General features: G+C 39.4%; 5 protein-coding genes and 2 long non-coding RNA genes across 7 annotated transcripts; 2 read left to right on the top strand and 5 right to left on the bottom strand.

Moving 5' to 3' along the window:
* Nucleotides 1-21,358: 21,358 nt before the first annotated feature.
* Nucleotides 21,359-24,028, bottom strand: LOC131680206 (uncharacterized). The gene has a single exon (XM_058960926.1). It carries the CDS (start codon nucleotides 24,026-24,028, stop codon nucleotides 21,359-21,361), a length of 2,670 nt encoding a protein of 889 aa, XP_058816909.1.
* A 5-nt stretch (nucleotides 24,029-24,033) lies between these two features.
* Nucleotides 24,034-26,619, bottom strand: LOC131680205 (uncharacterized). The gene is made up of 2 exons (XM_058960925.1): nucleotides 25,282-26,619; nucleotides 24,034-25,008 (listed from the first exon to the last, which is right to left on the bottom strand). Exons 1-2 carry the CDS (start codon nucleotides 26,617-26,619, stop codon nucleotides 24,034-24,036), a joined length of 2,313 nt encoding a protein of 770 aa, XP_058816908.1.
* Nucleotides 26,620-30,410: 3,791 nt separating this feature from the next.
* LOC131680204 (uncharacterized) lies at nucleotides 30,411-33,080 on the bottom strand. The gene has a single exon (XM_058960924.1). It carries the CDS (start codon nucleotides 33,078-33,080, stop codon nucleotides 30,411-30,413), a length of 2,670 nt encoding a protein of 889 aa, XP_058816907.1.
* A 5-nt stretch (nucleotides 33,081-33,085) lies between these two features.
* On the bottom strand, nucleotides 33,086-35,671 carry LOC131680203 (uncharacterized). Its single transcript, XM_058960923.1, has 2 exons — nucleotides 34,334-35,671; nucleotides 33,086-34,060 (listed from the first exon to the last, which is right to left on the bottom strand). Exons 1-2 carry the CDS (start codon nucleotides 35,669-35,671, stop codon nucleotides 33,086-33,088), a joined length of 2,313 nt encoding a protein of 770 aa, XP_058816906.1.
* A 1,144-nt stretch (nucleotides 35,672-36,815) lies between these two features.
* On the top strand, nucleotides 36,816-37,104 carry LOC131683033 (uncharacterized). The gene is made up of 2 exons (XR_009304334.1): nucleotides 36,816-36,868; nucleotides 36,924-37,104. It is a non-coding gene; the product is annotated as an uncharacterized LOC131683033 (long non-coding RNA).
* A 634-nt stretch (nucleotides 37,105-37,738) lies between these two features.
* Nucleotides 37,739-39,233, bottom strand: LOC131683032 (uncharacterized). Its single transcript, XR_009304333.1, has 3 exons — nucleotides 38,019-39,233; nucleotides 37,912-37,957; nucleotides 37,739-37,856 (listed from the first exon to the last, which is right to left on the bottom strand). It is a non-coding gene; the product is annotated as an uncharacterized LOC131683032 (long non-coding RNA).
* A 4,599-nt stretch (nucleotides 39,234-43,832) lies between these two features.
* On the top strand, nucleotides 43,833-44,654 carry LOC131680202 (uncharacterized protein K02A2.6-like). The gene has a single exon (XM_058960922.1). It carries the CDS (start codon nucleotides 43,833-43,835, stop codon nucleotides 44,652-44,654), a length of 822 nt encoding a protein of 273 aa, XP_058816905.1.
* Nucleotides 44,655-55,350: the final 10,696 nt, after the last annotated feature.

The raw sequence follows: 55,350 nt of genomic DNA, 5'->3' as shown, positions 1-55,350 counted from the left end.
AGGGGTAAGTTACCCACCAGTGGAAAGTATACAATTGAATTGTTAGCTGAACAAAAAGTTATCATTATATTTCTGATTGTTTTATTGGTGTGCTTTATTCTCATAGAAATCTTTTGTTTTATTCTATTCAGCTGGTCGGAAGCGACGCTGATTACCGGCCAAGCTTGGCACGTGCAGGCGCTGAAAGGCGTCACGTCAGAGTTTAGAAAGCATAGTATCTACATTTGTTTCAATGATAATCGGACAAAATTTTGTACTGGCATAATTTTAACAAGGAGTTGAGGAAACCATCGTTATTGTCCCAAAGGTATGTTATTTGTATGATATTAAAAACAAGAGAGAAAATTTCGTGCATAGCTAGCCCCATTTTTTGAGCAGGAAATGGCTTTAATTGGCTCCATTGACCCGTATGTGCCGGGAACGTCATTCTCTAATTACGTGGAGAGATTGGAGTATTTTTTTTCCTGTAATAAGGTAGAAGATGGGCGTAAAAAGGATATATTTATGAGTTTTTGTGGCATGACAGTATTTGACGAGTTAAAACTTTTGTATCCCGCAACTGATTTAAGAACGTTAACTTACGCAGAAGTTACAAAAAAATTGAGGGAGAGATACGATAAAATTGAATCTGACATAATTTTGAGGTTAAAATTTAGGCGCCGAGTACAAGGACCGAGTGAGTCAGGAGAAAATTTTATTCTCGGAGTAAAATTGTTGGCAGAACAATGCGATTTCGGTGAATTTAGAGATTCGGCAATAAGAGACCAACTAGTATTTGGAGTGCATGATTCAAATGTACTGGAACGTTTAGTGCAGGAAGACGATTTGACTCTAAAAAAGGCAGAAAAAATAATTAAAAATAAAGAAATAGCATCTTCCACAGTTCAAGTCATCAATCAGGAGTCCAATGTGAATTCGGTTCGGTATCGTTTGGGACATCGTGATGAAAGAAGGGATTATCGGTATACGGAAGACAGAAATAATAGATCGCGTAGTAGGAATATCGGGGAAGGTATAAGATCGCGTTCATTTCATAGATCAACCAGTAGGGGAAGATATGCTAATTTTGTGTGCCACTTCTGCAATACGAAAGGACATATTCAAAAGAATTGTTATCGTTTCAAAAACAGTCAGCGAAATGCAGTGAAATTTGTTGAGGACATTCCGAAGACTGAAAAGGTTCACGACTACTTCAAAAGGTTGAGGCTTGATTACGACACGACTAGCGATAATGATTCAGGTGATTACCCTAACTATATGATTCGATCAGTTAACAAAATAAGCGAACCTTGTCTCCTTAACGTGAAAATTGAAAACAAATTGCATAAGATGGAAATTGACAGCGGTTCAGCCGTTTCAGTAATAAGTAGAAGTGATTTTTTAAGCAGTTAAGTCATATTCCACTTGAAAAAAGTAGGAGAAAGCTGATTGTTATTAACGGTTCAAACTTAGAGGTCTATAGGAAAGTTTCGGTAACGGTTTCACTAGATAAGAGGAAGTTCAAGTTGGACCTTATAATTTTAGATAGCGATCACCAATTCTTCCCCTTGTTGGGAAGAGATTGGTTGGATGTTTTATATGGTAATTGGAGGGAACAGTTCTGTAATGTTTTCTCCATAAACAGCAAACTTATTAGTAGTGCTGAAGATCAGATTGTAAGCGATTTGAAATCCCGGTATAGCAATGTATTTGACGATGATTTTTCTTCCCCTATTATAGGTTACGAGGCTGATCTAGTGTTACGTGAGAATGAACCGATATTTAGGAAAGCGTATGAAGTTCCTTATAGGTAAAGAGAAAAATTAGTTGAACAATTGGATAAATTACAAAATGTTGGAATCATAACACCCATTAAAACTAGCTTGTAGGCTTCCCCAGTGATAGCAGTAGTAAAAAAGGACGATAGTATTCGTCTAGTTATCGATTGTAAAGTCTCCTTAAACAAAGTGTTAATCCCAAACACATACCCTCTACCTACTGCCCAAGACGTATTCGCTTCATTAGCAGGCTGTAGTGTATTTTGTTCTCTTGATTTGACTTCAGCATATACCCAAATCAGTTTGTCTGAGAGGTCAAGACAATTTGTAGTCATTAATACATTAAAAGGTCTTTTTACGTATAATCGACTTCCACAGGGCGCGTCATCAAGTGCTCCAATTTTCCAACAATTTATGGACGGTATTTTAAAAGGGCTGGATTATGTATTTGGATATTTGGACGATGTTAATTGCTGGCAAAAATTTAGAGGATTGTAAAAAAAGACTGTCGGAAGTATTGTATAGGCTTGCCAAAGCTAATGTGAAAGTGAATTTTAAAAAATGTAAGTTTTTTGTGGACAAATTGCCTTACCTTGGTCACATAATTTCAGGCAAAGGACTTTCACCAGACCCACAGAAAGTGGACACAATTAAAAATGCCAAGATTCCAAGTAATGCTATAGAGTTAAAATCATTCTTAGGGTTAATTAATTACTACAGCAAGTTTCTTCCTAATCTTTCGACAATTTTAAATCCTTTGTGCAATCTATTAAGAAAGGATTCGAAGTTTGTGTGTAATTCAATATGTGATAAAGCTTTTAATGACTGTAAAGAACGATTACTTAAAACTAATATTTTAACTTTTTATGATCCCCATAAACATAGTTTCGGCAGATGCTTCTTCATACGGTTTAGGAGGAGTTTTAGCTCACTTAGTTAATGGACAAGAGAGACCAATATCTTTCACCTCTTTTTCTTTAAATACTGCTCAACGTTCATATCCTATTTTACATTTGGAAGCTTTGGCAATAGTGTCAACAGTAAAGAAATTTCATAGATTTTTATTTGGAAAAAAGTTTACAATTCTCACTGATCATAAACCACTTTTAGGGATCTTTGGAAAATTTGGCAAGAATTCCATATATGTTACAAGGTTACAACGGTACATTATGGATTTATCAATATATGACTACGACATTTTATATAGACCCTCGAAGGAAAATGCAAATGCTGATTTTTGTTCAAGGTTCCCGTTACAAAATGAAGTTCCTGTAAATTGTGATGATCAAATGGTGAAAAGCATTAATTTTTCAACAGATTTTCCTCTAAATTTTTCAATGGTAGCAGAAGAAACAAGGAAAGATAAATTTCTACAACAAATTATGACTTATTTGAAATATGGATGGCCTGGACGTATAGATAAATGTTACAGAAACGTATACTCACAATTTTATAACTTAGAGACGACGGATGGGTGTTTACTTTTTCAAAATCGTGTATTTATTCCAGAATCATTAAAAGATAAAATATTAAAACTCTTACACTCAAACCATATTGGAATTATAAAAATGAAACAACAAGCACGACGAAGTGTATATTGGGTTGGTATTAATAAGGACATTGAATGTTATGTAAAACATTGCGATATTTGTGCTAAAATGGAAATTGTGCCGGGTCAAAACAAAACTAATGCATGGATTCCCACTACAAGGCCATTCAGTAGAATCCACGCAAAATTTTTCTTTTTTGAAAAACAAACTTTCTTATTAATAGTAGACAGCTATTCTAAATGGCTAGAAGTTGACTTGATGCGTTATGGTACTGATTCAGGGAAGGTGCTAAAAAAGTTTATTAGCTTCTTTGCCAGATTTGGACTACCTGATGTTGTAGTAACAGACAATGGTCCACCTTTTAATTCACATCATTTCACAACCTTTTAAGAGAGACAAGGAATTCATGTATTGAAAAGCCCACCGTACCACCCACAAAGCAATGGTCAAGCTGAACGCTTAGTAAGAGTGGTAAAGGAAGTAATGAAAAAGTTTCTTTTGGATCCAGAAATACGAAAACTAGATTTAGATGACAGATTAAATTATTTTCTGTTTAATTACCGTAACAATACTTTAGGTACAGATGCAACATTGCCATCTGAAAAAGTGTTTGGGTACAAACCTAAGACTATATTAGATTTGATTAATCCAACTAAAAGATATAAAAATCAGCTGACAAATGACAAATTATTACCTTTGGAAGAAAAATATGAAAAAAAAAAGCTATTCCAAATATTGTTGAAATGAGGACAGATGCGTACGCTAATTTAAAAAAAGGGGACAAGGGTTACTATACAAATCCCAACAAGAAAGAAGTTATTCGATGGTTGGAAAGCAATTTTTATTAAAAGACTTTCAATCAATATATTTCAGATAGCACTCGGCGCTCACGTAGTCTCGGCCCACAGGGGGCAGATGAAACTGTCACACAATGATGAGCAAAGACGAAACGTGGCAATTCGAATGGCGGACCCGGTATCACGACAAGGAACCAAAAGAGTTAGATGCATATCTGATGATGAGGAAGGATTTAAAGGATTTGATGTCTCTCAGGAAGCACCTCCCGCAGCCAAACGCGAGCGGCATCCTTCTTGGTTTTGGAGACGTCATCATCATTACACGAAAAATGCATCGGACAGCAGATATGCAACTCCCCTTGGACCCAGAAGATCAAACCGCGTGAAAAAGAATGTAGTGGATAAAGATTTTATATATTCTAATAAGTGATATATTCTAATAGTATGTTGTTCATCCTTTCGAGATGAATTCAAAAGTGCAACTAATTAATTATCAGAATCGAATTTAAATTTATCAATGTATTTTGTTTTCTTAAGTGAGGAGGAATTGTTATGAATTAGTTACCTGAATATGTGGTAGTTTACCTTAGAGTGTAAAGAGAATGAAATGCTATAATACTATAATCGATTAAATAACATCGATATGAAATTATATCGATAATGGAACTGTCAGAAATGTCGACATAGAAGGTTTGCTTATCGAACAAATAAAAGTGAAGGTTCTCTCATAGCTGGACCATCAAAGTGAACAGTTGAGTTTTTAATTTATTAAAAAATGCTCTTCCAAATTATTATTAGAACCATGACGTGCCTTTGGAAGAATGTTGAACCATTTGCATATTTGTCATGAAAAAAAAGATTTAAATAGCTTCGTTCTCTTAATCAAATAAGGCAATTTAGATTATCTTATTATCTTAGAAATATTGAAATTTCTTCACGAAAAGTGAAATTTGTGGTTGGTTTATTATTTTAGTCTAGATGATAGTACACATCGACAGTATTAATTTGTAATTGTTTCTTATAATTTAACAATTTTCAATGCACCAGTAATGCTCAAAAAGTGTTTAGCAATTCTGCATTGTTGGTGTAGGTCGCACGTCGGCCAAAATTTAAGCTAGTTATAGCAATATATCTTTTTACATATATTTGAGTGACTAGCCTTGAAAAGAAGTATTCCGCTATACAAACGTTGGAAAGCACCTTGAATCGGTATTAATTGATTTGATCAATCATAGACAAAAAAACCAATGCGAAAAATCTTTCTTTAATATTTAAAAAGCTTGAAATAAATCTGAACGCTAATTTTTAATTAAACATTATAAAGTTAAAATTCTCAAATTTCGGTCTACGTGGTTTATGAACGGTCCATTAATTGCTTGTAAAATCTCTTTGGATGGAGTTTCACTCAGTATACGCTGATTGTCCTCATTCTCGTTCGGGATGCATTGTGTTGGATTGAAATTGTCGTTTATTGTGGTGTGCGTGGAGGAGTACATGTTCGCGAAATATTCCTGCACGCTACGGCGTATCTCATTTGGCTCCCTTATCAGAATCATTCTGCAGCGTTTTAATCGAGGTTTCCGTTCGTCGAGTTTTTTTGTTGGCTATGTGGAATATTGATGTGCTTTCACCTCCGATGTATGCTTCGTTCCAACTTCTTGTTTGCTGTGCATAGCTCGATTGCAGCAACAGCATTTTCCCAATCCGGTCTATCCTGGAGGCAGAGTCGGATCTAATAAATGAAAACTCGACATGTTGACGATGTATAAGCTCCCAGCTGTCGTCAACTCCTGAGGCAGGCATAAATCTTTGAAGCATTGGACTGTGTGCATTTAAACCAGTGGCGTCTTTTTGATTCACTACAGAGTTGAAATCACCCCCGATGATTGCAGTGTTCGTCGTATTGTAGAAGTAGTGTGGTAGAAGTTCTCCCGAGCGTTTCGATTTTGCGTTCCCGACGGTGCATAAACGTTGATGAACGTAACGTCATTTATTCGTGCGCTGATTATTCTTGAGTCCATGTTTCTATCAATGTAAGTGAGGGGAAAAAACTTCGTGCTGCAATCGCTGTTCCTCTTTTATGCTCGTCTAAATTGTACTCAATGCTGAAACCTGGTATGCTGAGGCTTGTCGTTGCCACCTCTTGCAGGAAGATAATATCTAGTTCGGCAGACCGGATGAAGGAATTCAGGACATCGAGCTTTTTCCCGTTTGTCACTGCGTTCATGTTGATTGTAGCAATCTTGTAGCTCACCATATCAGCCATTTACATCGTAGAGAAGGCAGTTCGTTGACATGTTTGCGCGAACAGCTAAATGTTGTCACGATAGTGGCAGGAACACGAAGACTAGTAAGGCAGCTTATGGAGATGGCAATAGCAGCGGAATCTGAGAGAGGTGAAATCTTGCTGAGGGTGGCAGTATCGTATGTTGCTTCGTCGGGACATATACTATCTAAAATGCATACCGAGGAGGCTGAAAACCTAGTGTAATGATAAGTTTATGTGAGTAGATAATGAATACGAAAATAAATAATATTTGTAATTTTCATATTAGGCAATTAAGGCCGATTAAATGGCGCGTTCCCTGGGCGATTTGGGGGCGATTTAAGGGCGGGTAGAGCGGCTAAAAAATGACGGCGGCAAATCGCCCAAATGTTGCATTTGAAATAGCCCCTAATTGCCAGCAATTTGCTGGCAAATTGAAGGGCAATTAGCGCATCCGAGTTGGCAAATAGCCCTCCGTTAGCCAGCAACATGCCTTTTTTGACTGGAACGGCTTGTGCAAATGTAAACCCAGTCAAAAAGGGCAAGTTGCTAGCTAGCGGGGGGCTATTTGCCAACTCGGATGCGCTAATTGCCCTACAATTTGGCAGCAATTTGCTGGCAATTAGGTGGCTATTTTAAATGCAACATTTGGGCGATTTGCCGCCGTCATTTTTTGCCGCTCTACACACCCTTAAATCGCCCTTAAATCGCCCAGGGAACGCGCTATTTAATCGCCCTTAATTGCCTGATATGAAAATTAAAAATAATAATTATTTTCGGATTCATTATCTACTCACATAAATTTATCAGTACACTAGGTAATCACCACCAAACTATAGGAAGAATTGATGGTGAAATTCGTATTGCACACAAAACTTACCACAATCAGACTTTTATTTAGACTTTAGGTCAAAGATCTTGTTCCACTATACTTACACACGATTCCACAATTTCCAACATTTGTTGGCTAAATTAAGTGCACTAGACAAACAAAATACAAGCGAGAACACGCCAATTGCTTAAAAAAAAATTTTAAACTTAAGTCAAACATGAACCGCCATGTTTGAAAAACTCAAAAAACAACCAAGTCCATTTCATCGATTGTAGTGATAAAATACTACAGTACCCTCCTTAAGGGGCCAAAATTTGCCAAGCGATCTAATATTAAAATATATTACTCGTTTAGGAAGAAGTAGTTAGGTATCAAGAATTGCGACGTTTTTTGACGTATGGCACCCATAGCTAAGCTGAAACGTGACACACATGTTTCTATTGAAGCAAACCGTTTATTCGTTACGCATTGTCCAGGTGGATTAAGAATTTGTTACCAAAACTTCATCATAACTCATTTCACGGTGCTATAGTGATTTTTTAACTTTTCAAGTGAACTAGCATAGATTATAGTGCAGCACAAAGTTTTGAAAAATGTTGCATACCCCCAAATTAATTTATAGCAGAATTAAATGCTCTTCCAAATTATTATTAGAACCATGACGTGCCTTTGGAAGAATGTTGAACCATTTGCATATTTGTCATGAAAAAAAAAATGCAAAGCATGACAATTTTCTTATTATTGTAGCAATTTAGCAAAATATTTCTTTCATAACAGAATAATACAGCATACCTTTGGAAAGGTGTATTTTTTCTCTTTCTAGAACTTTCTAGAAATCGGCTAAGACTGGACAACGTAACTAATGTTTTGGTGCCAAAGGTCCCAGAAAATGTTTTTGCTATAAGTGAAGATCATAAGGAGTAATGAGAGCAGCCTTCATTTTTTCGAATTTTTCATAGCACTTTGAAGCCAATACATTCGTTAAAAAATCGGTTAACATGTTATTTTAAAAATAATAATGATGTTATAAAGCACTCCCGTAGGTACCTGGGCAATGATGTGAGAAAGAACTCTGCGAAATTTCCAAACGATTAGTATAGGAGGTTTTAAGTTAGTGTGTACACCGCATTTTTTCGAGTTTCCTCCTAAAAATTCAATGTCACTCACCCAATTTTTAATATTTTGCAATGAAAATTTAAGAAAATATTGTACAAATGTTGGATTCTTGTAATGAAATTGATTGAATAGGCGAAGGCTAACGTATATCCTACATATTACATAAACTCATCATTTCATTATATTTGCTAAACAATCTGTTTAAAACATTATTTTACTTGTAGGGCGATTATTTAGTGAAATCAGTATCAAAATAAGAAGCTTCGTCTTCTCCTCTGAATATATGGTAAAGAGGTAAACCTCTTACATAAAATAAACCCTATTATGGTGGGTGTATCACTAATTTCTAGGCCTACAATTGATGCAATGCGTATAAATTGGCATCAGTAGCTTTACTTTGCTCTTAAGAGCCAATAATATAACACAATTGGCATTATGATATACAGTGACACAATCTCATATTCGTACACCTCTAGTGTATGTGCTTAAAATTGTTTCATAAATGTTTGCGCAGCCCCGTGAAAACTGTTTGTTGCCTGAAGCTGCCACCAAGTGCCAGTAGCGCTAGCTACGCTTCAAATGTTCAAGGTCTGTTCACATGAACTGTACGACACTGTTTAAAAGTTGGATTCAAAACAAGTAATTAATAACAATATATGAGAAATCACGCTTTCTCTTTCATCGTTGTTCCTCCACAAAATCCGAATGCTTTTATCACCTCAGTACCAGTTAAGCACATTAAAATGACGTTTGTTTGTATTCGATAAGTGTCATTTCGAGTTAACAACATTGGCTCCTAGTGATGTGAACGTTGCTTAAAGCGCGTTCGCTGTCATTCTTGGCAACTATCCGAGCCAGGAAGCCAGCTTATGTTGGCTTCACTCATTTTTCAAAGAAACGTCAAAACATTCACCCTCTTGTGTTTGCGCTACCTAATATAGGTATTGTTTTGTAAATGTGGTAGTAGAATCATCATCTGTCATCTTCATATCATTTGTAATCTAAAGTGTGCAAGTTTCCGTACACTACACATAAAAAATCATTACTTGGTGTGAAAATGGCACAATTTCATATTCGTACACTTTTTAAGTCATTGAATTTGTAATATAAGACCTGTTATTTCTTTTTTTTTTGTTTTACTTTGAAAAATAGATTTTATGACTACAGAAAAGTGTTTATTGGCACAGTTTCCTCAACACTAGTTTAAGAAATTCCCTCAAATTAGCGTAATGGTTAAAAAAGTAAACTAACTGCCATTATGGGACGGAAACTAATTATTACTCACCAAAATGAAGCTTGCGAAAAACTTGAACTGTAAAAAATTTACGATGATGGATAAACGATTTTTAATTAGAAATATTTGGGAAAATCGAGTAATTAATGTTAAATACATGGTAAATAAATTGAATTATAGCATTTAAGTATAAGTCTGCTCTGGTACGGCTCTTAATGTACGGAGAACGGACAAATACAATGCCTGTGTTCTGAGCAAGAAGCTGTTCATCAATGAGAAGAACAAAGAATTGATTTTTATACACTAAACAACTTTATTGGAATATTGGAAAGATATTAAACTTTGTCTGCGAGTCCAAATTCAACATCTTTGACTCAAATGGCTGTTGTTTTGAGTGGAGAAATTCGAACTCAGACCTGGACGTAATAGTTTTATAACAGCAGCTAAGCGCAGGGACAGTGGTGTTATTGTATGGGGTATTATATGTCCACTAGAAGTGCTAGAAATTTGGTCTTCATTGATGGAATTATGGATCAGAATGTGTATTTTAATATGAATATCCTAAAATAAATTTTAAAGCAAAGCTTCCGTAAAATGGTACTTTTACTAAAAAATGGTGGATATTGGAAATTCGATCAGGAGAAGAACCTAAAGCATAAGGCGTGCAAAAACCGTTTAGAGTTAATTTATAATTGTTTAAATGTTATGGATTCTCCACTGCGGACCCCGTTTATTAACTGATTAGAAAAATAAATTAAAGTATTTGGATGAAAAGTGCGAAACTATCCGGATTATAATGAGAATGAGCTTAAAAACTACTATTTAGAAGAATGGGATAAAATTGAAGTTGAATGCACACAAAAACTAGTGGTCAGCATTCCAATATGATTGAAAACTGTAATTACAAACAAAAGGTACCATATTGAATATTATTATAGAAATTTCAATCGATTTTTGAAAAAATATGTGTATTGTACGAATATGAGATTGCGTGTATATTTGACTATCTTTAGAATTATGTTTTTTTTTGAGAAAATGAGCATTTGTAGTACAAAGATAATTATTGTATCTTCCGTATGTTGTAAACTATTTCCACATAAATAAAATGTCTCGTAAACTAATTTTTTACTTATAAATGCATATAAGCATTCCGCATAGCGGTGTACGAAAATGAGATTGTGTCACTATATTCATCCGTAGTGGAGAAAAATTTTAATAAAAAACTATTTTCCTCCAGTAACGAGAAAATGGTTTGAAACCACCTTTGCGCTTAAAGGGCACAAAACCTATAACTAAACTATTTATGGAGATGCGTTTCAAGGTCGAAAACAAAATTTGTGTAGCTGATTGAATTGGTATGAAAGCTGTAAAATGTTCGTATTCAAGAGCAACAAAACTTGAATCGATTGTTCCAATTATTGCCTTACCTTTTAAACCAATGCAATGCGTTGAACAAAGATGGGAAAATAATAGATAATAGAAACAGGACGAAAATAGGCCCATTACCCTAGCGTTGAAAGTAGATAATCAGGATAGTATAAAATTTTCGACTATGTATAATTTTAAATATTGCTGTCGATAATTATCTCATTTTAAAAATGAATTGCTCATTGGAAATTTATCCGCATAAACTTTCTACTTTGACATTTAGTAACAAATAAACACAAACAACTATTTTTTTAAAACTTCAATATCCATATCTTGGAAACTAACCAGCCAAAACAATCTATAATAGAGATAAAAACGAAAGTATTTGATAAAAACTTCTTTTTTAAAATTTTATTGAGAAAGAACGCTAGAATAGAATCGAATATTATGCACCCATTTTACTTGGAAGCTATTTCATGTTGTATTAGATTTCAAAATTAAAATATTTATCTTCTATTATGGTGTTATTAAGTTTGACGAATAGGATTGATTTTAAATTTTCCGAGCTTAGTTTTGTCTGATCGTTAGTTGGTATTTTCCCAAGGCCACTGAATCCTCGCTCAATTGAACCCTGTGTACAAGAAGTGCTCAAGGCCGTTTGCCACAGTAGAGTCAAGTCTCGGTCCTCCAGCCTCTTGCATTTCTACCACATGATGATATCCGTATTCCACGAAGCACTGATCTACACCACGAAAATTATACTTATATCCCCATCCCACACAGCAGACAAAATTCCATTAAAACAAGAGAGGGAAACAATCACCCAAGTAACAATTGAAATTTTATGGCACGCTACAAGTGCAATCTACGTTTTATCAGTGGCAATAACACTACCATAAAACCTCAATTGTTACTAGGGCCCACAACCCATCTTCAATGAGTTTTGCGCTCTCGCCTTTCCTGTGTGATGCACATAACATCCTCTAATCATTGAACAAGTCATCACCTCTGATGATGAGTTTGCTTGTTGAGTGGGAGAAGAGTTTTTTCTGCTATTGGAGAGGTGTGTGAAGTCCTCCTCAAGCAAGCCTGGTGAAGGCTAGTCAGCAGGAGGTAAACCAGTGGCGTAAAGGTATTGATAATTGGTGGTATCAGTTGTCACCTGGGGAGCGAGTATTAAATGTGCTGGTATACGGACTTTGGAGGAGTTTCTGAATCCAAAACATCTAAAAGTGTCCAAATCGGTTAAAGCAAACCTTAGTTATGAGCATTTCAATTTGTGGTTGCCCGAGTCCTCGTTGGCATAACTGTTAAAGATAGTATTGAACAATTTTTTACTTAAAAAAGAGGTTAATTAGTTGGATATTGAGGATCAGATTAACTTATTATTAATCATATTGCATAGCTTTTTGACAAACTATGGACGATTTCCATCAGAGAAGATTTTCTCATTTGCTTTTAGGACACAATTTGACCTAGTCCTTCGGACGAATAATTATACGCTAAGTTTACCAAAATAATACAGTATGAATCACAAGAACAACCAAATGATGTGTCAATATATACGGGCAATTTTGCTATTAATGCACCGAATCCTTTGGATAATTTGAAAGTAGGAGATGAAAGGTGGTACAAAAACCACATTCCTTATAACCATAACCGATTTATTAAAGTGTCGTTGCTAAGACAAATCTCTAAATATATTTTACAGGTGAAAATGCGAAACGTACAGGTCAATGACTGCAAAAGTCAGCCGAAGGCGGCGGATTCGGACTTACTGGTTCGGTCGGACATATATTTCTCAGTTCTACAGACTGGAAAGAAAACGTTATCGAGCGTTAACGAAGACAGATATGTTGATAATACCGTAAGAAAACACGAAGTATTTCTGTAGGTAGGTTTGAGATAACTTTATTTGATTCTTGTTCGTCAAGTTATATAATGCTAACATAGTTCGATATCGATTGATATTTCATGCACTGTATATCACAGTCCCTTATTGACTGCCATACCCTGTCATACCCTCTGCCTATAGTAAACAACACATCCATGCGCGGCGTCCATATGCAAAAGCTCAAGTTACCCACTTGAAGCTTTTGTCACATGACGTTCTGTCAGATGACATCTCCGAGCTTTTTATAGCACGTTCCATATGACAGTTCTTACTGTCAACTGCCGTCCCGTAAATGGCAAATTGTTTATATACAAAGAATATTTCGTACGTATATCACTGCGAAATATTCTTTTTCAACACTTCCCCACAATTTGCACATTCAATACACCGAATAACTTTCTGTGTATATTTTTAGGTAACCCCTTAGTGAAGGCATCTGCAGGTTGATCGACGCTTGGGATGAATTGTAGTTTTACTTTACCATTTTTGATGAGATCCCGGATGAAAAGGTATTTGATATCCAAGTGTTTCATCCGTTGATGTGATCTTGGCTCCTGTGCTATGTTTATACATGGGATGCTATCTTCCATTATGATGAATGGTGTTATGTTTACATCCAATTCATTGAGAAGTTGTGTTAACCACACTCCTTCTTTCGTAGCAGCGCGAAGTGCTATCAGTTCTGCTTCACTTGTTGATAAGCTTACAGTCGGTTGTCGTTTCGTTGACCACGAAATAAGATTACCGTATAGTAGAAATGCGTATCCTGAAACTGATTTCCTATCATCAGGATCATTTGCAAAATCTGCATCGGCAAATCCTACTAAAGCTGGATATTCGCTATTTGATGAATAAATTATTTTTGTGTTGCTCGTTCCCCTCAAATATCGCAATATTCGTTTTAATCCTGACCAGTGCCAATCGGTGGCGCAGTTAGCATATTTGCTTAGGGTGTTTACCGCAGAGCAAATATCAGGTCTAGAAGTTAGTGAAAGATATTGTAAGCATCCCAGCAGTTCTCTGTATGGCTCTTCAGTGATTTTTGCCTCAGATTTTGACCATTTCGTGTTGATATCCAATGGTGTCCCCACTGGTTTACAATCAGCCATCCCAAATCTACTAAGAAGTTTCTCCACGTATATTGTTTGAGAAATTTCAATAGTCTGGCTTTCCAAATCACGATTTATCTCCATTCCCAGGAAGTGCTTAATCTCTAACATGTCTTTCATTTGGAATAACCTTCCAAGTTTCTTTTTAATCCACGTAATTGCTTCGATGTTTTTGGCAAGTAGTAAAATGTCGTCTACATATAGTATTACTATAATGCCTCTAGATTTTGACTTATAGATGCAGTTGTCATTTTTGAGAGGGACAAAACCTAGTGTTTTCATTGCATCATCAAAATGTTTATTCCAAGATCTGCTTGCCTGTTTCAATCCATACAAACATTTGTGTAGACGAACAGTTTGTCTTTGCCCATTTACGTTTGGTGGAAGTTTCATGTATATTTCTTCTTCTAACTTCCCATGTAGAAATGCAGTTTTGACATCCATTTGATGTACTAACAATTTATGCTCGTTAGCAAGGGCTAGTGCTAACCGAACACTCTCTAGTTTGGCGACTGGTGCAAATGTTTCACAGTAATCGAATCCAGGACGCTGTGAACACCCTTTTGTCACTAATCGTGCTTTATATCTTCCATCTTCTTTCATTGAGAAAACCCATTTTGAGTTAATTGGTTTAACTCCTTTTGGCAAACAGTTAACCACTGTCCACGTGCCATTTTGATGTAATGCATCAAACTCTTCTTGAACAGCATGCTTCCATTCTTGCCAATCAGAAACTTTCTTCAATTCCTCAATAGTTTGCGGAATCTCTTCGTTGAAAATCATTGCTGTTTTTGCTGTATAATCGGAATACCAACCCGGTATCTTTCTCTCCCTCTTGCTTCGACGCAATGATTGACCATCATCGACGTCCTCTCTTTCGTCTGTTGGATTTTCATTTGTACTTTCATAGTCAGTTTCGCCAACTGATTCTTCAAGTGAATCTAGATTATCTTGCTCTGTTTCGATGAGTGTGCATTCTTCATGCTGTTCTTCATCAGAAGGATGTATAGCAGCATCCTCGTCTTCGTTCTGTTCTCCTTGGTTTAAGCGTGTACATCTAATTAAATCTTGACCAGATGATTCTACGAAATCCATGTTTGTGTGGTCAATATCTTGATTGGCTCTGGTAGATTCATTGAATACTACATTTCTGCCAATTTCTATTGAACGCGTATCCTTGTTCCATAATCTAATCTAAAACCATTATTTGCGTACCCCACAAATATCAAAGGTTTTGTTTTGAAATCTAATTTCTGACGCCTCTCTTTAGGTATTTGTTTAAATGCTTTACACCCAAAAACTCTTAAATGATTCAATTTTGGTCGCTTTTTGAACCATTTTTCACACGGAGTTTTGTCCTCTTCTATCCCACTTGTTGGAGATCTATTGATTAAATATGTTGCTGCATATAATGCTTCTCCCCACATATCTTTCGCTAATCCACTTTCGTAAAGCAAAGCTCTGACCTTTTCCATTAAAGATCTGTTCATACGTTCACTTACACCATTTTGCTGCGGTGTGTATGGAACAGTGAACGTCATTCTAACACCATTTCTTTTGCAATGAGCTTGAAATTCGTTACTTGTATATTCCCCTCCATTATCACACCTTAGCATTGAAATACGTCTTTCGAAGAATGCTGTCGCCATTGCTTCGAATTCTTTAAATTTCTCGAAAACCTCCGATTTCTGTTTCATGAGGTAAACCACGAGAAAGTGCGTATAATCATCTATAAAGGTTACAAAGTAACGATAGCCATCATAGGTTTCCTGCTCCATGCTTCCACAAACATCCGAATGTATGAGTTCCAGTGGTCGTTTTGATCTTGGCAGCTGCAATTGTTTAAATTTGGATGCAGCCTGCTTCCCCGCCATACAACCATCACATACATTTGTTTCACTAATATTTCCAGAAGTTAGATTGATACCCTCAACCATTCCCTTCTTAATTAGTTTCTCCAAACTCGTATCACTGATATGGCCAAGTCTTTTATGCCATGTTTCCAAACTCACCTTCTTTCCGAACAATGCTAAGTTTGTTCCATCTTCCGCCGACTTTTCTTCCCGAAATAGATCAAGGTGGAATAAACCATCAACGAAGATTCCTGAAGCAATTACTTCATCTTCAAATTCAAAGATAACCTCTTCATCTGTAAAAGTAACCCTTTTACCATTTTTGCTAACCCTTCTAACCGAAAGGAGATTTTCTTCAAGACCCGGAGTAAAAAGAACGTTGTACAATTTCAATTCTTTTATTGTATTGTTACCCACAACACTCTTTAATCGCATTTTTCCAACTTTTGTTGCCCGTAAATTCTGGCCCGCTTTCGCCGTCGAAATGGTGATTGGCTTCTCTAATTCTTGGACATCTTCCAGCAGCTTCTCGTCATTAACCATATGGTCGCTTGCTCTTGAGTCAATTACGAATCTGACTCTCCTACCACGATCATACCAACAAGATAGAGATTACTGAGCTTCCCAGATTACAAACGCAGCATGAAAAGACGGAAGGATGTCATCACTCCAGTTAGGCGATACGAACAATATAAAATCACCAAGACCGATCGAAACTTTGTTTTTGAATATTTTAATAGCATAGCATGAACGGTTCTATCACATTCGCCCGAAAGTCATCTACCCGTCGCCGGAGTTATAACCAAACCTGTGATCCTCTCGTTTGCCCGGTTTACTCAAACATAGGGGCTATAGCTAGTTTAAAGCCGACTGAGCGGCAGCGAAGTCGGACAGTGCACCAGAAAGCGATGTGGCGTAGCCACATTAGTCAACCGAACACTGACTAATGTGGATACGCCATATCGATTTTTGGTGTACTGTCCGACGCCGCTGAGCTTCCGTATCCAATTACCATACAATCAATCGCTATGGATGGTAACCCTATGCTTATAAGGCCATTTACTATTGTTTCAATTCCAACAAAAGGAAGATAAAATAACAATAGTAGTGTCCAACAAGCAATATTGCTTCTATAGCCATTCTCTCAGTTTTCGTTGCGTTGGTCAGTCGATACAATGTCGGATAGTGAACCGATTTTTCGGGGTTTTTCAAACGAAGAAATGTATATTGAACCATCTTGCTCATATCAGTGTCATCAAAAACCATGAGCTCATCTTCATCAAGCTCAATATCAACGCCACCATTGCGAGTGCGGAAACCACGTGGGATCAGGAAACGATTAGCGACATCATCATCATCATCATCTCCATCGTTTAAACCACCGCCAGCCAAATCTCAAAAGCAGGTTCGTGACCAAAAAACACATTCGTCTTCATCATTGATGGTTTACGCATCATTCCAGTCACCGACTACTGCGCGCCCAAAGCAGCGGACTGCCAGAAAAAGGGTATTGAGCACATCATCGTCATCGGAGTCTTCTGAAGTTTCTCCGTTGTCATCGGCTCAGAGCAAAAAAAGCGTCGATCACACCACCGGTTCCGTCGTCTTTGGAACAGCATTCGTTCGCGACATCGTCATCAAAATCTGTTTGCCAGAATCAAATTGAGGCTGGCGAACAAAAACAGATTTTACGTTGATCCGAACATCGAGAGGCACAAAGCTCGCTTATGAGGGGTTTTTATATGTGCTAAATAAAACAGTAAGTGTAATATTTATTCATAAGTATGCCATACAGCATGAATACATAAATGCTAAATGGTATACACTTACGCTTTGTATCATTACTATACCTATATTTAATTTATATAAGACCGATGATGCGAAATATTGGGAATGCAAGCACAGACGCAACCCAAGCGAGCAGGATCGTTGCAAAGGAAGAGCGATAACGAGGATGGATAATGGCGTGACAACATGTAGTGCACACGGACAGCATAATCACGAGCCAAATGCTCTTCAGGTGCAAACTGATGCATATAGGGCGCAGTTGTCAGCTCGAGCGGTGGAATCCCGTGATAAACCGGACAAAATTATAAGAAATCTTTCGGAAACATCATCAATCGAGGTAAATATATATTAAGATGTTCCGTTAACAAATTGAATCAATTAAATCAGTAATATCATGCACAGGGGAAGTCCATTTAGCATGACGTCGTTAGTAAATACTAGCTCATAAAGGTTATGTGGCGTAGCTAGTGTGCTGCGGTTTTGCCACAATTACGGAGGTCGAGGTACCGAAGCAAAACTGTGATCCATTGGTATGCTTGGTTTACTAAAACATAGGAGTTGATTCCTTCTTTAAATATGAGGAGTTTTTTGAGTTTTGTATAACAAATAGCCCTCATTTGCCCTGTTTGCTCACACTAAGGGATTGATTCCTTCTTTCAAACATTTTTTTGACGTAGGACTACGTCTTTGTTTTCGATATGGGGGTGCACGTTGCAAATTCAACAAAAATGGTATGTAACGAAAAGTGGTCCAATTTTAAACGCTTATAATTCAGCCATCTTACGGTAAATTTTCAATTTTTTTGCGCGTATCGCTCAGAAATACTTCTAAGAATAGATTCCAATAGATAAACCCAAAGATTTTTGATATCATGGATTAAAATTTTAAATAATGTTCAACATAGTTAAAATACCACGCATTTGCACACAGAAGACTGCGCTTCCCTAGTCTGGCACGACAGATTTATGTACCTAACGCGCAACGCTTCTATGAATGACGTCACCATCGACTATTTAAAGAGCAGATTTGGTCGGGCAAGCTCAGTTAACTCTTGGACAGCAGGCAGAGCAGAGGACTGCGCTGCATGCTCCCACAGCCAGTGTAGCAGAGGCTAGCGTCGTGGTACTTTGTCTCTTTCGCACCACCCATCATCACCAGCGTTGACTCATTTTGCTTGGTGCGTGTCTTCCATTCGTGTACGGACACGATGTACTGGCACAGCTTTTTGATTCAAGCACGGTACACCGTTCGCTTGGGTTTATTGTTTGAGGCGAGCTTTCGTTGCGCGAAGCGAAAGCTTTCGGTTTTTCTTTGCGTTGTCGTCTCCATGACAGGCTAAGGAGACGAAAACTTTCTTAGCAACAAATTCACGCGAATGGATAGAAGAAAGAGCAACGAAGGTTTAATATTTACGTTTCATCAATTTATTGATTCCACGAGATTCATTTCCACTCACTTTGATTCTACCAATACATAGGTACTACAAAGCCTATTTATGAATGGATGCACTGTTACTCAAAAAATCTGCAAAAAATGTATCTGAGTCCATCCATAAAACTATTTTCGATTCTTGTATATGTTTTGCTTCGATATATGATTAAGACCACTGCATTCGCTACATTTATGTGTACTGTAGGAAAATTACAATAACGGCAAAATAAAACTATAAAGCTTGTCCTATACAAGAACTGTGACTGTATTGTCTAAAACATGATTTTTAAGCATCGGTCTGGTTGTTTACCGCACACAAAAGAAAACTTTTTAAAATTTTAAAGCAGTTCCAGGTACTAGTTCGGTTTTCCATCGCAGCTTTCTGTCTGCTTTCTTTAATCGGATTCGATCGCTCATTGTAAATAAAATGACCTGATGAGCAAGACGGTTTGATTCATGAAGTGAACTGTAGAAAGAAATGTTTGATTAATTATTAATCCAAATGTAATAAGAAATTAAATATTTCACGTATCGCAGTCCTACGCCTGCAATTCGTACAACCCCATAGGGCTGTCCCTTGTAGTTTTTAAATCTGTGCTGAAGTCAAAATAAATGCACATTGTGACAAAAGCTTTTTCCATACTTCAACCCCATTGATTCTTTTTCTAAACGTCTGTTATGCTAAATGTCTTTCAAAGCATAGAATACACATTTATGACAACGGTCTTACACCAAATGGCCAACAACTATATAATTCCTTATACCAAACTGATTGTAGGTTCAGTCAACAATCAGTAAACATGCACAACGCCGCATTATTCAACGTCGGCGACGTCGCGATGTTCCACCAGAACCACAGGAATGTGACGATTTGAATCACATCGATGAACGTTACACTAAAACGTTGGACGGCGAACCTTTTTTACAAGCTAAGATTGACACTGATTATGGCCCTATTCTGATTTTTACATCGACACAGCACCTGCGAATACTAGCGCAGGCAACAATGTGGATAATGGATGGAACATTCAGCGCAGTTCCATGTCAATTTGCGCAGCTCTTTACCGTCCACGGAAGTGTTGGCGAGGAAATTTGTCGTCGTTTCGTTCCATTAGTGTATATGCTGCTACCGAAAAAGAATGAAGTTACATATGATACAGCATTCTGTGCGCTTATAGAAATAGCCGGTAAATCTCGCTGTAAATTCGACCCCCACTACATAATATTAGATTTTGAGACAGCTGTGATAAACGTTGCTAGAAGAATTTTTCCCGGTGCTGCCCTTCACGGATGCTTCTTCCATCTAAACCAAAGTTTTTTCAGAAAACTGAAACAACTTGGTCATCAGACAAAATATTCAAAAGATCACCGAATACAACTTATTTACAAACAAGTTGTTGCCTTGGCCTTCTTGCCTCATCAAGATATACCAATGGCATTCGAAGAATTGAGGAAAAGTTGTCCAAAGGTTCTCGACAATTTTTTGGATTACATTAGCGAAAATTATATTTTCGGTAGGAAGGAAGCTAACCAAAAGGTTTCTCGAGGACCACTGTTTCCCCCCGCTTTGTGGTCAGTTTTCGAAAATGTATCGGAAAAGATTCCTAGGTCCTCCAATAATGTGGAAGGCTGGCACAATAAATGGAACGGCTTAAGCCGTGGAAATTCTACATTCTATGGTGTATTGAAGCAGTTGCAGCTTGAAGAGAAAAACGCTAGTACGGATGTTTTACGTACACTACAAGCGGTACCAACAGCCAAAAAGTCTAAAAAGAACTCACGAAAGGACCTAAAACTGGAAACCCTAGTCAAATCATACAAACCAGGTGATTGGATTAACTATTTGACTGGTATAGCTTTAGTGTTAATTTCTTCATAGCATTAAATGTAATAAAATTTGAATTTCAGCTTAATATTTTTTTTTCAATTTACATTTCGATGTTTTTCGGGTATATGGAATTCGGGCGAATGGCATTCGGGTCTATGTTGCATTCGGGCGAATGTCTTTCGGGTGTTCGTGGCATTCGGGTGAATATGACCATTATGCCAAATGAATATTATGATAAATGAATATTATGCCAAACGAAAGCATGTGTCACCTGCTGTTATGCCAAATGAACATTATGCCAAATGAACTTGTGCTGTTCAGAAGAGAATGGACTGTAACAGGTAGAAAATGAAATTCGCGTCTGGTCTGAGAACAGTCAAGGTTACAACTAACTTTATTTAGATCAATCATTACAATGATGTTGGTATTGGAGTCATAGCATTTTTCGTGGCAGATGTACTTGCCATTGGTGGACCGTGTTGCCAGAAGTAACATCCTCCCGCGCGTTGAAATAGTCCATTTCAAATTAACCCGATCAATCTTCCTCGGCATCCAGTGGAAGTAAGCATATTTTCTTCACCGCTCTAGTAGTTGTTGTTCCATTTGGTAATAACAGGCCAACCACACGCACATGGCCGTCCTTTCCAGGGATCAGCTCAGTGATACGAGCCAACATCCACTGTAGGGGAGGTACATTGTCGTCGACGATCAGTACCAACGCGCCAACCCTAAACGTAGTGACCTTGAAGTCCTTCCGACGCTGCTGAAGTTCGTGAAGGTAATCATTCATCCAAAGATTCCAGAACTTTTGCTTCAAATCTTGTACTAACTGCCACTTTGAGAGTCGACCAGGAGGGATCTTCTTATATGATGGTTCCGAAATCGCTTGGAATTCCCGACCAATTAAGAAATGAGCAGGTGTTATAGCACGAACATCATTCGGGTCGTCCGAGATAGGTGTTAGTGGTCGAGAATTTAAAATTGCTTCTATCTGCGCCAATACGGTGGAAAGCTGCTCGTATGAAAGATTGTGTTCAGCCAGGATTCGCTTCAGGTGGAATTTAACGGATTTGACACCCGCTTCCCAAATCCCGCCAAAGTGCGGACTTCGTGGCGGAATAAAGGACCACTTTATGCTTCGCTGCGTACAGAATGCGTCAAGACCAAGTTTGTGTTGCTCGTCATTGAACAATCGCGTAAGACGTTGCAGTTCATTATTAGCGCCCTCAAAATTGGTCGCATTATCGGAATATAGATTTTCAACTAGACCACGACGACTGATGAACCGTTGAAGTGCACCGAGGAATGCCTCTGATGTCAAATCTGATACAGCCTCCAGATGGAGTGCACGTGTAGCCATGCATACAAACACACATACATAGCCCTTCATTGTCTGAGCATTCCGCAATTTATGGTTCGAACGAATCCTAAATGGACCGGCAAAGTCAAGTCCTGTGCGGGTAAATGGAAACGATGGTTGAACTCTATAATCTGGCAGATCTCCCATCAGCTGGGTAGATTTAATTGGCTTCAAACGGTAACAGGATATGCATTGGTGTATCACCTTCCGGATGGTGTTCTTCACTCGCAGAGGCCAATATCGCTGTCTAACGATGGCTAGTAAACCGCGCTGACCGATGTGAAGGTTGCTTTGGTGCAGATACCGAATCAAAGTCACTGTCAAGGGATGTTTTTCAGGTAACAAGGCTTGATGCTTGTAGTCATACGGAACGTCGGCATGTCTCAAACGGCCTCCGACCCTGAGTACGCCATCATGCGGATCAATGAAAGGACGTAAAGAGCAAAACGGCACCTTGGACTCCGCCTTCTGAATTCGTAACACCTTGAGTTCCGCTGCAAACGCTTCAGCTTGCACTAGTCGTACTATCACAATAAATGACCGCGATATCTCATCCGTCGTTAGCGAACCCCTTGTGAGCTTCTTTCTACCACTTCGTATGTAGTCACAAAACCGCACAACATAAGCCATAGCTCGCTGGATGATTGAAAACTGACTGATTCTGTCGAATAGCAGTAAACGTTCTACTTTCACAGCTGCTACTAACATTGTCTTTCTTATTTCAGGTAATTCTGCATCCGCCATAGGAGTTAACTCAACAATTTGCGGGTCTTCTGTCTGGAACCTTGGTGGGCCAGTCCACCACAACGGGTGGGATTTAATATTCTTCGGTGTGATTCCACGGGATAGGCAATCAGCGGGGTTCTCCGCCGACGGAATGTAATTCCACTTGAATTCTCCAGTTATGTTCTGTATTTCCCGAATTCGTTTGCCGACATATGTCTCCAACTCGTCAGGCGACTTTCGAATCCAGCACAGGACAATTTGCGAGTCACTCCACAAAGTAACACTGACAAATTTAATCTCGACCGCTGCTAATATCTTTAACGTCAATCGTGACAATAGTACTGCCGCCAATAACTCCGATCGCGGTGTGGTGATTAGCTTTTGTTTTTTCGTTTTCCGTGGCAATATTCTTGACTTACTGAATACTAGTTTCATTTCCGATGTGGCGTCGTTTCGTTTGAGACGGGTGTACATGCAGGCGCCATATGCGAGATCCGATGCATCTGCAAACCCATGAAGCTCGATACCACAAGCATGTTCGATCATGATCCATCGTTGTATATTTATATTATTCAAGCTTTGCAACTGTTGGTAATAGTTCATCCACAGTTGCACCATAGCTTCTGGAACCGGTTGGTCCCACTCCAGGTTTAGTGCCCACAGTTCACGCATTATCAACTTAGCCGTGGTTATCACTGGACCCACAAAGCCCAAAGGGTCGAAAATTTTTGCAATTTGGCTCAAGATTGTTCGCTTTGTGTGGATAGCGTTCTTATCGACCGGGTGAACTGGAATTACAACCGTGAACTGATCCTTCGTAGGAATCCAAGCTACGCCTAGTGTTTTCATGACAGTGGTACTAGAATCCTCGATTTCAAGGCCACGTTCTCGGTGTGCCTCTGGAATGTCTGCCAACAATTCTTGAGAATTCGATGCAAATTTGTGTACGTTAAAACATCCCTTCTTCAACAAACTGACAATCTGATTCTTCAACTCAATTGCTTCTAACAACGTGTTGGCCCCTACCAATGCATCATCCATGTAAAAGGATTTCTTGATCGCACCTGCAGCCAATGGATATTGCATTCCTTCATCTTCAGTCAACTGATATAGAGACATTGTCGCTAAAAACGGGGATGAAATGAAGCTAATCCGTAGGTAACAGTTTGCAAATCGTACGTTTTCAGTGGCTCGTTTCGGTTTTCTCGCCACAGAATTCTCTGATATCTGCAATCATCTTGGTATACAGCGACTTGCCGATACATTTTGGGAATGTCGGCTACAAGAGCAAATCGATGGGAGCGAAAATTCAAAAGAATCAAAACCAAATCGTTTTGTACGGTGGGTCCGATCATTTGTGTTTGATTGATGGAAACCACACGTAGTTTCGTAGTCGTACTAGTGGGTTTAAGAACGTAATGATGCGGTAGATAAAATGCCTGCAAATCATCAGGATTCGGATTCTCGACCATGTGACCAAGCGCTTCATAGTCTTTCAAAAATTCTTTATATAGAATCTTTAATTCCGAAGCTTTGTCCAAACGCCTCTCCAAGCCCAAGAAGCGTTTCTCAGCCATGCTCCTAGATTCTCCCAGATGTTTCTTCTTGTCGTTGAATGGTAAATGTACCAAGTATCTGCCTTCCGCTGTACGTTCATGTGTCGTCTCGAAATGTCGCAGACATTCTTCCTCGCTGATTGAACATGGCAATTCGATATCTCCAAAAGACTCGAGTTCCCAAAATCTTCGTACTAATACATCTAGGTTTTCATTGGGCGCAGTAGCACAAAACGAATGTACTACCCCTGAAGCTTCAGTCGGCACTAAACCACTCAGTACCCAACCAAACTGAGTTTCTTGCAGTAAAGCAGCACTATTTGGTAGTTGGATTCGACCAGCCATTAGCATGTCAAAAAATACATCTGCACCCAACAACATGTTCACTTTGTCGGGAATGTAGAATCCGGGATCAGCGAGATCGATGCCATTCGGGAAGGCCAATGTCGTCACATTCACCTTAGTAGTTGGCAAAACTCCAGTGATTTTGGGTACCACGAGTAGTTCCAAACATATTGTGTAATCATTAACACGCGACGTCACCTTAGTGTGAATTTTGAAACGAATCTTGGTTTGGATATCATTCAAGCAGCTTACGTTGACATTAGTGGATTCCTTTTTCAGTGCCAAAAAAGTAGCGAATTGCTCTGTTACAAAGCTCGTATGCGACTCAGAATCGAGTAGCACTCGACAGGGATGCTGTTGTCCGCCCTTTCCGCGAACAAGGACGACTGCAGTGGATAAAAGAATCTGCTTTCCGACATTCTTCGGTCGCGTGCAGAAATTAGATTGTCGCTATTCTTCTGCTGTATTTACAACCGACCCGCCTTTGATTGGCTGTTCGGAATTCTCTTTCAGTGGTTCTGGATTGATTGCAGATATTAGTGAGGTTTCGGATTTCTTCGCACTATCTTCTTCAGGGTGAAGCATTGTATGATGAAATTTCCGACATTTCTTGCACGTGTGTTTCGATGTACAATTGTTTGTTCTGTGCCCTTTCTGAAGACAATTGAAACAGGCTCCAATTCTTCGCAGTAGATTGTATTTCTCAGAAAGGTTACCATTTTTAAACGTATCACACCTCCACAACTCATGGCCATCCGAACATTGTGGGCACTTATTCGAAGTAGCGACTAGCGTACTTGTTTTTCCCTTCACATCTTGTGCACTGCGCACAGGTCTTTGGCTCTTCATTGTTTGCTTCAAATCGGGTTGAATCTTCTCCAACACCTTACATCGCTCTCGCAGAAATTCAAGAGTGTCGTCGTAACCTGGCAACGTATCATCAACATGGTTTAATTCCCATGCCTTTCGGGTTTCTATATCCAATTTCGATGCAATACGATTGATCAACATGCACTCTCCTAATCCCTCTACAGGAAGTCCGAGGTTTTTCAGAGCATCAACATTTTTCGCGCATGTGTCTATGAACTTTCGAAGTTCAGTGGCATTTTCGTTTACTAATTTCGAGAGGTTGAAAAGTGCGTCGATATGTTTATCGATAATAAGCCTTTTGTCCTCAAATCGCTCAATCAACATTTTCCACGCCATATCGTAGTCATTATTGTTTATTATTTCCTGGTCAATAATACCGGCTGCTTTACCCACTAGCGAATTCCGAAGGTGATATAACTTTATAGCGGGAGACTCTGTACTGTATCGCTTCATAATCGTCTCGAACATCGAGCGAAAAGCGAACCAATTCTCATAGGTTCCATCGAACGTGGGTAATGGAACCTTCAGCGGTGGGAGGTGAGGCGCGATTTCTGTTGTATTTAAGATACTCGGCAAAGGATGAACGGCTGCCGCGGTTCGTGCTGCGTCTTCCTCTGTCTTGATATTATCATCGATCAATTTAGAAATGTAAATGAATAATTCGCCGTACTGCTGCTCAAATGTGACGTACTCTACCTCCGCATCCTCTCGCACCTCGTCACCAACATCCGCTTCGAAGACACGCTGGTGGAGCTTATTGTAGTCAGCAAAGGCATTCTCAATGGTTTTCAGTTGAAGCTGCAAGAACTGCTTGCACCTCAGGTTCGGATTCGGTATTTCCAGACTAGTTTCTAAACTTGAGCGCACTCTCATTAACTTGCTTCTTACCGAATTCAGGCGGATATTCATCACTTTGAGTTTTTGCATCGTCTTCTTCATCTCTTCTTTCGATTTTCGTTTTGATTTTTGTTCACTCACTGATGGGGTTTGAATTTCTGCTTGCATTCTCAATCTTCGCGGTTCAACTTTGTTTTTATTTGACGTTGGCGTGTCATACAACATAAGTGGCAAATGGCTTGAACTAAAGAACTAGCACCCACGTGCGCACTCAACAATCAATCAACATAAATCCAAAATCAGTCAGGTATTTCCGAAATCAGCCACTATCGGTGGCGTCATCAATACGCTGGTACAACCACGTCTTCTTTCCGAAATCAGCCCTTCGAGGGCGTCTTCTCTCACTCTCGACTAAAACACTGTACAAAGGTAGCAATCGGCTCCTTTCTCTCAAGCACGCCGAGTTTAATTCGATTTCAACATGGCGTCGTTTTCGGATCTTTTTCACCGATCGTTTTTCGTTTTCATGTAATCGCGTCACTTTTACGACCGCTTTCGTACTTGCAAATGCAGCAATCGATATGCTTTTTTCAGGGATTCAACCACAATAATTCACTAGAATTTCCACTTATCCGAACAATAAATCATTCTAATTTCCGAAACAGGCACAATCCGACGCAAGAAGGATCAAAATGTGCTGTTCAGAAGAGAATGGACTGTAACAGGTAGAAAATGAAATTCGCGTCTGCTCTGAGAACAGTCAAGGTTACAACTAACTTTATTTAGATCAATCATTACAATGATGTTGGTATTGGAGTCATAGCATTTTTCGTGGCAGATGTACTTGCCATTGGTGGACCGTGTTGCCAGAAGTAACAGAACTTATGCCAAATGAACTTATGCCAACGACGTGCTCCTCTATACAAGAGAGTAAATAAATCGAATTCACGCAAACAAATTATCACGTACTTATCAAATGCAAAACCATCACTGAGCCAAATAATCACATATATTTCATGTGAAAAAGCACGTAAATATTAAAATCGGCCAATCACATTAGATTCATGTGCAGCAGATAACATTCATACCTACATTGATGAATTTCAAATAAGATGCCATTAATTTTCAAGTGTATAATGTATATATTCTATGTGATTGTCACATACTTCAAACGTAACTTGCAAAAAACAAGTATTACTTGAATATACGATGTGAAAAAATAAACAGATTAATATGATTACAATAATTACAGTCAAAACAGTCGGAAATTCTAGAACAGTCAATAAAATTATTTGAACGTAAATTATATTTTTTCAAGAAAAACAATACATTTAAATCAAATTAACATTTCAGAATACGGAGCTGCAAGCACTATTGGAACGCAAAAAGCTGGGAAAAAGTTCGGTGATGTTTTCAATATAATTGATTCATGGCGGAAATAATATGCAACGGTTCTAATTCGTAATTGTTATGGTAAATAATAAAAAGTTATACTAATCCATAAATAGTGAATATATGATGTATGACAAATGAATTTAAAGTTTCATATTTATTCCACGTCTTCCCTCTTCTTAAACACACGTGGAAAGCATTTGAATGCTATTTTAAATGCAGCTAATAATCACATAAAAATTATATGGATTTAATCTAGAAAGTATGTGACATTCCAATGGAAATTAAATGAACTTCACGTAACATGTATATACAGTCGACACTGATTTTAATCAGATTGACAACAACGCCTTCCATGTGTGAAACATATAACATTTACGTGAAAAGTGTTATGGAAAATAATTATATGGTTTTGCATTTGATAAGTACGTGATAATTTGTTTGCGTGTATAATTATTTTCCATAACAATTTTCACGTAAATGTTATATGTTTCACACATGGAAGGCGTTGTTGTCAATCTGATTAAAACCAGTGTCGACTGTATATACATGTTACGTGAAGTTCATTTAATTTGAACTGAAGAACTGCCACTTGAACTGAAGAACTGTAGAAAGAAATGTTTGATTAATTATTAATCCAAATGTAATAAGAAATTAAATATTTCACGTATCGCAGTCCTACGCCTGCAATTCGTACAACCCCATAGGGCTGTCCCTTGTAGTTTTTAAATCTGTGCTGAAGTCAAAATAAATGCACATTGTGACAAAAGCTTTTTCCATACTTCAACCCCATTGATTCTTTTTCTAAACGTCTGTTATGCTAAATGTCTTTCAAAGCATAGAATACACATTTATGACAACGGTCTTACACCGAATGGCCAACAACTATATAATTCCTTATACCAAACTGATTGTAGGTTCAGTCAACAATCAGTAAACATGCACAACGCCGCATTATTCAACGTCGGCGACGTCGCGATGTTCCACCAGAACCACAGGAATGTGACGATTTGAATCACATCGATGAACGTTACACTAAAACGTTGGACGGCGAACCTTTTTTACAAGCTAAGATTGACACTGATTATGGCCCTATTCTGATTTTTACATCGACACAGCACCTGCGAATACTAGCGCAGGCAACAATGTGGATAATGGATGGAACATTCAGCGCAGTTCCATGTCAATTTGCGCAGCTCTTTACCGTCCACGGAAGTGTTGGCGAGGAAATTTGTCGTCGTTTCGTTCCATTAGTGTATATGCTGCTACCGAAAAAGAATGAAGTTACATATGATACAGCATTCTGTGCGCTTATAGAAATAGCCGGTAAATCTCGCTGTAAATTCGACCCCCACTACATAATATTAGATTTTGAGACAGCTGTGATAAACGTTGCTAGAAGAATTTTTCCCGGTGCTGCCCTTCACGGATGCTTCTTCCATCTAAACCAAAGTTTTTTCAGAAAACTGAAACAACTTGGTCATCAGACAAAATATTCAAAAGATCACCGAATACAACTTATTTACAAACAAGTTGTTGCCTTGGCCTTCTTGCCTCATCAAGATATACCAATGGCATTCGAAGAATTGAGGAAAAGTTGTCCAAAGGTTCTCGACAATTTTTTGGATTACATTAGCGAAAATTATATTTTCGGTAGGAAGGAAGCTAACCAAAAGGTTTCTCGAGGACCACTGTTTCCCCCCGCTTTGTGGTCAGTTTTCGAAAATGTATCGGAAAAGATTCCTAGGTCCTCCAATAATGTGGAAGGCTGGCACAATAAATGGAACGGCTTAAGCCGTGGAAATTCTACATTCTATGGTGTATTGAAGCAGTTGCAGCTTGAAGAGAAAAACGCTAGTACGGATGTTTTACGTACACTACAAGCGGTACCAACAGCCAAAAAGTCTAAAAAGAACTCACGAAAGGACCTAAAACTGGAACCCTAGTCAAATCATACAAACCAGGTGATTGGATTAACTATTTGACTGGTATAGCTTTAGTGTTAATTTCTTCATAGCATTAAATGTAATAAAATTTGAATTTCAGCTTAATATTTTTTTTTCAATTTACATTTCGATGTTTTTCGGGTATATGGAATTCGGGCGAATGGCATTCGGGTCTATGTTGCATTCGGGCGAATGTCTTTCGGGTGTTCGTGGCATTCGGGTGAATATGACCATTATGCCAAATGAATATTATGATAAATGAATATTATGCCAAACGAAAGCATGTGTCACCTGCTGTTATGCCAAATGAACATTATGCCAAATGAACTTGTGCTGTTCAGAAGAGAATGGACTGTAACAGGTAGAAAATGAAATTCGCGTCTGGTCTGAGAACAGTCAAGGTTACAACTAACTTTATTTAGATCAATCATTACAATGATGTTGGTATTGGAGTCATAGCATTTTTCGTGGCAGATGTACTTGCCATTGGTGGACCGTGTTGCCAGAAGTAACATCCTCCCGCGCGTTGAAATAGTCCATTTCAAATTAACCCGATCAATCTTCCTCGGCATCCAGTGGAAGTAAGCATATTTTCTTCACCGCTCTAGTAGTTGTTGTTCCATTTGGTAATAACAGGCCAACCACACGCACATGGCCGTCCTTTCCAGGGATCAGCTCAGTGATACGAGCCAACATCCACTGTAGGGGAGGTACATTGTCGTCGACGATCAGTACCAACGCGCCAACCCTAAACGTAGTGACCTTGAAGTCCTTCCGACGCTGCTGAAGTTCGTGAAGGTAATCATTCATCCAAAGATTCCAGAACTTTTGCTTCAAATCTTGTACTAACTGCCACTTTGAGAGTCGACCAGGAGGGATCTTCTTATATGATGGTTCCGAAATCGCTTGGAATTCCCGACCAATTAAGAAATGAGCAGGTGTTATAGCACGAACATCATTCGGGTCGTCCGAGATAGGTGTTAGTGGTCGAGAATTTAAAATTGCTTCTATCTGCGCCAATACGGTGGAAAGCTGCTCGTATGAAAGATTGTGTTCAGCCAGGATTCGCTTCAGGTGGAATTTAACGGATTTGACACCCGCTTCCCAAATCCCGCCAAAGTGCGGACTTCGTGGCGGAATAAAGGACCACTTTATGCTTCGCTGCGTACAGAATGCGTCAAGACCAAGTTTGTGTTGCTCGTCATTGAACAATCGCGTAAGACGTTGCAGTTCATTATTAGCGCCCTCAAAATTGGTCGCATTATCGGAATATAGATTTTCAACTAGACCACGACGACTGATGAACCGTTGAAGTGCACCGAGGAATGCCTCTGATGTCAAATCTGATACAGCCTCCAGATGGAGTGCACGTGTAGCCATGCATACAAACACACATACATAGCCCTTCATTGTCTGAGCATTCCGCAATTTATGGTTCGAACGAATCCTAAATGGACCGGCAAAGTCAAGTCCTGTGCGGGTAAATGGAAACGATGGTTGAACTCTATAATCTGGCAGATCTCCCATCAGCTGGGTAGATTTAATTGGCTTCAAACGGTAACAGGATATGCATTGGTGTATCACCTTCCGGATGGTGTTCTTCACTCGCAGAGGCCAATATCGCTGTCTAACGATGGCTAGTAAACCGCGCTGACCGATGTGAAGGTTGCTTTGGTGCAGATACCGAATCAAAGTCACTGTCAAGGGATGTTTTTCAGGTAACAAGGCTTGATGCTTGTAGTCATACGGAACGTCGGCATGTCTCAAACGGCCTCCGACCCTGAGTACGCCATCATGCGGATCAATGAAAGGACGTAAAGAGCAAAACGGCACCTTGGACTCCGCCTTCTGAATTCGTAACACCTTGAGTTCCGCTGCAAACGCTTCAGCTTGCACTAGTCGTACTATCACAATAAATGACCGCGATATCTCATCCGTCGTTAGCGAACCCCTTGTGAGCTTCTTTCTACCACTTCGTATGTAGTCACAAAACCGCACAACATAAGCCATAGCTCGCTGGATGATTGAAAACTGACTGATTCTGTCGAATAGCAGTAAACGTTCTACTTTCACAGCTGCTACTAACATTGTCTTTCTTATTTCAGGTAATTCTGCATCCGCCATAGGAGTTAACTCAACAATTTGCGGGTCTTCTGTCTGGAACCTTGGTGGGCCAGTCCACCACAACGGGTGGGATTTAATATTCTTCGGTGTGATTCCACGGGATAGGCAATCAGCGGGGTTCTCCGCCGACGGAATGTAATTCCACTTGAATTCTCCAGTTATGTTCTGTATTTCCCGAATTCGTTTGCCGACATATGTCTCCAACTCGTCAGGCGACTTTCGAATCCAGCACAGGACAATTTGCGAGTCACTCCACAAAGTAACACTGACAAATTTAATCTCGACCGCTGCTAATATCTTTAACGTCAATCGTGACAATAGTACTGCCGCCAATAACTCCGATCGCGGTGTGGTGATTAGCTTTTGTTTTTTCGTTTTCCGTGGCAATATTCTTGACTTACTGAATACTAGTTTCATTTCCGATGTGGCGTCGTTTCGTTTGAGACGGGTGTACATGCAGGCGCCATATGCGAGATCCGATGCATCTGCAAACCCATGAAGCTCGATACCACAAGCATGTTCGATCATGATCCATCGTTGTATATTTATATTATTCAAGCTTTGCAACTGTTGGTAATAGTTCATCCACAGTTGCACCATAGCTTCTGGAACCGGTTGGTCCCACTCCAGGTTTAGTGCCCACAGTTCACGCATTATCAACTTAGCCGTGGTTATCACTGGACCCACAAAGCCCAAAGGGTCGAAAATTTTTGCAATTTGGCTCAAGATTGTTCGCTTTGTGTGGATAGCGTTCTTATCGACCGGGTGAACTGGAATTACAACCGTGAACTGATCCTTCGTAGGAATCCAAGCTACGCCTAGTGTTTTCATGACAGTGGTACTAGAATCCTCGATTTCAAGGCCACGTTCTCGGTGTGCCTCTGGAATGTCTGCCAACAATTCTTGAGAATTCGATGCAAATTTGTGTACGTTAAAACATCCCTTCTTCAACAAACTGACAATCTGATTCTTCAACTCAATTGCTTCTAACAACGTGTTGGCCCCTACCAATGCATCATCCATGTAAAAGGATTTCTTGATCGCACCTGCAGCCAATGGATATTGCATTCCTTCATCTTCAGTCAACTGATATAGAGACATTGTCGCTAAAAACGGGGATGAAATGAAGCTAATCCGTAGGTAACAGTTTGCAAATCGTACGTTTTCAGTGGCTCGTTTCGGTTTTCTCGCCACAGAATTCTCTGATATCTGCAATCATCTTGGTATACAGCGACTTGCCGATACATTTTGGGAATGTCGGCTACAAGAGCAAATCGATGGGAGCGAAAATTCAAAAGAATCAAAACCAAATCGTTTTGTACGGTGGGTCCGATCATTTGTGTTTGATTGATGGAAACCACACGTAGTTTCGTAGTCGTACTAGTGGGTTTAAGAACGTAATGATGCGGTAGATAAAATGCCTGCAAATCATCAGGATTCGGATTCTCGACCATGTGACCAAGCGCTTCATAGTCTTTCAAAAATTCTTTATATAGAATCTTTAATTCCGAAGCTTTGTCCAAACGCCTCTCCAAGCCCAAGAAGCGTTTCTCAGCCATGCTCCTAGATTCTCCCAGATGTTTCTTCTTGTCGTTGAATGGTAAATGTACCAAGTATCTGCCTTCCGCTGTACGCTCATGTGTCGTCTCGAAATGTCGCAGACATTCTTCCTCGCTGATTGAACATGGCAATTCGATATCTCCAAAAGACTCGAGTTCCCAAAATCTTCGTACTAATACATCTAGGTTTTCATTGGGCGCAGTAGCACAAAACGAATGTACTACCCCTGAAGCTTCAGTCGGCACTAAACCACTCAGTACCCAACCAAACTGAGTTTCTTGCAGTAAAGCAGCACTATTTGGTAGTTGGATTCGACCAGCCATTAGCATGTCAAAAAATACATCTGCACCCAACAACATGTTCACTTTGTCGGGAATGTAGAAACCGGGATCAGCGAGATCGATGCCATTCGGGAAGGCCAATGTCGTCACATTCACCTTAGTAGTTGGCAAAACTCCAGTGATTTTGGGTACCACGAGTAGTTCCAAACATATTGTGTAATCATTAACACGCGACGTCACCTTAGTGTGAATTTTGAAACGAATCTTGGTTTGGATATCATTCAAGCAGCTTACGTTGACATTAGTGGATTCCTTTTTCAGTGCCAAAAAAGTAGCGAATTGCTCTGTTACAAAGCTCGTATGCGACTCAGAATCGAGTAGCACTCGACAGGGATGCTGTTGTCCGCCCTTTCCGCGAACAAGGACGACTGCAGTGGATAAAAGAATCTGCTTTCCGACATTCTTCGGTCGCGTGCAGAAATTAGATTGTCGCTATTCTTCTGCTGTATTTACAACCGACCCGCCTTTGATTGGCTGTTCGGAATTCTCTTTCAGTGGTTCTGGATTGATTGCAGATATTAGTGAGGTTTCGGATTTCTTCGCACTATCTTCTTCAGGGTGAAGCATTGTATGATGAAATTTCCGACATTTCTTGCACGTGTGTTTCGATGTACAATTGTTTGTTCTGTGCCCTTTCTGAAGACAATTGAAACAGGCTCCAATTCTTCGCAGTAGATTGTATTTCTCAGAAAGGTTACCATTTTTAAACGTATCACACCTCCACAACTCATGGCCATCCGAACATTGTGGGCACTTATTCGAAGTAGCGACTAGCGTACTTGTTTTTCCCTTCACATCTTGTGCACTGCGCACAGGTCTTTGGCTCTTCATTGTTTGCTTCAAATCGGGTTGAATCTTCTCCAACACCTTACATCGCTCTCGCAGAAATTCAAGAGTGTCGTCGTAACCTGGCAACGTATCATCAACATGGTTTAATTCCCATGCCTTTCGGGTTTCTATATCCAATTTCGATGCAATACGATTGATCAACATGCACTCTCCTAATCCCTCTACAGGAAGTCCGAGGTTTTTCAGAGCATCAACATTTTTCGCGCATGTGTCTATGAACTTTCGAAGTTCAGTGGCATTTTCGTTTACTAATTTCGAGAGGTTGAAAAGTGCGTCGATATGTTTATCGATAATAAGCCTTTTGTCCTCAAATCGCTCAATCAACATTTTCCACGCCATATCGTAGTCATTATTGTTTATTATTTCCTGGTCAATAATACCGGCTGCTTTACCCACTAGCGAATTCCGAAGGTGATATAACTTTATAGCGGGAGACTCTGTACTGTATCGCTTCATAATCGTCTCGAACATCGAGCGAAAAGCGAACCAATTCTCATAGGTTCCATCGAACGTGGGTAATGGAACCTTCAGCGGTGGGAGGTGAGGCGCGATTTCTGTTGTATTTAAGATACTCGGCAAAGGATGAACGGCTGCCGCGGTTCGTGCTGCGTCTTCCTCTGTCTTGATATTATCATCGATCAATTTAGAAATGTAAATGAATAATTCGCCGTACTGCTGCTCAAATGTGACGTACTCTACCTCCGCATCCTCTCGCACCTCGTCACCAACATCCGCTTCGAAGACACGCTGGTGGAGCTTATTGTAGTCAGCAAAGGCATTCTCAATGGTTTTCAGTTGAAGCTGCAAGAACTGCTTGCACCTCAGGTTCGGATTCGGTATTTCCAGACTAGTTTCTAAACTTGAGCGCACTCTCATTAACTTGCTTCTTACCGAATTCAGGCGGATATTCATCACTTTGAGTTTTTGCATCGTCTTCTTCATCTCTTCTTTCGATTTTCGTTTTGATTTTTGTTCACTCACTGATGGGGTTTGAATTTCTGCTTGCATTCTCAATCTTCGCGGTTCAACTTTGTTTTTATTTGACGTTGGCGTGTCATACAACATAAGTGGCAAATGGCTTGAACTAAAGAACTAGCACCCACGTGCGCACTCAACAATCAATCAACATAAATCCAAAATCAGTCAGGTATTTCCGAAATCAGCCACTATCGGTGGCGTCATCAATACGCTGGTACAACCACGTCTTCTTTCCGAAATCAGCCCTTCGAGGGCGTCTTCTCTCACTCTCGACTAAAACACTGTACAAAGGTAGCAATCGGCTCCTTTCTCTCAAGCACGCCGAGTTTAATTCGATTTCAACATGGCGTCGTTTTCGGATCTTTTTCACCGATCGTTTTTCGTTTTCATGTAATCGCGTCACTTTTACGACCGCTTTCGTACTTGCAAATGCAGCAATCGATATGCTTTTTTCAGGGATTCAACCACAATAATTCACTAGAATTTCCACTTATCCGAACAATAAATCATTCTAATTTCCGAAACAGGCACAATCCGACGCAAGAAGGATCAAAATGTGCTGTTCAGAAGAGAATGGACTGTAACAGGTAGAAAATGAAATTCGCGTCTGCTCTGAGAACAGTCAAGGTTACAACTAACTTTATTTAGATCAATCATTACAATGATGTTGGTATTGGAGTCATAGCATTTTTCGTGGCAGATGTACTTGCCATTGGTGGACCGTGTTGCCAGAAGTAACAGAACTTATGCCAAATGAACTTATGCCAACGACGTGCTCCTCTATACAAGAGAGTAAATAAATCGAATTCACGCAAACAAATTATCACGTACTTATCAAATGCAAAACCATCACTGAGCCAAATAATCACATATATTTCATGTTAAAAAAGCACGTAAATATTAAAATCGGCCAATCACGTTAGATTCATGTGCAGCAGATAACATTCATACCTACATTGATGAATTTCAAATAAGATGCCATTAATTTTCAAGTGTATAATGTATATATTCTATGTGATTGTCACATACTTCAAATGTAACTTGCAAAAAACAAGTATTACTTGAATATACGATGTGAAAAAATAAACAGATTAATATGATTACAATAATTACAGTCAAAACAGTCGGAAATTCTAGAACAGTCAATAAAATTATTTGAACGTAAATTATATTTTTTCAAGAAAAACAATACATTTAAATCAAATTAACATTTCAGAATACGGAGCTGCAAGCACTATTGGAACGCAAAAAGCTGGGAAAAAGTTCGGTGATGTTTTCAATATAATTGATTCATGGCGGAAATAATATGCAACGGTTCTAATTCGTAATTGTTATGGTAAATAATAAAAAGTTATACTAATCCATAAATAGTGAATATATGATGTATGACAAATGAATTTAAAGTTTCATATTTATTCCACGTCTTCCCTCTTCTTAAACACACGTGGAAAGCATTTGAATGCTATTTTAAATGCAGCTAATAATCACATAAAAATTATATGGATTTAATCTAGAAAGTATGTGACATTCCAATGGAAATTAAATGAACTTCACGTAACATGTATATACAGTCGACACTGATTTTAATCAGATTGACAACAACGCCTTCCATGTGTGAAACATATAACATTTACGTGAAAAGTGTTATGGAAAATAATTATATGGTTTTGCATTTGATAAGTACGTGATAATTTGTTTGCGTGTATAATTATTTTCCATAACAATTTTCACGTAAATGTTATATGTTTCACACATGGAAGGCGTTGTTGTCAATCTGATTAAAACCAGTGTCGACTGTATATACATGTTACGTGAAGTTCATTTAATTTCCATTGGAATGTCACATACTTTCTAGATTAAATCCATATAATTTTTATGTGATTATTAGCTGCATTTAAAATAACATTCAAAAGCTTTCCACGTGTGTTTAAGAAGAGGGAAGACGTGGAATAAATATGAAACTTTAAATTCATTTGTCATACATCATATATTCACTATTTATGGATTAGTATAACTTTTTATTATTAACCATAACAATTACGAATTAGAACCGTTGCATATTATTTCCGCCATGAATCAATTATATTGAAAACATCACCGAACTTTTTCCCAGCTTTTTGCGTTCCAATAGTGCTTGCAGCTCCGTATTCTGAAATGTTAATTTGATTTAAATGTATTGTTTTTCTTGAAAAAATATAATTTACGTTCAAATAATTTTATTGACTGTTCTAGAATTTCCGACTGTTTTGACTGTAATTATTGTAATCATATTAATCTGTTTATTTTTTCACATCGTATATTCAAGTAATACTTGTTTTTTGCAAGTTACGTTTGAAGTATGTGACAATCACATAGAATATATACATTATACACTTGAAAATTAATGGCATCTTATTTGAAATTCATCAATGTAGGTATGAATGTTATCTGCTGCACATGAATCTAATGTGATTGGCCGATTTTAATATTTACGTGCTTTTTCACATGAAATATATGTGATTATTTGGCTCAGTGAACCTCTCGGTATTATAGTGTTGTCAAAAACAAAGAGAGATTCGACTCAGTCGAGGCCTTCCATGGAATAAGGTACTTTTGAGTTGTTTGAGGTATACTCAAAATTAGGTAGATTCAACTTAAATTTAGGCATATATAATTCAAGGTTGAATATAAAAAACCAGTCAATGAGTTGTGGTTCTTGCCGTTGTTAAAGATAAACTACCTTCAACACGGTTTACCTAATTTTACCTTATCCCACGATACCCCGAGATTGAGTCAAAAGAGCTCAACTTTTGGTAGTTTTTCGCATACGTGTACATTTCTCCGGTTATGTCGCAGACATTACCAGGGATGCCAAGTGCTTTTCCAAAAAATCTGTAATATTTTTTTAAAAAGTCTGGAATTGTCTGGATGACCCAAATTCTTTAGGAAAAGGTGCATTCCTCACCGATGGCTAATTTGTTACGTTTTACTAATAAAACATGCTTGTATATTAGTAAATATATCGGCTTACTAAAAATTTGGTGATTGCGCTGCTAATCTGGAAATGTCCAATGCTTGATTTTCAGCATAGATCACATTGATTAAATTTGAATCTCAGAGTTTCCAGAATATTGGACTGCTGGAACTTCTAGATGATATAATTCGGCAAAAAATTTGTTGACTTTCACGAAAAAACGGTGGTATGTTGTGTTTCCAGCTTTCTCAAAAAGTGGTTTATGAAACTTTTGTTATTTTTCAAATTGTCTGGATAAATCTGGACAAATTCCCTAAAATCTGGATCAGACAAACATAAATCTTTATGTCTGGACGAGGCTTGAAAATCTTGATGAATCCAGATAAATCTGGAAGCTTGGCACCCCTGGACATTACCCATCCATCTTTTTTTCATTGCTTATTGTAAAATAGGCCTTTTAGAACCATTTCAAAAAAAATACCCTAAGCACAAAAGCTTACTTTTTTGAAGTGTGGATTAGTCGAGATGGATCGAACTTGGTCTTAGACGTCAGATGACAAAGCAAACAAAAAAAAAAAAGAAGTGTGGATTAGTCCATACTTACTGACATTCGCTCATTATGTCGTCTTGCGATCTCACTTGCACTGGAGCCAGCTCTTCCACGGACTTCTCATAATTTCCAAAACATTGGGTAATTTTCTCATCAAATGTATTAACAAGATCTTCGAGACTGCCCGTGAAACCTTCAGCGAAATTATCATGGTCTCTTCTACTATTTTTGCTCATGTTTACGACGATATTTCCATTACAATTTTGGATGAGTAATTTTAGAGCATTATCATTAATATCTTCGAACTCGCTTTCATTTCTTGTATTCACTAAACTATTCGTGATGGAATTTTCCAAAACATTTGAAGAATGGTATTCTGAAGGTCCCCATTCATCTGTTTCTTCACATTGCGCAAGAGGTGCTTCAAATTTAAGCTCAGCCATTTTATTGGCAAGGTCACGCATCACTTAAAAATGTGCAATTGAAAACCCACTTAATAAAGCGACAATAATTACTAAACACAAAAGCAAATATTTTTTCACTATTTATTATTGATTATACACTCTTAAATTCTACTAACTACTAGTAGGTAATTTTCAGGAAAAGAGAGAAAATTATAGTTACTATATTCATAGTTCGGCGGAGACTTTACCCAGTTAAACTCATTCCGGAACCGGTTCGGATTTCTGAATATTCAGTATCATCATCAAACGCAGAATCGGTTGTTGCATTTGAGTTATAATCCATACTAACTCCATTCAGGATTCCGAATCGAATTCCGAATGGTTTGACGGAATACCTAGTTAAACTCATTCCGGAATCGGTTCGGATTTCTTAATGGAGATAGGAGCAGATCACTCTAAGAATGTATAACAAATTTGCATCAAATTGAAAAATATGCATTTAATTTCCATTTTTGCATCAGCTTTGCACTGCCCCGCAGAAAAGTTTGTTTAACAAACGTCCTACGCTGATCCACTTTATTCGACGTTTTGTTAAATGTAGGGCTAGTTTTTCTGTACACCGAGCAAAAAGCACCTGAGAATTTCATAAGTCTCGGCATATGAACCAGCTTTCTGATAATGCCATTGAACGTTTTGAAATGTCATAGGCAGGCTTATGAATTCATTTATCTTTATTCGTGCACTTCATAGACGTACAAATAATGTATTTCATAAAACAGTCTTATGACTTCGCTCCAATATATGCGTTTAAGAATTTCATAAGTTTTTCTCATAAAACCCATACGAGATCTGTTATTGATTCTATAAAATTATATTTTGTTTTTCATAAACGTCACTTTTGTGAAAAGTTCATAATTGTTTCTTATGCATTCAGTATTGGTCTGGACGGCCAACCAGGAGCAAATAGTTTCAGACCAGCACTTTTTGATTACCGCTTTTTGAAACAAAAGTGAGATTTTTAGTCACATCGCAACAAAATTTTAAATTGTTTTTTTTTATGTTACTGAATAAATGACTGTGAGCATTAAATCTGTTTGCATGGTTATGATTTTTACAGAAGATATCCGATTATTTGTAATGAAATAAGTTGTGCATATAATTAGTGTCTGAAGCGTATTTTTTAATTATCAAAATCATTTGAGAAGTAACAATCATTATCATTCAGTTGTCAAGTCCAGTTTCCCAGTTGACTAAGCCCAGTTTTCCAGGAAATATTGACGAAGCATTGCTCATTATGTACAAATTTTAATATTTAATAAGAGTTTTCTCTTCAATCTTCTGAAGGGATCTACACTTGGAGGTTAACTTGTCCCGAATTGAGTTCTACAAGATGACCACACGAATGAACTCATGATGAGTGACGTTCATGTTTGACAATTCTCAGTGGTTTGTTTACTTTGTCAGTTGCGTGAGTTCGAGTGCAACGGGTACCCATCTGTTACATTCAAACTCACGTAACTCCCATGTAAACAAACCACCGAGAATTGTCAAACGAAGTTCATCCGGCTCATTTTGTGGGGTTATGTCAGTTGGTGTGAAACCCAATATCCTCTCAAGGTTGATTTTTACTGTTGATTTTTTGTCTACTAAAAATGCTCGAGAAATGTCAGCCATGTTCTATTTTTTATATAAATGCACAATAATATCCATAAATAAAAAACTTATGGCATTCATTCGAACATTGTGATGAATTTCATAAGACTGTTCTATGGAAATCGTTACTTCTACTATGTTTTCTGCTTATAAAAGTATGCAATTTTGTTAAATGGGCACTTATAGCGTTCATTCGGACATTTTCATAAATTTCAAAAGACTGTCTTATGAAAATAATAAGAGATGGATTTGGAAAATTTCCCCTCCAAATCATAAGACAGATTTACAAAATCCATTTAAAATCCTTATGTCTGAAAGTCATAAGACGTTTTTATGGAAATTCAATGTAAATTTTGCTCGGTGTAGGGTTTTGACGTGTTACACGCAACGCAAACAACATTGCACGCAACGCAAACAACATTGCACGCAACGCAAAAACATTGCACGCAACGCACAATACATCATGAGTTTCTATTTTGATGGAAATAAATGCATTTAATTTCGCTGATTTTTAAAAATGCATCACAAGTGATCTGCCTCTAGTAATGGAGCTAGGGGCAGATCACTCTAAGAATGTATAACAAATTTGCATCAAATTAGAAAAATGCATTTAATTTCCATTTTTGCATCAGCTTTGCACTCCCTCGCAGAAAAGTTTGTTTAACAAACGTCCTACGCTGATCCACTTTGTTCGACATTTTGTTAAATGTAGGGCTAGTTTTCCTGTAGGGTTTTGACGTCTTACACGCAACGCAAACAACATTGCACGCAACGCAAAAACATTGCACGCAACGCAAAATACATTATGAATTTCTATTTTGATGGTAATAAATGCATTTAACTTCGCTGATTTTTAAAAATGCATCACAAGTGATCTGCCCCTAGTAATGGAGTCATTATGGATTCCAAATCAAATGCAACAACCGATTCCGACTCAGAATATAATCCATAGTGACTCCACTCAGGATTCTGAATCAAATTCCAAATGGTTTGACCGGGTATGAGCGGAGTCAATTGTATGTCACTGATAAAATAAAATACCCATTAATGCGTAGAAAACTACCCATTTTCAATAAAAGTGGAATAACCCACTTAATGGGCAAAGCGCTTGTACTCAATAATGAGTACAGGCCGTGTACGTCAACCTTGGTACGTTTTATTCATTATTTTTCGCAGAACTCTCATGAAAGTATACGAATCTCGATAGGAATTCTGTTCTAAAGCCATAAAACTAAATAAAACCTGTCACTGCCCAAGTAACCAATAAGCATTATAACGTAGCCTAATATTTGCTTTAAATATACATATAAAGCAGTCTTATAGAGTACTGAAGCCCTAAATACTGATATAATGCTGGTTTTATGCCAGAAAAGGCGAAATACAGTGACAGTTCGTTTTTGCAGCACCAATGCTATTATATAGCATCAGCGTACAAATGTCGAATTTTAAAGCCTAATATTGGCACTACTAATGCTATTAGAAAGCTTCAGTTGGCTGTTATTGTCCGCCATGGTTTTAAAACCATTGTTGGAGACAACTTAACTGGAGCGATGGCAACTCTGCCCTGCCATCCGCCACTCTCTGCGCTAGGCTCTCTAGTGACAGTCTTGCTGTCACTCCGAAATGCCACCATAAGCGGAAACCACTTTTTAACCAGTCAGTCAACTTGTTCAGTTCGTTGAGCACATGCTCTTTATTTTAACTATCGTTATTAAAAGTATTTTATGTAGTTTGTACGCGAGTGTCCTTTTTATTTATTCAACAAGGCTCCCGACCTGCCCCGCGCACAGGGCTACAACAGTGGCGACGAGTATATTAGCGGATATTTGGTGAAATTTCGATTCACGAAAAGTTACCTCAAAATTCCGTCACCCCTGCGCAAAAAAACAGAGAAGCATGAAGAATGGTCAAATTCCACATGATAATGACCAGGAGCAGGTCCCACCAGCAGCAGATCCGCTCATCATGCAGTTCATGCACCTGATGCAGCAACAGCAGCTTCAGCACCAGCAGCTAATGGCACCGTTTCTCCAGCGGCAGCAGCAAAACGACGAGCAGCAGCAAGCATTCTTCCGGAGCGCAGTTTCATCTATCCACGTACAAGTACCACCCAACCAGAGCAAATTCTTGACTCTTTGGAAGGCAACGTGAAGGAATTTCGCTACGACGCTGACAATAGCGTCACGTTTGCGGCTTGGTACAGCAGGTATGAAGATTTGTTCGAGAAAGATGCCGCTCGTTTGGACGACGAAGCGAAAGTCAGGTTACTGCTGCGAAAGCTGGGCGCAGTTGAACATGAAAGGTATGTTTCCTTTATTCTACCGAAACTTCCGAAAGAACACACCTTTGACCAATCAGTAGCGAAGCTGAAAAATTTATTTGGGTCGAAAGAGTCGGTAATAAGCAGGCGGTATAGAACGTTGCAAATCGCCAAGCACCCGACTGAAGACCATATTGCTTTCGTTTGCCGTATTAATAAAGCCTGCGTTGAGTTTGAGCTGGGAAAGCTATCGGAAGAGCAGTTTAAATGCTTGACCTACGTTTGCGGACTGAAAGCAGAAAGCGATGCAGAAACCCGTACCCGTACCCGTACGGCAGCTTTCCAGGATTGAGGAAAACAATGGCGTCACGTTGGAGCAGCTAGCGGAAGAATGCCAGTGTCTTCTTAACCTCAAACATGACAATGCTATGATCGAGTCAGCCACATGTTTCGCTCAAGTGAATGGCATTAAGCAGCGATCTTCTGATAAACGGTTCAACAAACGGGATCAGCCATCTTCGAAGCCTGCTGCAAACGACACAAGAAAAAAACCTGATACACTGTGTTGGTTTTGCGGTGCATTTCACTACGTACGGGACTGTACCTTCAAAAACCACAAATGCTCCGAATGTAAGCAGTTTGGACATCGTGAAGGCTACTGCAACAGTTCAAAAAAGTCACAACGTTCATCGAGAAAGGCTAAGCATTTGGTGGCCAGCAAAATGGTCGTCGTTAATGTGTGCAACGTGCAGAAGCGGAGGAGATTCGTTTCCGTTGCCCTTGATGGAACACAGGTTCGTCTTCAGTTAGACACGGCTTCTGATATTACCGTCATCAGCCAGCAGATCTGGAAGAAAATTGGTAGCTCAAGGTTGTCACTAGCAACAGTAAAAGCCAAGGCAGCATCAGGAAACATTTTGCCACTTGATGGTGAATTTAACTGTGACATTACTATCGGCGAAAACACACGTACGCAGATAATTCGTGTCATCGCGAAACCACTACAGTTGCTTGGATCTGATTTAGTCGATAGTTTTAATTTGTGGTCCATACCAATGGATACTTTTTGCTGCCAAGTTACTAGTACCCCGTCCACCAGTGCAACTCTCAAAGCTACTTACCTGTAAAAATCCTTCCACTTCTGCGTATTAGAGCAGGAAGGGCTCGTTATAATTTTCTGCTAGGAAATCACTCGATACAGAAATCCAACGGACCTATGAAATATGGCTTACCTGTTTAATGCGCTGACTCGAGAAAGACTGACCGGCACTCGCTATCGCAGCCGCTGTGCTGGCGATCTCGCTCAAGGATCCCGCCAACATTGTATGACAGTGTTACCAACATTATATGGAAGTGTCACCAAGATTATCACGAGGAAGGGGTAGGAATATCGAGTCCAGCTAGTACCTCACATCCTTCCCCTTCTCTAAAGAAAAAAAAAATCGTACTTCCTGGATAGTTTAAGTGCTTTACCTAATTTGGGGTATCTTAAAACTCAAAATTCTGCGTCACTCTTTTTTACAGTGTACAAAGCAGCTTAATGTTGATCATGTTTTTGGGCGCTTCAAATCGCTCAATGAAATAGATTTTTGTACGGTTCATGTGCGTATTCAATATTTTTCATGTGCATATTCGAGTATAGACACTCATAGTAATAGACCAGCGAAGGTACTTTTATCGAGCCAAACGAACTGTCAAAATCCGGAGCCAAACGAGCATGACGTCATTCAATGCAAACAAGCAGAACAAGTATTGCGATTTTATTTAAAAAAATATATTTTGTTATTCACAGTAGGCCTCACTTTTCGTGTTCGTATTGGTATTTCACAATGTTATTTAGAAATATATTTATTGTGTTCAATATAACTACACAAAAAACATTTTACTTATGCTCTTTTTCATCAACTTTGTGTTTCTGAAGAAATAGGATTTTTTTCTCAATTTCTTGTTGCTCAGTATCAAACATATAACTTCTCTTTTGATTCATATATTGAACCACTTGAAAACTTATTTTGATAAAAACAATCGAATACAGTCGAGCACGTTCGAGCTTGCACATTTTTGGGTGATGCCAGTTTAACATGCTTGTTTTTCTAGTTGCCAGTTTTGCGGTCTTTACATCCGCGAGTCTATTACTATGAGTGTTTATAATTCGAGGTATATGCCATCAGAAAATGCATAAAAATCATTGCAGTATAAACGAGAAGGCCATACAAACATATGTGAACTATAAATTCTCAGTGTTTCTTCTAATTCATATACCAATTCGTCTGAGTGACGAGACAATAAGGTTTGTTCCAGTCAGGGATGCCAAGTGTTTTTTCAAGAAGTCTGTAATAATTTTGAAAAATGTCTGGAATTGTCTGGATTGCCTAATTTTTTTTTGAAAAAGCTTGAGGATTGAATTTGAGGTTGTGAGCCTTCCGCATCTTGGATTGCTGAAATTTCCAGCTGATGAAAACTCAACAAAATTTATTCGCCTTCAGCGAAATTTTTTTTGCTAGTTTATGTTTCCAACTATTCTAAAAATCGTAGCTCGAAAAGGTGGTTTTAGTGATTCGTTGTCTGTTGTTGTTTCGGGAAGCACATCGACGCTCTGATTTTTTGCCTTTTCTGTGGTGATAAACTACTTTGTTGTTTTCGGACCCGCGAAATATTTAGTTGCTGAAATCCGTATCATACGAGACACCGGTTAGTTTGGAATGATCCTAGTGAAAACGTCCGCAATTATAATTCAAAAGTGAACTGAAAACAGACTGCATCTATCACTTATTACTGGCCGACTTTGTGTTGTATACCAACGAATACGTATACGAATACGATGAGCTGCCACAAGTGTTCTTTGCCTATTGTTGGTGGTGAACTGTACGCGATGTGTGAGGGCCGATGTAAGCAAGGTTTTCACGCCCAGTGTGTTGGACTTGGTGAAATGAATATTTACAGCCTCAGCAAGAATTTAATATGGCATTCGTAACCCAACTTTGTACCGGGAAACAAGTGCTTTTTGTTCTCTCCGGTGTGGTTTAGTTTTTTCGGTGGTACGAAGGTGCTTGCTGTGGCAGAGGCTGCAGTAAAGCATTACTAATAAACAGTCCCGCGAGTGATAATTGTTATCTGCGATATCAGTTAAAGTAGTGCAGTGAAGTGCGTTACTAAACATTTTTCTTGCCTGAAAGACGGCTTTGTTTAGACGAGCTATATCAGCTCTACTGTGTGAAGGTCACGCGGGTGACGGATAAAAGAAACGAAGGATCAATTCACCTACCAGCTCGTCAGGAACCAACTGGTGAAGTGTTTCGTTTTTTACTTTTCTTATCGATTTTTTTCTTTTTATTGCTTTTGATTTTTTATTTTGATTTAAGTTAAACAGTGCGGTCGAGCGTGTTGCTCCCGCAACAAAATGGAACAAACAGAAGGATCACCCTCCGAAGAGGAATATTATGAAGAAGAACGTATATCTGATACTGAGACAGATAATGTTATGGTCGATCCACTTCCCCCACTTTCCCCCAATGTCTCACAGCCCCCCCGAGTCAAGGTTTACCAGGATGGATCCGCTGGTCCTTGGGTGGTATACTTTCGGCCCAAAAATAAACCGTTAAACAGCATAACTGTTGCACGGGAGCTGACAAAACGTTACTCGGCCGTAACCGAGATTAAAAAGGTTCAGTCAGATAAACTGCGCGTAGTCGTTACTGACTTGAAACAGGCCAATGATATCGTTAGCAATAGCCTCTTTACGCTGGAGTATCGCGTCTACATCCCTTCTCGTGATGTGGAGATCGACGGGGTGGTAAGTGATGCGGGTCTAACTGTCGATGATCTGATGAATGATGGGGCTGGCCGCTTTAAGGACCCTAACCTTCAATCAGTTAAGATTTTGGAGTGCAAGCAATTGCACTCAAAGTCCATCGAAGATGGTAATTACTATCCATCAGACTCGTTTCGCGTAACCTTCGCCGGATCTGCACTTCCGAGCTACGTTGAAGTGGGAGGAGCTCGTCTACCTGTACGCCTGTTTGTACCGCGGGTCATGAATGGTTCCAATTGCAAGCAGCTAGGTCACACGGCCACCTACTGTAGCAACAAGCAACGGTGCGGTAAATGTGGGGAACGCCATGCGGATGATACTTGCAGTAGGCCCGCTGAGAAGTGTGTTTACTGTGGGGAGAATCCGCATGCACTTTTGACATGCCCAACGTACAAACTTCGCGCGGATAAACTGAAGCGATCCGCCAAAGATCGCTCCAGACGCTCTTACGCAGAAATGCTTAAAAGAGCTGTTCCACTTATCTCCGAAAACCCATTCGCTCTCTTGCCAACTGACGATAACGCCTCTAACGACCCTTGCGAGGGGCATTCTTTGGCTCCGCTTGGAAACTCTAGGAAAAGACCTATTCAAAACTCACCTGAACTTCCTCGTAAGGGTCCTAGGTTGTCCCAAACAAGGGTACAAAATAAAAATAATTCATCAACTGGAAGTGCTGGTACAAATCCGAAGATAATACCTCCTGGTTTTGGGAAATTGAGATACAACCAGGAGTTCCCAGCACTCCCCGGGGCACCAAAAATCCCAAATGCTCCAATTTTACAGTCAGAAACTCAACCTAAAACGGGATTCCTTAAATTTTCTGACATTGTGGACTGGATATTCACAGCTTTCAACATTACCGATCCTATGAAAAGCTTGCTGGTTGCTATTCTACCAACAGTAAGAACATTTTTAAAACAGTTGACTGAACAATGGCCCCTCCTTACAGCGATCGTATCCTTCGATGGCTAACTTATTAGACGGAATCAGGGATCTGATCACTGTTTTACAGTGGAACTGCAGAAGTATTATCCCCAAAATTGATTCATTAAAACACTTGCTAAATTACAATCATTGTGATGCATTTTCCCTATGTGAAACATGGCTAACTTCTAATATAAACCTCAACTTCCACGATTTTAACATTATCCGCTTGGATCGAGAAGACTCATATGGGGGGGTACTTTTAGGGATCAAAAAGTGCTACCCCTTCAATCGAATCAACCTCCCTTCGACGCCAGGCATTGAAGTTGTCGCTTGTCAAACAACAATCAAAGGCAAAGATCTTTGCATTGCTTCTATTTACATTCCTCCTAGGGCCATGATGGGATATCGAAGATTCTCCAACGTGATTGAACACCTTCCCTCGCCCCGCCTGCTTCTTGGAGACTTTAACTCTCACGGTACGGGGTGGGGCTGTCTATACGACGATAATCGATCTTCGACAATTCAAGACCTTTGTGACAACTTCAATATGACAATTCTGAACACAGGGGAAATGACACGAATTCCTAGACCACCTGCGCAAGCAAGTGCACTGGATATATCTTTATGCTCGACATCACTACGGTTAGATTGCAAGTGGAAGGTAATATCTGATCCCCACGGTAGTGACCACTTACCAATTGTAATTGCAATCAACACTGGTTCAAGACCATCGACACCAATCAATGTTCCCTATGACCTCACACGAAACATTGATTGGAAGAGCTACGCTGCTGAGATATCCAAAACTATCGATTCAACACAGATACTTCCCCCGGAGGAAGAATATAAGTTTTTGTCCAACTCGATTCTCGATAGCGCGATTCAAACTCAGACGAAACGAGTACCCGACGTGAACACCCAAAAACGTTCTCCCAACCCGTGGTGGGACAAAGAGTGCTCAGACGTGTACGCGGAGAAATCTGCCGCGTATAAAACCTTCCGGAACGACGGGTTAGTTGCTAGTTATCGAGTGTACGCGATATTAGAAAAGCGAATGAAAAATTTAATGAAAGCTAAGAAACGCAGTTACTGGCGCCGGTTTGTCGACGGGTTAACAAGAGAAACATCGATGAGCACTCTTTGGGGCACGGCCCGACGTATGCGAAACCGAAACAGTACTAACGAGAGCGTGGAATATTCAAACCGTTGGATATTCGATTTCGCCAAGAAGGTTTGTCCGGATTCCGCCCCGGCACAGAAAATCTACCGCGCCGCGTCGCCTTACAATACCGCGAACGAAACACCGTTTACGATGGTGGAGTTCTCACTTGCTCTCTTATCATGTAACAATAAAGCCCCGGGGCCAGATAGAATTAAATTTAACTTATTGAAGAATCTGCCAGACTCTGCCAAAAGACGCTTGTTGAATTTATTTAATAGGTTTCTTGAGGGTAACATTGTCCCACATGACTGGAGACAGGTGAGGGTCATCGCCATCCAAAAACCAGGAAAACCAGCCTCCAACCACAATTCGTATCGTCCGATTGCAATGCTGTCCTGTATCCGGAAGTTGTTCGAGAAAATGATCCTGTTTCGGCTCGACAATTGGGTCGAAACAAATGGCTTACTGTCAGATACACAATTTGGCTTCCGCAAAGGCAAAGGGACGAACGATTGCCTTGCGTTGCTCTCAACAGAAATTCAAATGGCATATGCTAACAAAGAGCAGATGGCATCAGTATTCTTGGATATTAAGGGGGCTTTCGATTCAGTTTCGATCAACATTCTTTATGAGAAGTTGCACCAGCATGGTCTTTCGCCAATTTTAAATAACTTTTTGCTAAACCTGTTGTCTGAAAAACAAATGCATTTCTCGCATGGCGATTTATCGACATCACGATTTAGCTACATGGGCCTTCCCCAGGGCTCATGTCTAAGCCCTCTCCTCTACAATTTTTACGTGAATGACATTGACGAATGTCTTGTCAATTCCTGCACGCTAAGGCAGCTTGCAGATGACGGTGTGGTCTCTATTACAGGTCCTAAAGCCGTCGACTTGCAAGGACCACTGCAAGATACCTTGGACAATTTGTCTGCTTGGGCTCTCCAACTGGGTATCGAGTTCTCCACGGAGAAAACTGAGCTAGTCGTATTTTCTAGAAAGCGTGAACCAGCGCAACTACAGCTTCAATTAATGGATCAAACTATTGCTCAGGCTTCAACATTCAAATATCTCGGGGTATGGTTCGACTCTAAAGGTACCTGGGGATGTCACATTAGGTATCTGAAGCAGAAGTGCCAACAAAGGATCAACTTTTTCCGTACAATAACTGGAACATGGTGGGGTGCCCATCCAGGAGACCTAATCAGGCTGTACCAAACAACGATATTATCAGTGTTGGAGTACGGATGTTTCTGCTTTCGCTCCGCTGCGAACATACACTTCATCAAACTGGAGCGAATCCAGTATCGTTGCTTGCGTATTGCCTTGGGTTGCATGCACTCGACCCATACGATGAGTCTCGAAGTGCTGGCGGGCGTTCTTCCGCTGAAAAATCGATTCTGGGACCTCTCATATCGATTGCTCATTCGATGCGATATTCTGAACCCATTGGTGATTGCAAATTGCGAAAGGCTTGTCGAGCTTAATTCTCAGACCCGATTCATGTCCTTGTACTTCGATTACATGGCACAGAACATCAATTCATCTACATATAACGTCAACCGTGCTCATCTCTTAGATACTTCTGATCCAACTGTATTTTTCGATACATCCATGAAGGAAGAGATTTGTGGAATTCCGGATCATATTCGCCCACAAGTGGTCCCAAATATTTTCTATAACAAATACCATCAAGTCGACTGCGCCAAAATGTTCTACACTGACGGATCAATTCTCGACGGGTCCACAGGCTTCGGTATCTTCAACGAAAATCTTGCTGCCTCATTCAAACTCAATGATCCTGCTTCAATTTACGTCGCAGAATTAGCTGCCATTCAGTATACTCTCGGGATCATTGACACCCTGCCCTCAGACCATTACTTCATCGTTTCGGATAGTCTCAGCTCCATTGAGGCCATCCGTGCGGCGAAGCCTGGAAAGCACTCACCGTATTTCCTGGGGAAAATACGGGAATATCTGAGTGCTTTATCTGAAAAATCTTACCAGATTACCTTGGTTTGGGTCCCGTCACATTGTTCTATTGCGGGCAATGAGAAGGCGGACTCTTTAGCCAAGGTGGGCGCATTAGAAGGCGACACTTACGAAAGACCAATTTGCTTCAACGAATTTTTCAGTATCTCTCGTCAGAGGACGCTCGATAGTTGGCAAACCTCATGGAGCAATGGGCATCTGGGACGGTGGCTACATTCCATTATCCCGAAGGTATCAACGAATGCTTGGTTTAAGGGGTTGGATGTGAACCGGGACTTTATTCGTACGATGTCAAGGATCATGTCCAACCATTACTCGTTTGACGCGCATCTCCGTCGTATAGGGCTTGCTGAAAATAATCATTGTGTTTGTGAGAACGGCTATCACGACATCGAGCATGTTGTTTGGCTGTGCGCAGAGTACTGTGTTGCCAGGTCCCAACTAATAGATTCCCTTCGGGCCCGAGGTAGATCACCCTATGTGCCAGTCCGGGACGTCCTGGCAAGCCGTGACCACCCCTATATTTTTCTTATCTATATCTTTTTGAAAACCATTGATGTCCAAGTTTAATACATATTCCCCTCTCTCATTCACAGTAGAATCTCACCAACCTATCCCTGTATCTACAATATGGCATTGCTTCACGAGTCTTCGGTGCACACTCTTCTTGATAACCGTCTATCCAGACCATCATGACATACCGCACATGCAGATGATATAGAGTGCCAATAATTATCCGAAATATCGACCCTCCCCTCGCCCCTGCGATTACAGGCTGGAAACTACAACACTACAACAAAGTGTGCGTATCCGCCACAATGATCAATCAGCAAACGACGATGTCAATTACACAATATGTATCCCACTTCCTACCTTTTTCCTTTACTTACATAAGAGGGGAGCAAGCCGCCCCTAAATACGGCTTTCCCTTCCCCCACTAACATGTGACATGTAATATAAAAAAAAATGAATTATCGGCCTCGTTAAGCTACAGCATTTGGGCCTAAATAAACGTATTTTAAGATAAGAATTTAATATGGCTTTGTGACGAATGTCTGTGTTTTTTCCACAAGACGCGGTATGTGGTTGAGCCTTCCAGTCCACCAAAGCAGATTGAGGAGCAAATAAAATGCATGAACGATAAAATTACCCTAATATACAACGCTCTCTCGTTGAACGAACAACCAAACTCTCATGCAGAACGTAACTCTACGCCAGTTTCGACTACGCGGAAAGCAATGGAATCGAAAGTAAGCAGTATTCACCGATCTGTTGTTCCAGATCTGACCGACTCGCTGCAGGAAGAAAAAAAGTTCGCTCTATTCCTTACGAACATTGATGGGTGTGCAACTGAAAGTGATGTTAGCTGTATGGTATCTGAGTCGCTAAGCCTTACTGAGGTCGATGAGGTGGAAGTTAAAAAGTTAGTACCCAAATGGAAGAACTGCGAAACTCTTGACTTTGCATCATTTAAAGTTGTCGTATGCGAGAAATGGAAATCGGTAGCAATGAAAAATTCTACTTGGCCTCCGGGAGTGAAACACCGCGAATTCATCAGTTTACGCAACTCAACATGGAAACCTGCCTATTGGGAATCAACTCGCTTATAATTCTAGGCAAAAAGTGAAATGTTTTTCTTATTTGCTGAGTTGTTTTGAATGAATTGTAACTTTGTTAATGTTGTTAATGTTTACAATATGTTGTAGAGTATTATTAAATTTGTTCACTGTTTGTCTGTTGAATATGATACCAACTGGAGCTCTCGAAAGACTGTTGACATACACGTAAGATTTCCAAGCATAGATATAAGTTACTCATAAGCTATATATAGTTTTAAAAATCGTCTGTACGGTGTATACCGAAGATATGAAAAAAATAAAAAAATCAACAATGCATTCTTATATCTCATTTTGTTATTTTTCAAATTGTCTGAATAAATCTAAACAAATTTTCTGAAATCTGGATAAGACAAACATAAATCTGTATGTCTGGACGACGCTTAAAAATCTGGGAGAATCCAGATAAATCTGGAAGGTTGGCACCCCTGGTTCCAGTACACGGAAGTCACTCCGGAGTAACCCAGAAAATTTTTTGTCCTGCGAATCAACCGCATAAAGCTCGAAAAGTTTGTTTACTCCATGAGAGCGAAAGAGAGAGTATGATGTGTTTCTCTTCCATTTCATTCGTTCAAAATTCGGAATTGCGTTTCTGCTTATCGAACGAGATCGTATGGTTCTCCTTCTCGCTTCCTCTACAAAAATTTTTGACAGCCGTTAAGCATACGTGTTTGTACTTGTTTTCACTTTTCCAATTCCGCGCGTAATGTTAAGTTCGTAATTTTTTTTCTTTTGCTGCTTTGCCGTGGAGAAATATCGGGATAAAGATGACAAATTCGTGGATTGTGGCTGCTTTATTTTATATCGCAGCAACCGTTGAAAATAACATGTTCCGGTGCAAGTGTGATTGGAAATTTTCCCAGCTGCAGCATGTTGATAAAATTCCGTTCGCCTGCAAGTCACTGAGTTATCCAGTTTCGGAAGATATTAGATTTTTCTCAGTTTTGTGCAATGGAAAACGTTTGAATTCTGTAGGGAAGATTTTTAGTCAGCAGAACAAGGGTAAGTTTTGACAAATCAGCCAACCATAACTGACCAGGTTAGTTTACTTAATCAGAGTATTCTTTTTGCAGAGATATTCTTGGAAACGACCGATTATATACCTCTGTGTATTCAAGGAATTCCACTAGAAGTAGAATTTGACTGCACAGATTCGTGCAATTCCAATTCGGTGAAATTTTTGTCGAGAATTTCGTAAATACTCGTCAACTTATCTACTCGGATGTCGTATTTGACAGTGTCATACGTGCGATTAAAATATCTATAAATAGAAATTTGTAGGATATATTATCGGTTCGGTTTCAGCGCAAAATGGTGTTGTCAGGGCAACTTGTGTAAGGATAAATGCTGCACCGCAAGTGGAGCCACCCACAAGATCCGGCATACGAAAAAAAATATGACTGTAGACTTAGTTACTGATGAATCGTATGCCATTTTATGTACTATAGAACCCGATCGAAAAATTTTAGTGCTCCTCCACTCGCTGACATTGCTGTAAGTAACATCAATTTTTTCCGTTAAAAATTACCTTATGTGTAGCAGATATCGTTGTTGTGACATTTTAAAGCTCTAGTAGCTCCTCATAGTATTTTATTTTCGTTTTGGACAGATTCTACATCGGTATAGTAGATTTATACAAAATAGCGTATAATCAGACTATTCTTTTTAACACTACACCGGTGCACCACCAGCTAGAAACACGAACGCTATTAAGCAAAATCTATTCGCGACAGTGTTTGGTTTGACCGAAAAGGGTGGAGGTATGATCTTGGTTTTCAACTATTGTTTCTATTGAGACATTTCACAACATTAACCGGTCCGCAGATACCACCCAACTTGATGCATTTTCCTTTCACGGCCATCATGACAGCGTTCCTTGGCCGACTTTGGTTTACTGTATTTGTGATTGTATTTTTTCTACTTAGCAGGTGTTGCTATCTCGTTATAAGCCCTTTGCTGTGTACTCTGCACACGTCTCACGCTAATATTGGAACCTGTCGAGGCATGAGCCGACCCGGAGACTTACATTGCCTTACTCACTGCCACTCTACTTACATTACTCGCTGCCACCCTCGCAGACTTTCTTCTGACCCATAGTGCTGCTCATTCATATTTTTCCTGCAAGCTCCTTGTGTTGTGACCTACACGGTTAGTGACTGGCGACGTACCTTCCTTCCCTCGAAGGTATACTTATCTTTGGGTGTGTTCGTATGATGTGTTAGTGGATGCTACTTATTGGGGGGAAGGGTATCTTCAAGACACCACTGTTTACTGGTTCGTGGTAGTGACAGGTTCCTGCAAAGCAAGCCTATCGA

The sequence above is a fragment of the Topomyia yanbarensis genome, chromosome 2 (genome assembly GCF_030247195.1).
Source record: "Topomyia yanbarensis strain Yona2022 chromosome 2, ASM3024719v1, whole genome shotgun sequence".
NCBI lineage: Eukaryota > Metazoa > Arthropoda > Insecta > Diptera > Culicidae > Topomyia > Topomyia yanbarensis.
Note: the sequence above shows the minus strand (reverse complement) of the source record. Positions and strands in the feature narration are given on the sequence as shown.

Bases quoted from the DNA above. Each gene is read 5' to 3' on its own strand.
- LOC131680204 (XM_058960924.1), bottom strand. From the start codon at position 33,080: ATGTCTCTATATCAGTTGACTGAAGATGAAGGAATGCAATATCCATTG.
- LOC131680205 (XM_058960925.1), bottom strand. From the start codon at position 26,619: ATGAAGAAGACGATGCAAAAACTCAAAGTGATGAATATCCGCCTGAAT. The intron at 25,009-25,281 runs GTAAATACAGCA...ATTCACACTAAG, and splicing joins CAATCAAAGGCGGGTCGGTT to GTGACGTCGCGTGTTAATGA.
- LOC131680202 (XM_058960922.1), top strand. From the start codon at position 43,833: ATGCAGAAACCCGTACCCGTACCCGTACGGCAGCTTTCCAGGATTGAG.
- LOC131680206 (XM_058960926.1), bottom strand. From the start codon at position 24,028: ATGTCTCTATATCAGTTGACTGAAGATGAAGGAATGCAATATCCATTG.
- LOC131680203 (XM_058960923.1), bottom strand. From the start codon at position 35,671: ATGAAGAAGACGATGCAAAAACTCAAAGTGATGAATATCCGCCTGAAT. The intron at 34,061-34,333 runs GTAAATACAGCA...ATTCACACTAAG, and splicing joins CAATCAAAGGCGGGTCGGTT to GTGACGTCGCGTGTTAATGA.